A 72,089-nucleotide genomic window follows, 5' to 3' on the forward strand; every position below is an offset into this window, starting at 1 on the left:
CTAATACCATAATAGCAGGGGACCTGAACACTCCACTGTCAATATTAGACAGATCATCTAGGCAAAGAATCAGTAGAGAAACACAAGATCTAAACAAGACTCTAGACCAATTGGAATTGGCAGATATCTACAGAACATTCCACCCAACAACCTCAGAATATTCATTCTTCTCAGCAGCACATGGATCATTCTCCAGGATAGATCACATATTAGGTCACAAATCAAGTCTCAATAAATTCAAAAAAATTGGAATTATCCCATGTATCTTCTCAGACCACAATGGATTAAAACTAGAAATTAATAACAAACAAAACTCTGGAAACTATACAAACACATGGAAATTAAACAGCATTCTACTTAATGACTTATGGGTCCAAGAAGAAATCAAGCAGGAAATCAAAAAGTTTATTGAAACTAATGAGAACAATGATACATCATACCAAAACCTGTGGGATACTGCAAAAGCAGCATTGAGGGGAAAATTTATTGCATTAAATGCTCACTTCAGAAGAATGGAAAGATGGCAAGTGAACAACCTAACACTTCACCTTAAAGAACTAGAAAAACAAGAACAATCCAATCCTAAAGTTAGCAGACGGAAAGAAATCATTAAGATCAGAGCAGAATTGAATGAAATTGAAAACCAAAAAACAATTCAAAAGATCAACGAATCAAAAAGTTGGTTTTTTGAAAAGATAAATAAAATTGACAAACCATTAGCATGGCTAACAAAAAAAAGAAGAGAGAAGACTCAAATAACAAAAATTAGAAATGAAAAAGGCGATATTACAACTGATTCATCTGAAATACAAGGAATCATTCGAGACTACTACAAACAACTATACGCCAACAAATTTGAAAATCTGGAGGAAATGGATAAATTTCTGGACACACACAAGCTCCCAAAACTGAACCGTGAAGACGTAGAAAATTTGAACAGACCAATAACAATAAAGGAGATTGAAGCTGTTATCAGAAGGCTCCCAACAAAGAAAAGCCCAGGACCAGATGGATTCACAGCAGAATTTTACCAAACATTCAATGAGGAATTGACACCGATTCTTTACAAACTATTCCAAAAGATTGAAACGGATGCAAATCTCCCAAACTCATTCTATGAAGCAAACATCATCCTGATACCAAAACCAGGTAAAGATATAACCAAAAAAGAAAACTACAGGCCGATATCCTTGATGAATATAGATGCAAAAATCCTCACTAAAATACTAGCAAACAGAATACAGCAACACATACGAAAAATTATTCATCACGATCAAGTGGGATTCATCCCAGGGATGCAAGGTTGGTTCAACATACGCAAATCAATAAATGTGATACACCATATTAATAAACTCAAACACAAGGACCATATGATCATCTCTATAGATGCTGAAAAAGCATTTGATAAAGTTCAGCACTCATTCATGACAAAGACCCTCTATAAGTTAGGTATAGAGGGAAAGTATCTCAACATAATTAAAGCCATATATGCCAAACCCACTGCCAATATCATCCTGAATGGGGAAAAGCTGAAAGCTTTTCCTGTAAGAACAGGCACTAGACAAGGATGCCCACTCTCACCACTCCTATTCAACATAGTGTTGGAAGTACTAGCCAGAGCAACAGAGAAGAGAAGGAAATAAAGGGCATCCAGATTGGAAAAGATGAAGTCAAACTGTCCCTGTTTGCAGATGACATGATCCTATATATCGAACAGCCTAAAACCTCTACAAAAAAACTCCTGGAGGTGATAAATGACTTCAGCACAGTAGCAGGATACAAAATCAACACACAAAAATCAGTAGCATTTCTTTTCTCCAATAGTGAACATGCAGAAGGAGAAATCAAGAAAGCCTGCCCATTTATAATAGCCACCAAAAAAATAAAATACTTAGGAATTGAGTTAACCAAGGAGGTGAAAAATCTCTATAATGAGAACTACAACCCACTGCTGAGAGAAATTAGAGAGGATACAAGAAGATGGAAAGATATTCCATGCTCTTGGATTGGAAGAATCAACATAGTGAAAATGTCCATACTACCCAAAGTGATATACAAATTCAATGCAATCCCCATCAAAATTCCAAAGACATTTTTCTCAGAAATGGAAAAACTATTCAGACATTTATATGGAATAATAAAAGACCACGCATAGCCAAAGCAATGCTCAGCAAAAAAAATAAAGCTGGAGGCATAACACTACCTGACTTTAAGCTATACTACAAAGCTATAATAACCAAAACAGTATGGTACTGGCATAAAAACAGACACACTGACCAATGGAATAGAATAGAGAATCCAGAAATCAACCCACACACTTACTGCCATCTGATCTTTGACAAAGGCACCAAGCCTATTCACTGGGGAAGGGACTGCCTCTTCAGCAAGTGGTGCTGGGATAACTGGATATCGATATGCAGGAGAATGAAACTAGATCCATACCTCTCACCGTATACTAAAATCAACTCAAAATCGATTAAGGATTTAAATATACACCCTGAGACAATAAAACTTCTTAAAGAAAACATAGGGGAAACACTTCAGGAAATAGGACTTGGCACAGACTTCATGAATACGACCCCAAAAGCACGGGCAACCAAAGGAAAAATAAACAAATGGGATTATATCAAACTAAAAAGCTTCTGCACAGCAAAAGAAACAATTAAAAGAGTTAAAAGACAACCAACAGAGTGGGAGAAAATATTTGCAAAATATACATCTGACAAAGGATTAATATCCAGAATATATAAGGAACTCAAACAACTTTACAAGAAGAAAACAAGCAACCCAATTAAAAAATGGGCAAAAGAGCTAAGTAGGCATTTCTCTAAGGAAGATATCCAAATGGCCAACAGACATATGAAAAAATGCTCAACATCACTCAGCATCCGGGAAATGCAAATCAAAACCACATTGAGATACCATCTAACCCCAGTTAGGATGGCTAAAATCCAAAAGACTATGAACGATAAATGCTGGCGAGGCTGCGGAGAAAAAGGAACTCTCATACATTGTTGGTGGGACTGCAAAATGGTGCAGCCTCTATGGAAAATGGTATGGAGGTTCCTTAAACAATTGCAAATAGATCTACCATACGACCCAGCCATCCCACTGTTGGGAATATACCCAGAGGAATGGAAATCATCAAGTCGAAGGTATACCTGTTCCCCAATGTTCATCGCAGCACTCTTTACAATAGCCAAGAGTTGGAACCAGCCCAAATGCCCATCATCAGATGAGTGGATACGGAAAATGTGGTACATCTACACAATGGAATACTACTCAGCTATAAAAACAAATGAAATACTGCCATTTGCAACAACATGGATGGACCTTGAGAGAATTATATTAAGTGAAACAAGTCAGGCACAGAAAGAGAATTACCACATGTTCTCACTTATTGGAGGAAGCTAAAAATTAATATATAAATTCACACACACATACACACACACACACACAAACCGGGGGGGGGGGGAAGAAGATATATCAACCACAATTATTTGAAGTTGATACAACAAGCAAACAGAAAGGACATTGTTGGGGGGGATGGGGGGAGGGAGAAGGGAGGGAGGTTTTGGTGATGGGGAGCAATAATCAGCTACAATGTATATCGATAAAATAAAATTAAAAAAAAAAAAAAAAGACAAACTTCCAACTAGGCAAGATATTCACAATATTTTTTGTGTAAAATAGGAAGTAAATTGCAGATATTGAAAGCATCCATAGAAATTAATAACAAAAATACAAACAACCCAATGGAAAAATTGGCAAAAATTATGAATAGAAAGTCACAGAAACACATATAACAGTAAACATATGAAGAAACTTTCAAACTTATTAGTTAAGAAGGAAATACATATCAAAAGCATAATGAAATACTTAATTCATATCTACTCAATTGTCTAAAAACAAGAATTAGAAAATATCAAGTGCCAGAGGAAATGTGTATCAAAATAATCTTAGATATTGCTGGTAGGTGTGTGAAATGAAACAACCACTTTGGAAAACAATTTACCATTATTCTGTGAAGTCGAACAACTGCCTATCCTACAGTCCCACCACTCCAAAGAAACGTGCACATACACACCAGGTGACATATGCAGAACTGTTCAGAGCATTACTGACTGTGATGGCAAAAAGTGAAAACAGTTTAAATGCACTTTGACAGAGAAAGGAAAGGTATAAATACATTAACAATGAAATATAATCATAATGAAGAAAAAGTGATCTACAACTACATGTGAAAAAATAGATGAATTCTAGTAACATACATATGAATAAAAAAAGCAAGTCCAAGAAGACCGTATACAACGACATTAAATCCCTTTCTACAAAGTTCAAAAACAACTCAAACTAAGCCGTATATTATTTAAAATATGTGTATTTATGATACAACAATATATAAACAGATGTATTAGTTTCTGTTGCTTATAATAAAATACCTGAAACTGGGTAATTTATAAGAAATAAAAATTATTCCTGACAGTTTCAGAGGTTGGGAAGTCCAAAGTCCAGGAAACACATCTAGTGAAGGCCTTGGTGACAGTGGCTGTACAGTGACACAGGGTATCACATGATGAAATGGTTGAGCAAGAGAGAGATCTAAACTTCTCACTAGCTCTCTTTAGAGCCATCAGAACCACACCCTAATATTACTCTATGAATGGATCAATCTATTCACAAAGGCATAGTCCTCCCAATCTAATCACCTCTTCAAAGTCCTACCCTTCAGTTATCATAGGATTTCCCACCTTCTTAACAGTCAATCCACAGCAACAGGTAATAATAAACACAAAACTTATCATGGTTATGGCAGAGCATTGGGCCGGGATAGAGAAACAGCACATAGTTAGGTACAATTTATTGATAATGCTCTCATTCTTGGGTAGGTGGTAGGATAATAGATGTTTATTTCATTATAAAAAACAAACAGTAAAATAAAAGAGAGTTATAATTGGGCCAAAGGTCAGAATGCATTATGAATCAAAGATTTATGATTATTCCAATCCTAACAGAAGATGCTATAAAACCAAAATGTAACAGCAATAGTAAAGTCAACAGTGATATTTTAGTGATGGTTTAAAGACTATATTGGAATATTGCGGAGATGGGCTTTAAGTTTCTGAGATTCTGTGATTCTGTGAAAACTATTCAGGGCATTCTCCAAAAATTTCACGTTATACTACATAGAGAAATAGGAAATTTCCCTTTGTTAGAATTTTCCCTTAAGACTGTAGCATATTGGCCATTCATCATAGGTCAAGTAAATCATTTGGAGAAAAAAGTTGGTAAGGTATCTTTGAGCACAAACTATATAAGAATAGGTAATTAAAAGTACATACTTTATTAATAGCATTCAATATTACCTACTTAAATGCAGACAATTGAGATATTAGGTCATTCGGTTTATTCACTACTCAGCATTCAAAATCATTGTTGCTTTCTGTATGACTTCATGTATTTTGTTTTTGTTTGGGGCTAGCATTTTCTGCATCCTTAGTTATGTTCAAGTGTTTTCTAGAATACACCAAACATCTCACCTCTTAATTAAGTCTTTTCTTGTGCCATTTTCTCCTTGGGAAAATACCCCATGGCTTTCTTGTTCTGTTTCCACTGCAGTTGCCTAGATCCTCAAATGAGATTAAATTTTCATCGTCTCATGAAACAGGGTTTTCTGAATAAGGTTTGCTTTTCATTTTGTTTGTTTTAACCATCTCTAACTCCATAGCTGGCAATGACTTAAAAGTAAAGAAATAAATTATTTTTATAATATTTTTAATTTTATAACTTTTTTTGTGTGTAACAAACTCAACAAGATATTGTTTACAAATGATAATTGATTAAAGATATAAACAGCTCTATTTAAATGATTTTTCTTGGTAGTTACTAAGGGATATCTCTTCCAAAGTATTTCCATGATTCCTATTTATGCCAGTAATCCTGTAATCAAGTAAATTTGTTCCCTGCTGATTAGACTATAGATGAAACAGGTAACTAAGCTTAAGCTGAATAATATTTGAAAGGAATTCAGTATTTTCTCTCTTAATAGTCCCTTTTAAGTGCTGGGTCTCAGTCTCCTTACATGAGGTTTACATTTCTCTCCATTCCAAAGGTCAGTTCATATAAATACAAACTATCCTAACCTCCTATTACAGGATATTACCTTCAATATCTGAAACTATGGATGACTCTTTAAAAAGCCAAGTCAATTTCTCACTTCAACTTTTACATACAAGCTGAGCAATATAGTATAGTGGACAGTGTATGATGAGCTTTGTAATTGGAAGGTTAGAGTTGAATTCTATTTCTGTGACTTCTAAACGTGACTTTAATTTTCTCACTTGTAAACGTACATGCCATAAATACCTTCTGCTTAGGATAATAGTGAGAGCTGAAATGTGATAAGGTACTTACCAGCAAACACAGTAACACAGTACCAGGCACAAATTAGCTGTTCTATTAAATGTTTTGCAAAAACAAAGAAACAAAAGCAGAACTGAAAGCAGGGTGGGTGGACGTGAAAGACGTATCTATAAGGATAAAATATAAAAAAAATATTTTCAACTTCATCTCAATTAATAAAAATGTGAAAATATTAATATGTAGAGGAAGTGTGATAACAGAGCTTTACTTAACCTGTTTGACTTCTGTCCACAATAAAACCTTAGAGTGCAAAGATCCTAAAACTATTTGACCTTCTAAGATGCACTGCTTTCTGTATATACATACACTTCTAATGTGTAATAAGATGTGAGATATTCTTATATCCTGCAGACAATTCAAAATTGAACCCACAGTTCTCAGCACAGGAGATGATTTATTTTCTTGATGTGACTTAGATTTCTTGGAAAACTTCATAGTATTGGGAGTCCAGGGGTCACCTCTCCAAGTGTACTGTATCTTTCTCACCAGAAAGTCAAGCTATTTATGCTTAGAATCTTTCAGTTATAGGAAACTCACTGCTTATTCATGTATATTATTTTATATTTGGTCATCTCTGATCCTTAGAAAATTCTTTAACTTGAGGTAAAACTTTTTTCTCGGTAACTTCCACTGAAACCTGTACAAAGTCACTATTTCCATCTTCTCCACAGGCCTTGTTTTCTATTTTTTGGTTTCAACTAATAGCTCTGTTACTAGCTAACATACATTGAGTTCTTGGTTATTATGTGCTACCACTTTGTTAAATGCTTTAAAAATTTAAATGGCATTAGATAATATATATTTTCTTATTTCTTAGATGCAATTTTTGGGGGGCTAATTTTTAGATTTGAAGCTTTTGTGTTTCCTTATAACTTTTTTAGAGCTATCAGTTTCTGATATATATAAAATTATCCCTATGATTTATTTTGAATTTTCCATATTCTTCCTGCAATTTTGTCAGTAGTTGTTTTAGTCTATTTCAGGGATCTGTTATTCCACGTATAAGTTCAACAAACCTCTGAAGTAGGAAGTCGGTATTATTATTATCTACATTTTCAGATCTACATTTGTAGATTGTTAGGATCAAGATTTTGCACATGAAAAAGCTAAAATTTACAGAGGTTAAGTAACTTACCTAAGGTCATATGGCTAGTATGTGGCAGAGTCAGATTAATTTCCAGCTCTGTCTGATTCCAAAAACTTCCGTTATTTGAAGATAGGCAAAAAACTCGCTCTTATCCCCACTTTTGCAGAAAGGGAAAGAACAAGGTGAGAAGTCAGATAAAGCTGAATCAGGACCCAGTTCTCCAGTTTAGTCAATGCATAAATGTTACTACTCTCACCTCCGTGTTTTACATTTGAAAATGTTCTTACTGCTCTGAGTAATTGAATAACTGGAACATTTAAGATTCAGAAAAATCTTGGGATTGGAAGAGATATTTAGGATCACATAGTCTTATCAAGGTCAAAATGTCAATATTCTTCTCAAATATTTTTCTATTAGAGACTTATTGTGGATGGCCTATTATATATTTGTACGGCTCTGTCATAAAATCCATCATTATGCTGACTTGGAATCTGCTTGCCAGCTATTTTCATGTATTTATCCTGAAAACTCCCAATCCTTTATAAGGTAAATGGAACTTTAAACCTCTACCTCTTTTTCTGTCTCTAGGATCTGATATTTTCTTTCCTCTATTAAAATAGGCCATGAATGAATTCTAATATTTGAAGATCTTGTTTGCTCTTAGAGATTTGAAAATGGCTCCTGGGAATATGGGGTAAAAGGGATTAATAACTGTTACTGTAACTAAATAATTTTAATCCCACGAAGTTAATTACAACTACAAAGTATAGTTGGCGATGCCAAATAGACTTATTCAGGACACTAGGGAAATTATCCCAGGTGTTTTGTTTTACTTAATGAAAAAAATCTTGGCAGTCTGCATTAGAGCTTTAGAAAAATTGAAAACATGGAAAACTTCTGATCTTACCAAATGATTGACAAAATTATGTCAGATTTTCCTTTCTTAGGAAATGCTGCAATAATAAACCTTCCAATACTCTAAAAGTGATGTTTTCCTTCCTTTCTTTGTAAAAATGGAGACAAACTCTTACATTCTTGCAAAAACCTATAAAAGGAAACTTCCTCTGTATTTATCTCCATCTATACCTAATCCTTATACTAGCCTAAAAATCCTTAGGCTGGTGAACTGGAGCAATGGCTTGATGCCAAAACGTGAACATAGACATTTTCTAGATCTACCAAATGCACTCCAAAAGTTATGGGACTGAGACCTTCCAAAGCAGCCAGACATGGAATGAAGTGTCCAATTGGCGTTACTCTCTGGCAGTGTACTCCTGCACGTGTTGCTTGCATCATGGCTCTTATCTCCTCCATTTAGTTCAACATCACAAACTCGGCTTCTAGGACCCATCAATTTCCTTTTATAAGAGCCTTAAAGCTTTGACATTTCTATCTATTAAAAATCAGAGAGTGTTGGATTACGTTAAAAAATTCAACTTTATTTTGGTTACTGGAGGCACACCTAAAGCAGAAGCTGAAACAATCATTGAAAAATAAAAGGATAAAAAAAGGGATATATAAGACATATATTGAGCGATTTTGGTAGACTGCACTATTGGTTCATCATTGCCCACCCCTTTTCTTTATATGAGAATTACGTATCTCTACCTACACATCCCATTGTCATGTTCTCCACGTTACATGCTTCAGAAAGTAACATGTGAGTGAACCTGAAGTGCTCAATGTCTGAGCCAAAGTTTATGTTATTGCTCTATTCTCTCTGCCACACAGGCATATTTCTGGTAGGGGCTGCTGCTCTAGCCTGAATCTAGAATGAGAACATTTGTGAGACAGACACAGAGCAGATGAGGAGCCATCAACATGTAATGGGAGTGAAAAAGAAATCCTACTTTTTTGGTAAGCCATTGGAGATTGGGAGGTTGTTTGTTAATGTAGCATAACTTAACCAAATTGACTAAGAAGCTAATGTTTTGGGGGAAAATCAACTGCCAAACTGAAGTTCTAAATACGGAAAAAATGTTAATCAAAAATAAAGGTGAAATAAATATATTTGCAGGTCAAAAAATACCTGACAGTATTCATTGCCAGCACATCTGCACTAAAAAGGGAAACAGCAGAAAAAAATAGTAATTCCAAAGAGAAATTTAGAAATGTAGAAAGAAATAAAGCACAATATAGAAGGCAAATATGTGGCTAATATGAATTAATTTTGACTTTACAAAACAATAATAATGATTTTGTGAAATTTTAAATATATGTATAATAAAAATTGATGGTAATAATAAAATGAAATTTTGAAATGGACTTAAGGGTTTTACCTTTTTTAATATAATTGGGGAACTGATAAAGAAATTATTTATACACAATTGAAACAAGTCAAGTATTCATGTTTTAATTTCTAGAGAAGCCACAAAAAATATGGTAAAACAAACACTGAAGTCAAGGGTTTGGATCCCCTTACTGGCCAGCCACACAAAAAATAATAAAATAAAATAAAATAAAATAAAAATACGGTAAAATCATGTATGACTAAAAGTTAAGAGAGGGAAAAAGAGAATAATAAAACAATTTGCTAAATCCAAAAGAGAGCAATTAAAAAAACCATAAAACAGGCTGGTTAAATATAAAACAACAGTGAGATGGTAGATATGTACACGGATATGAATACATATATGTGTATGTATATGCACACAAATAATGTAAATATGTTACATTTTCTAACTAAAATACCTAAAATATCAGACTAGACACAAATTTCAACTATATGTTGCTATAAGAAACCTTAAATATAAGGGTACCAACATGTTGAAAGTAAAAGATACACAATGCAAATTTTAAGAGAAAGTGTAGCTACATTAATTTTGAATACGGTGAATTTTATGACAAAAGGAGTTATTAGAGCTAAAGATGAGAATTTTGAAACATAACAATTCTAAATCTGTATCTACCCAAACTATGGCTTCAGAACATATACAGGAAACACTGACAGAAGTAGTAGAAGATATAGACAAATTCATATTTGTAGCAAAAGGTTTTAACCTGAGTTGGTAAAGCAAGTAGGGAAAAATAATTAGTAAGTATGAGAAATATGAATAATATAATAAACAATTTGATCCAATTAATATAAGGAATATTGCACCCAACAGTGATATACTTAAAAAATAGTCATGGAATTTTTACCGAAAATAACCATGTGCTAGATTATAAAGCACACCTCAAACATATTTCAAATTATTAAAAGCATTGAGACTATGTTGACCACGGTGGAATAAGGCTAAAACTCAACAGCAAAAAGTAACCAAAAATTGTCTGTTTGGAAATAAGACAACAGTTTTCTGAAAAACACGTGAGTAGAGAAAGAAATAACAATAGAAAATAGAATAGTTTTGAACTCAGTGATGATAAAGTTACAACATATGAAAATTTGTGAAATGCAGTTTCAACAGTGATTGGAGAACTTTAATGCATATAAGGATAAAAGAAAAGAAAAAAAAAATCAAAAAACCAAACCCCCCCAAACTGCAAATCTACAACCAAAACTTTCATTGCAAGAAGACAGAAAGAAAACAGCAAATTAAACTGAAAGAAAGTAAAAGGAAGAAAATTCTAAGGATAAGAAGAGAACTTAATGCAATAGAAATGTAACTAGAAAATATTCTAAAAAGCCAAAAGTTAACTTTTTGAAATCAGTAATAAAATGGGTAAACTTCCACTAAGACTGATTTTTAAAATTATTTTTTAATACAAACTTAATTGATTACACATTTATGGGATACAGCGTTGACTATCAGTATTTGTGTACAATACGTGAAGATCAAATCAGTATTGTTAGCATGTTCATCATTACAAATAGTAATTATTCTTTATGTCCATTACCCAGTTTCTCCCTAGCACTCTCTCCCTCTCCCTGTTTCCTTCTCCCTTCTTTCCTTCCCCCCCCCATCCTCCCACTTATGAGTGAGGACAGGTAGTATTTCTCTTTCTGTACCTGGCTTACTTCAGTTAATGTACTTTTCTCCAAGCTCATCCATGTTGCTGCAAATGGCAGGATTTCTTTTTTATGGCCGAGTAGTATTCCATTGTGTGTATATACCATGTTTTCCTTATCCACTTATCCATTGATGGACATTTAGGCTGGTTTCCTATCTTGGCTATTGTAAATAGAGCTGCTATGAACACAGGAGTGCAAGTACCTCTTTGACATGATTATTTGCACTCCTTTGGGTATATACCCAGAAGTGAGATTGCTGGGTCATATGGTAGTTCTATCTGTAGTTGTTTGAGAAACTTCCATACTGTTTTTTATAATGGCTATACTGACTTATAGTCCTGCCAACACTGTAGAAGAGTTCCCCTTTCTCCACATCCTCACCAGCTTTTGTTATTCTCTGTCTTTTTGATAATAGCCACTCTAACTGCGGTGAGATGATATCTCAATGTATACAAGTATGTTCATAGTTCCAAACTGGAAAAAAGACTAATGTCCATAGTAGTAGAATGGAAAATATACTTCAGTATATTTTGACAACATAATTCTATGCAGCAACAACAATGAATGAACTGTCACTACACACAACATTGATCATCCTTACAAACATAACGTTGCATGAAGGAAGCCAGGCACAAAGAGTATGCACTAAATGACTCCATGTACATAAAATTTTAAATCAATTTCCACAATGGCTATACCCACTTACACTCCCACAAACAACGCAGGAGTTTCCTTTTCTTTGCACCCTTGTCAACATGTTTTATTTTCTGTCTTGTTGGTATTAGTCATTCTAACTGGGGTGAGATGATATCTCATTGTGGTTTTAATTTGCATTTCCCTAATGAGTAGTGATTTTGAATATTTTTTCACATGCTTATTTGCCATTTGTATGTCTCTTTTTGAGAAATGTCTGTTCAGATCCTTTGCTCATTTTTTAATTGGGTTATTTTTTTGCTGTTGAGTTGTCTGAATTCCTTAAATATTTTGGATATTAGTCCCTGTCTGATGTGTACTGGGCAAACACTTTCCCCCATTCTGTAGGTTGTCTCTTCACTTTGTTGACAGTGTCCCTTGCTTTGCAGGAACTTTTTAGTTTGACATAGTCCCATCTGTGTATTTTTGCTTTAGTTGCCTGTGCCTTTGTAGTCTTGCTCAAAAAAGCAGTGCCCATTCCCATTTTGCATAGCATTTCCCCTATGTTTTCTTCTAGTGGTTTCATAGTTTTGGGTCTTACATGTAAGTCTTTAATCCATTTTGAGTTGATTTTTGTGTATGGTGAGTGGTAGGGGTCTAGTTTTAATCTTCTGCCATGTGGATATCCAGTTTTCCTAGCACCGTTTATTAAAGGGGCTGTCCTTTCCCCAATGTATATTCTTAGCACCTTTGTCAGAAATCAATTGGCTGTAAGTGCATGGGTTTATTTCTAGACTCTCTATTCTGTTCCATTGGCCTGTTTGTCTATTCTTATGCCAGTACCATGCTATTTTGATTACTATTGTTGTGTACTGTATTTGGAAGTCAGGAAGTTTGATGTCTCCAACTTTGTCCTCTTTGTGCAAGACTGCCTTAGCCATAAAGTGTCTTTTGTGGTTCCACACAAATTTTAAGGTCATTTTTTCTTTTTCTGTAAAGAATGTCATTGGTATTTTGATAGGGATTGCTTTGAATGTGTACATTCTTGGGGGCAATATAAACATTTTGATGATGTTAATTAGTCCAACCCATGAACATGGGATATCTTTCCATTTACTTGTGTCCTCTTCAATTTTTCTAACCAATGTTTTATTGTTTTCATTGTAGAGGTCTTTCACCTCCTTGATTAAATTTACTCTTACATATTTCATTTTTTCTGATAGCTATTTTTAATGGAATTACCTTCTTGATTTCTTCTTCAGTTATTTTGTAATTGGTGTATATGAAGGGTATTGACATTTGTGTGTTGATTTTGTATCCTGCCATTATGCTGAATTCATTTATTAGTTCTGGTAATTTTTTTAGTGAAGTCTTTAGGCTTTTCTATGTATATGATCATATCATCTGCAAACAGAGATACTTTGACTACCTCCTTTCTGATGTGGATGTCTTTTATTGCTTTCTCTTGCCTTATTGTGCTGGCTAGAACTTCCAGTATTACTCTGAATAAGAGTGGGAAATGTGGGCATCCTTGTCTTTTTCCAGATCTTAGAGGAAAAGCCTCCAATTTTTGTCCATTCAGTATAATATTAGCTGGAGTTTGTCATATATGGCCTTTATTGTATTGAGATACATTCTTTCTATTCCTAAATTGTTGAGTGTTTCTATCATGGAGTGGTGGATTTCATCGGATGCTTTTTCTGCATCTATTGAAATGATAATGTGTTTTTTTCCCTTCATTCTGTTGATGTGATGTATCATGTTTATTGATTTCTACATGTTGAACCACCCTTGCATACCTGGGTTGAACCTTCTTGGTCATGATGAATGATATTTTTAATGTGTTACTGGATTCTGTTTGCTAGTATTTTGTTGAGGATCTTCATGTGTGTGTTTATTAGGAATATTGGTCTGTAGCTTTCTTTTCTTCTTGTGCCTTTTTCTAGTTTTGGTATGAAGGTAATGTTGGCTTCTTAGAATGAGTTTGAAAATATTCCCTCCTCTTTAATTTTTGAGAAGAGTTTGAGAAGAATTGGTATTAGTTCTTTAAATGTTTGGTAGAATTCAACAGAAAACTATCTGCTGGGCTTTATTGGGAGAATTTTTATTACTTCTTCAATGTCGTTATTCACTATTGGTGTGTTTCAGTTTTCTAGTTCTTCATGATTCAACCTTGGTAAGTTTGTATGTGTCCAGGAATTTATCCATTTCTTCTAGGTTTTCCAGTTTGTTCACATATAGTTGTTCATAGTAGTCTCTTATGATCCTTTGTATTTCTGTGTTCAGTTGTAATGTCCTCTTTTTCATTTCTGATTTTATTCAGTCTTCTCTCTTTTTTATTCATTAGTCTAGCTAAAAGTTTATCTACTATACTATCTACCTTAAGTGAATCATTGTGCAGTGTATGCATGTACTGAAATGACATACCATACCCCACAAAAATGTACAAGTAAATGTTAAAATTTTTTAAAAAGAAGATGACCATACAGATTTCCTCTTCTGTAATTCACAGAAGAGGAAATCCAGATGTTCAATAATGAAATGAAAAGGTGTGCAAACTCAGTAATAATTTAAATATTTAAAGATTAAAAAGGCTGGTGGCAAACGTGTTGGCAAAGGCAAAAGAAACCATAACTCTCATACACTGCTGACAAGAGTGTAAACTGGTATAAAATCATTTGTGAGTTATTTTGTTAATATTAAAGCAACTTCAAAATGCATACTCTGATTCAGCAATTCCAGTCCTAGATAAATACAGGAGAAACTGTAGATCATGGACAAAGGGAGCTATGTATAAGAATGTTCACAGCAGCATTGTTTGTAACAGAATAAAAGGAAACAACTAAGTGTCGATCAACTGGAGACATAACATATCTACACTGGAATGCCTGATGACAGTTAAAATGAATGATGTAGAACTAACCTTATCGATGAATCCCCAAAATATGGAGTTGAACGAACAAAGCAAATTGCAAAAAAATTACCTGTACAATATGACTTTCAAACATTTGGAAAGCTAGTCTATATAACATTTTTTGGGGGGAGTTGATGGTTAGGGGGACCCAAACCCTTGACCTCGGTGTTAAAATACTGTGCTCCAACCAACTGAGCTAACTAACCATCCCCTGTATACATTTTTTAGATGCATAAAGTTGTAGTAAAAATGACAACATGAACATAAAATGATCAGTAATACATCCTTAAACATATTTTATGGCAGGAAACAAAGGAGGATAATAAGATTAGGGAAATATTTAGAGATCAGTTAAATCTACAAATTTAATTTTAAGAATTCTAAAGAAAATAGGGCATAATGTTAAAATTTCATAAAGTTGGGTGATGACACAAGTGTTTATTATATTGTTTTGTATTCTTTTTTGTATATTTGAACTATTTCACAATAAAACAGATGGTATAATAAATCTTTGGGATGTATACAGTTAATAATAGAGTAAGGATTATATTATATTTATTATATTAATAACAAATATTGTAGAACAAACTATTTGCTCAGCAGGCCAGGATTTAAAAAAAAAAAAAAAAGCAATCTTCTGGATCTTTATACAGACCCCAACCCGTTCACAGTTACTTATATAATGCCAAACAGAAAAAATTGTTGGAGATACACATAGTACACACACACACAAAGCTGTTTCCATAAAGATGAGCATGTATTGAATGATACAGACTGTCTGATCACAGAGCCCAGGTGACACGACGTTTTTGGAGTTGTGATTTGCGTAGAGTATCTTCCTCTGAGTTCACAGAGTGCCTACGGACAATGCTACGAAGCACTGCAGTGTGTTCTGGTAATGAAATAACTTGGATAGGATCTCCAGATTGCTGTACATCCTTACATTTTTTGGCAGATTTACAGATGTTCAGGCAGGTACAGTTATTGGTGTACTGCTTGCACTGTAGGAGAGAGAGGATTCCTAGGGAAAACAGAAGTCAGGGAGTAGGATGAACAAACAATGGAAAGTCACAGTAACATCCCACTCCACGTTGGTAGAAGTCCCTGATCCAAAGCCCAGTGAACCCCTTTCAACTACTCAAAGCCATCTGGGAGGGGAATGCTTTAGGGAAAGGCCTGAAAACATATGCCCAATTGCTTAAATTCTGCTCAGCTCAAGGAAAGTGTGGATTCTTTTTGAAAGAGAATTTGTTTCTATCTGGGTTAGGAAGTGCAACTTCAAATAAAATTCAAAAGACTTAAGAAAGGAGGGCCTCTGGTTTTGGTGGGTGGCCATTTAGCATCAGATATTGCTTCTTCTTGCCCTCAAACTGCCTTGACACTACACTGTACCCCAGGGTCACTGCCCCTCACTACCTAACTGAACATTCTTTTTTTAGCTATTCAGCTTGGTTTTGATTTTGATAGTTATTTCTGCCATAAAGTGGTGAGAGTGTGAAAGACGGAGGAAAAGGTGAAGATGAGGGGCTGTCTTCTGAGGCAGGCATGTTAACATTTCACACAGGCCTAATCTCCTGCTCTCTCCCTGTAGGAACTGTACTCAGAGAATGAGTCCAGGTAAGCTTTAGCCTTTTAAAATGCAAAGATTGGCACATTTTTTTTCAATTCCCCTGTCCTGTCCTTTCACTCTCCCCTCTATCAAGGGTAGATTAGTTCTTATTAGCCTTCAAGGGCCCTGGAGACACTCACCACAGGTAACAAGGAAGATAACATTTACATAGGCAGCAATAGTGACCCAGCTGATCTTGTAATTAGAGAAGTACATGGTTTGACCTTGCCTTAGTTTATGGTGATATAGCAGGAGTGTACAGAGCAGAAGGATACCTAATGTCCAGAGAAAAGAGTCCCTTTTGAGGAACTTTGGTTCCTTTTCTCACATCTTTACCCAAGATAAACCTGAATTCCCATCCCCCACCCTGTCCAACTGCACCTTGTCCAAAAGCTGACTTCACTTTAATGCTAGTTCTAATTCAAAAGCTGCATAAATATCTTAGTCAAAAAACTGGGAAGGCCAGTAGTCTGGACCCACAAATCAAGTACACTGCCATGCCTGTAATAATGTATAAATTCACACACACACACACACACACACACACACACACACACACACACAAAAACCGGGGGGGGGGGGAGAAGATATAACAACCACAATTATTTGAAGTTGATACAACAAGCAAACAGAAAGGACATTGTTGGAGGGGAGGGGGGGAGGGAGAAGGGAGGGAGGTTTTGGTGATGGGGAGCAATAATCAGCCACAATGTATATCGACAAAATAAAATTAAAAAAAAAAATAAATAAATAAAAATAAAATAAAATAAAAAAAAAAAAGGGAGCCAGGAAGTTACCTGAGAGGAAACTGATGAAGGCAATGATGAGGTGGACATATTTACTTTGAGGAAACATACAGGTGGATTCCAAACCCAAGATCAAGTTAAGGAAGAAGGAAAGGATGAGGACCCAAATCATCATGATCCTGATCATTTTCAGGTTATCTGTTGGAAAGCAGAAGCTGTATTGAGAGAAGTACACATATTTCTTCTAGGCTCATGTCCACGTGGGGTCCACAAATCTCTAGGTAAAAATGGGAATTGGGTGAAAGATTTGATTAAATAATAAAGAAGTGGGGAAAGAATAATGTGCAGGAACCTTAAGCTGAACTAGAGAGAACCAGAAGAAATCGTTCTCTATCTTGGTGTGTCTGTAAGCTTCTTTTTGTATTCTTTTCTCAGAACTCATTTCTTGTTAAATACCTCATTTCGCCATGTTCTCCTCTAGTGGCAATATAACCTATTTTCCTTGGTGCAGTTACCTTTCTTTCATACCCCTCATACTGTAGTTGTCTATGATTATGCTACTGCCAAGACTTCTCAAATGTCCAGCAGTTAAGTCTCTAAGCTTCTAAAATTTTCTTCCAAACATGCAAATGGTGAGATTTCAGAGTATGCCTTGACTATGTTGATTATGGAAGTGGGCACACTGCAATCTGAGAATGTTGCTTCAGAGAATAATGAGTAAGATGATGAGAGAAATGAAAGTCAAGGAAAGACAAACCCTTCCTCTCCACCCCATCTCTTTCCATAGTACAGTTCTGACCTTCTGGCCAAATAGTAGTGCAACACACCATCCATGGACTGTGGCCCATCTTGTTTTTGTGTGTGTGTGGAATCAGTTCAATCCATTCATCCACAATGACTCCTATCACCAACAAGGCTACGGCCCAAGAGGAAAAGAGCAAGTTCATGGCCCGGATATTTCTACTTGACATATGCACCATTAAGAGTGGGGATTTACAGCTGAGATAACTAGAAATCCCCACCAATACTTCATATGTCTCTTCTTGAATTTGATTCGTCACAGATGAAGGGCAAAATCTGGACTTTTAGTGATTGCTGAGGCATTGGCAATGGCAGAAGCTGAAGTAGCCTATGGAACAGAGAAGATAACTCCCACCTTTTGCCACTCCTATATCGAGGCCAGCCTGCTGTCAGGACTGCCAACTGCCACGGAATTGTCTGTTGGCTTGACCCTTGACCCTGGGCCTAGTGCGGTGGAAGCACCAAGGGGTCAGAGGTCCTGAGAGAGCTATCAGATATAGGGGTAACTACAGGCCTTGAAAGAAGTTAGACATGCATGACTAAAGAGGTCCAGTTTTAGGGTTAGAATCATACGTTCCAGGATTGGTTGACATTAGGCAGGGTTACTGAATGGCAGAAGGATTTTAAGATTCCTGAGATGAGGAGTCATCCAGCTAACTTCACAAAAGGGAATGACCATCAAAATATAGGATGTTCCAAAAAACTTGGGTCCTCATTGGAAGAGCCCTGTGATGTTTATTTAGGCAGTCATCCAGGAAATAGACCAGTGCCCGGAAACCAAAGAAATGGCCTCATATACAGAGCTGTTGCTGTCCAGTATAATTTATAATGCACAGGCGATCATTTCTTGTCAGAATTACCTTTGAAACTTGGTGGAGAAAACATTTTAAGATTCCTTGAATAGGCAACCATGGCATACACTAGGCTCAGAGCCAGAGAACCTGTTCTGAAATCCAAAAAAATGCCTTTTACTGAACTAAGATGAAAATCACCTCCAAAGGCCTCTCTCTGCCTATTTCTTTGACCTCACACAGGCCACTTCTCTTGGGTCAAAATGGGCTTCTGTCATCGCCTCCAACATGCTATGCTGTCTCTCTTCCAGACCACTCTACACATCTTTTAATGTTATGTTTTCTTTGTCTTTTTCATTTTTTAAAACAATGCTAAACGATAGATTTAATCTTACAGGGGTTTAAATCCTGGCTCTACCACTCAGCAGCTGTGTGGTCTTCGAGATAATAATGTTTCCTACTGCATAAGGGTTTTGTAAAGATTAAGTGAGTTTAGAGACATAAAGCACTTGAAAGAGTTCCTGGCACACAGTAAATGACATATAAGTTATTACTATAGTATTAATTTGGGTTATTTGGAAAAGAGAATCTGAGGCAGAGATTCGTGTGGGGAAGGAGTTTATCGGGAACCATACCCGTAAGTGTTTAAGGGAAACAGGTCTGAGCAGATGCTGAACTGAGATGTAGCTGCAACAGAATAAACCTGAGCTGACCCCACCAGGAGCTCTGGATCTGGGGGGTCCTTCAGAGTCATCCTGAAGAGACAAGGTTCAGTCTTTACACTGGGCAGCAGTTTGTCACTGAATTCAGGCTGTCCCTGAGTGGCATCCCCCTTCTGTCTCAAGGGCAATTCCTAAATCTCCCAGGAACTGCAAGCCCAAGCAGTCGACACTCCTGGCCACCGAGGGACTGAGCTCCCACCCTACACCACTCCTGTGTCAGGGCAGCTCGCCGTTAGTGCTGCCAACTGCCATGGAATTGTGTAAAGTTTCCTGCTAGTGCTAGGGAGAATGGTAGTCAAGGATGTCATTAAATAAGATGTACAGTGTAGGAGGAAGCACAAGCATGGTGAGAAAAAGATATAAGCACTGGTTCCAGTTAAGTTTAGGGCGTCTGTAGGACACACAACTGACAGAAAAAATTTACCAGCCTTGGGAGGGCAGTTGAAAGCTAAGTGTGCATGTCCCCGTGTAGGAATATCACATGAATGTGACAAGAGATAGAGAAGGACATTCTGGAGAACGTCAGCATTTATGAGAAAGTGCAAAAAAGGAATGGCCAGAGAGATGGCGAAGGAAGCTAATGTTGCTAAGGAATTAAAAAGAGACTATGGTTTTGAGGAGGGACTGAGCCATGATTTCTAATGCTGCAGGAAAATCAAATTAGGTAGAAGCAGAACTGAATTTGGCAATTAGAATGTCATTGGTGGTTTGAGCCATAACATTTTCAGTAGAGTGGTGGGAGAAGTGGAAGAAGTAGAAGGGGTTTTTGGTTTGTCTTTTTAGACAGATGACTAGATTCAATAAATAACAATAAAAAGAAAAAGAATTGTAGCTTCAAGAGGAAATGGGAAATCCGTACTTTGGGCGGGGAAAAAAGTACAAAACAGTGTAATAAATCCCCATGAATCTTTCATCCAGCTTAAGTGATCATCCTCTGAATTATTCTGCAACAAATCTCAGACACAATTTACTTTTTTAAAATATAAATTATCTTTTATTTCTATAGCATACAAAAGGGATAAATATGATTTATGTAAAACCAGTCACCTCCACTCTGAAGCAGAAAGTACATGAAACTAGGTTGTAGATCTCCAAGACAGAGAGAGGAGGCAGCAGGATCAGATTCACTTGCCCGATGGCAGGCGTCCCTTCCTCAGCCACTGTCATATACTGTAACTGGAGATGAGTGAACAGCGTTTCTTCTCACGACGGTGGGTGATGGAGGAGTGAGGGGCTGTGGAGCACTTCTATAAATGAGGCACTGGAGGGGCAGGCAGCATGCCTGAGATGGAAACCAGTCATGCCAAAACAAGGCAGGCAGGACTGGCAAGTGGGGGGTGAGCAAGGGGTCTTTCCATCTCCCACATCTCTTTCATTCATATGGCTACTTGACATGGAGCAACGAGCAACAGAAAGCAGGGATGGAGAGGCAGTCCACAGAAGGAAAATGTAACAGATTCCTCGCCCATGCTGGCAGCAGCTCAGTGCACAAAAGGCTTGGGAGCTGAACAGTGGTGAATATGGGACTCACCAGGTTCATGGGTTCTCAAGATTCAGATATACCTTGGGACCAATGAACTGGTGTAAGAGTCATATGATTTGTTGGGAGGTGCTAATAACCTGCAACACTTGGCAAAAATCTTACGATCTCTGAGGAAAAGTGACAGGGGCACAATCTATACCGATGAGCCAAGCTCTGGGGAGCTGGTAATATTTATGTCAAGAAGAAAGGCCAAAGCTCCGCCCAATGAGGCTGCACAGATCAAGAGTCAGCCAGCTGGTCCTCACCAAAGCCTCTCCTGCCACCTTTCTTGATAACGACAATGGCAATGTTTCTCTATATAATATTCTCATGCTAAGCTATGATCCCTGACCAAGTCTATGAAACCCAGAGGAGGAGGAATGAGTGTGTGTGTGTGTGTGTGTGTATACATGCACGTATACATACATGTACATATATGTGTGCACAAACATACATATAAACATGTGTATACACACATGCATTCAGGGATCATTCCAAAAGGAGCAGACTGTTGCTCTTTGTGTAAGGCAAGGGCAAGGACAAGGGAGGCAACTCTCTGCCCCTGAAAGTTCTGCAGGGAGAAAGTCCCGCCCTGTGTTTTCCTGTCCTCTCATTCACATGTTAGCTTGCTGTCAAAGCTAGAAAACCCGATGGCAAAGGCCTGAAGTGCACACAGCGGGTAGTTGTAGTCCAGTGTGAATACATCATCTGCCACACGTCCAAACTGCATGACTATATAGTCAGGGTCACTTCCATGGATTATTTGAAAGTTTTTCACGGATGCCTTAGCGACCTGGCCGTGGAAGTTGAGGACATAGGACTGAGTGTCATTGTTCCAGACTGGGGCCTTGTGCAGTTCAATCAAGTTCTCCATGGTTTTGTTGTGCCATTTTGAAAGCAAGTTCTCATCACTTCGTGGCTGAAGTGGGATCTGTTCATGATTCATATTCATCCCTGGAATGATCACAGACATTTTCCTAGGGCCTCTGAATCCAGGTACATTTGTTCTGTAGCAGATGGCGGCCAGCTCCTGCCGGATATGCGCCTTTTCTACCAGGCCCTGGGCCTTGACTGGGCTGACACCATCGTCATAAACTGTAAATTTGGTCCCCATGAAGTTGGATCTGAGTTTGCCAATGTAACATTCCCCTTCATGCGATAAATCGGTTGGATCAGTGGAGATAATGTAGTTGGATGTTTTGCTCTTTTTCCACTTTCTACCTGCAAGCAGAAATATCTTCCGATTTTCATCTTTTTCCAAGTACATATAGTAGGTGGGAAGAGACCCCAATCCATTCCTTTTTTATCTCTGGTTATCTGACACTTTACTGTGATACCTCGAGGGGCAGGACTATACGCAAAGTTCTCTAAATTCTCTACTTCTCCCAGCTGGTTATCAGCCTGCTGCGCTGCAGTACTGGAAGCTCCTGTATCTGTGGTTGATTTCTGGCTGGAAGCAGAATTGGGTCTCTCTGTTTCTGAATATGGTGAATGGGATTTAATTTTTTTCCTTCTTCCTCACCATCAGTCTCCTCCTCATCAAAGTTCAAACTACCTTAGATACCAAGTTTTTGGAGAATCTCCTGAAGATCTGGCTTGGAAGCAGTATCCAAAGTGCTTTCCCCATTCACACGAACCTACTGAGAGAACATGAAGTTTGGTTTCCAAATCTTGAGCATCTGGGTTCAGGAAGGCAGCTGGGCCATCAATGCCATGTAGGATGACACCATCGTAAGGAGTAAGAAGTTTCACCAAAGGAGTTTGCTCCTCACTACCTTTTGGCTTTGACCAACGCATTCTGGCTTCTGGATTTGGCTGTACCATGAGTGGCTCAAGGTGCTTTTTTCTCTGCTTCTTCTCCAGCAGTGCTCTGGTTATCCAGCTTCAGCTGCCGAAGCTTCGTGGTCTCATCTTCAAAGGCACTGTCCCTGCAGGGTCTGAGGCAGTGGCAGAACACCTCCATGCTGGCCGCTGGGCAAGCAGCAACAATGACTGAGCCCAGACGCTGCTCATAATTTCATCTTTACATACTTGTTTGTGTCACTAAAAGATACTGATTTTTTTTTTTTGTCACTGATTTTACTTTCTCTTTCTCTTAATCTGGCTTATTAGAGGCTTATCAGTTTTGTTGGTCTTCTCAAGGACCATTTATATACGTCTTTATCCATTTGAAAGTGTTATTTTCAATAACATATTTCAGTATTTTAAGCTTTTATTTTCATTATTTTCCTCTTCCTTCTTAATTTTTTTTTTGCTTTTATCCTATAAACATCTTAAAATAGTTTTAAATTTTTCTTTAATATGCCAGAATTTAAGGCTATGTATTTTTCTCTGGGCACCAAGTGTGCCATGTCTCATACATTTCATATGACTTTTTCTCTATTTTCTTTCTTATTAGACAGTTTTTCATTTTAGTTTTGATTCCACCCATGGGTTCAGGGATTATCTTTGAGGGAGTTCTTTATTCCACAATTTTTTTTTCAGAATTGACATTTTATTTATTTATATTTAAAATTTTTTTATTGAAACAATTGACTATACATATTTGTGGGGTACAAAGTTGGCCATCAATACTTGTGTACAATGTGTGATGGTCAAATCAAAATAATTAGCTTATTCATTATTACAATATGTAGTTATTCTTTGTGCCCATTAACCAATTTCTCACTGACCCCCTTCCTTCTCCCCCTTTCCCATTTCTAGTAACCCCAGTTCTGTTCTCTCCTTCTGAAAGTTTGACATATGATTGTGGTTGTTGTTTCTCTCTTATTCATTTATTTAACTAATTTATTTAATTCTTAGCTCCCACTTATGAGTAAGGATATGTGGAATTTGTCTTCCTGTGCCTGGCTTATTTCATTTAACATAATTTTCTCCAAGCTCATCCATGTTGCTGCAAATGGCAAATTACATTCTTTTTTATGGATGAACAGTATTCCATTGTGTACATATACCATATTTTCCTTGTCCACTCATCTGTTGATGGACATTTAGGTTGTTTCCACATATTGGCTATTGTAAATAAAGCTGCTATAAACATGGGGGTGCAGATATCCTTTGACATGATTTCCATTCCTTTGGGTATACAGCCAGTACTGGGATTGCTGGGTCATATGGTAGTTCTAACTGTAGTTGTTTGGGACACCTTCACACTGTTTTCCATAATGCCTATACTAATTTGCAGTCTCAGCAACAGTGTATAAATGTTACCATTCTCTGCATTCTACCCAGTGTTTGTTATTCTTTGTCTTTTTGGTAATAGCCAGTTTAACTGGGGTGAGATGATATCTCAATGGGGTTTTGATTTGTATTTTCCTGATGATTAGTGATGTTGAACATTTTTTCATATACTTGTTGGCATTTGTATGTCTTCTTTTGAGAAATGTCTATTCAGCTCCTTTGCCCATTTTTTAATTGGATTTTTTTTTTACTAAGTTGTGTGAGTTCCTTGTATATTCTCAATATTAATTCCTTGTTGGATGTATAGTTTGCAAATATTTTCTCCCATTCTGTAGGCTGTCTGTTCACTGTGTTGATTGTTTCCTTTGCTGTGCAGAAGATTTTTAATTGGATATAATCCCATTTGTTTATTTTTTCTTTTGTTGCCTGTGCTTTTGGAGTCTTATACATAAAATCTTTGCCTGGTCCTACATCCTGAAGTGTTTCCCCTATTTTTTTCTTCTAGGAGTTTCATAGTTTCAGGTCTTAAGCTTAAGTCTTTAATCCATTTTGAGTTGATTTTGGCATATGGTGAGACATATGGATCTACTAGTTTAATTTTTTTTTACACACAGATATCCAGATTTCCCAGCACCATTTACTGAAGAGGCTGTCCTTTCCCTAATGCATTTTCTTGGTGCGTTCATTGAAGATCATTTGGCTGTTAAGTAGATGGATTGATTTCTGGGTTCTCTATTCTGTTCCATTGGTCCAAGTGTCTGTTTTATGCCAGTACTATGCTGTTTTGGTTACTGTAGTTTCATAGTATAATTTGAAGTCAAGTAATGTTATGCCTCAGGCTTTATTTATTTATTTATTTTTTGCTCAGGATTGCTTTGGCTATTCTGGGTCTTTTGTTGTTCCATATGAATTTTAGGATTGTTGTATTTCCGTGAAGAACGTCACTGGCATTTTGATGATGATTGCATTGAATCTGTAGACTGCTTTGGGTAGCATGGACATTCTCATAAGGTTAATTTTTCCAATCCATGAACACGGAATGCCCTTCCATCTTTTTCTGTCCTTTTAAATATCTTTCAGCCATGTTCTGCAGTTCTTACTATAGAGATTATTCACCTCCTTGGTTAAATTTATCCCTAGGTATTTCATTCTCTTGGTAGCAATTTTAAATGGTCTTGCTTTCTTGATTTCTTTTTCTGTTTGTTCATTGTTGGTGTACCAAGATGCTACTGATTTTTGTGGGCTGACTTTTGTATCCCGCAACTTTGCTGAATTTTTTTATCAGCTCTAGGAGTTTTTTTGGTAGAGGTTATAGGTTTTTCTCTATATAAGATCATGGTGACTGTGAACAGGGTCAATTTGACTTCACCTTTTCCAATTTGGTGCCTTTTATTTCTTTCTCTTGCCTGATTGCTTTGGCTAGAACTTCCAATACTACGTTGAATAGGAGTGGTAAGTGTGAGTATCCTTGTCTTGTTCCTGTTCTTAAAGAAAAAGCTTTTAGGATGTTTCCAGGATGTTGTTGGAGGTGTGTTTGCCATATATGGCTTTTATTGTGTTATTTTCCTTCTATTCCTAATGCATTGAGAGACTTTATCATGAAGGGATGTTGAATTTTGTCACATACTTTTTCTGTGTCTATTGAGATAATCATATAGTTTTTGTCCTTGATTTTGTCTATGTGGTGTATCACATTTATTGATTTGTATATGTTGAATCATCCTTACATCCTGGGATGAAGCCCACTTGATTACGATGTATAATATTTTCAACGTGCTGCTACATTCTATAATATTTGCTAATATATTGTTGAGAATTTTTGCATCAATGTTCATCAGGGATACTGGCCTGTAGTTTTCTTTGTTATGTCTTTGTCTGATTTTCAAATCAGGATAATGCTGGCCTCATAGAATGAGTCTGGGAGCATGGCTTCTGTTTTAGTTTTTTTGGCATAGTTTGAAAAGGTTTAGTAGAATTCAGCTGTGAAGCCATCTGGTCCTGTACTTTTCTTTGTTGGGAGATTGCTGATTACTGCTTCAACCTCATTGCTTTTTATTGGTCTGTTCAGGTTTTGTATTTCTTCCTGGTTTAGTCTTGGTAGCTTGTTATGTGTCCAGAAATTTATCCATTTCCTCCAGATTTTCAAATTTATTGGCATATAGTTGTTCAAAACAGTCTGTAATGATTCTTTGTATTTCAGTGGTATCAGTTGTCATGTCTCCTTTTCCATTTCTGATTTTTATTTGGATCTTCTCTTTTTTTTTTTAATTAGTTTAACTAATGGTTTGTCTATTTTGTTTATGTTCACTGATCTTTTGTGTCTTTCTATGGTCTGTATTTCATTTAGTTCTGCTCTAATCTTAATTCTTTCTTTCTACTCATTTAGGGATTGGGTTGTTCTTGCTTTTCTAGATCTCAGAGGTGTAATGTTAGGTTGTTTATTTAAAATTTTTCTATTTTTTTGATGTAAGCATTTATTGCAATAAATGTTCCTCTTAGCACTGCTTTTGCAGTTTTCCACAGGTTTTGGAAAGTTGTGTTTGTATTTTCATTTATTATAAGGAATTTTTTAATTTCTTTATTTTTTTCTTTGACCCATAGGTCATTCAGGAGCATGTTGTTTAATTTTAAGGCATTTGTATAGTTTCCAAAGTTTTGTTTGCTGTTAATTTCTGATTTTATTCCATTGTGGCCTGAAAATATATTTGATATGATTTCAATTTTTAAAAATTTGCTGAAAATTAATTTATAGCTTAATATGTGGTCTATCATGGAGAATAATCCATGCACTGATGAGAAGAATGTTTATTCTGAAGTTGTTAGATGAAATGTTCTATGTATATCTGTCATGTCCATTTGGTCTGAAGTGCTGTTTATATCCAGTATTTCTCTGCTAATTCTTTGTCTAGATGATATTTCCAGTGATGATAGTGGCATGTTAAAGTCCCCAATTATTACTGTATTGGGGTTTATCTCTACCTTTAGATCCAATAATAGTTGCTTTATATAACTGGGTGCTCTGATATTGGGTGCATATATATTTATGATTGTTATATTTTCTTGCTGCATCCTTTTATCATTATATAATGTTCTTCTTTGTGTCTTTTTACAGTTCTTAATTTAAAGTCTATTTTATCTGACATAAGTATGGCAACTCCTGCTCATTTTTGGTTTCTATTTGCATGAAATATCTTTTTCCACCCCTTCACTATCAGTCTATGCTTCTTTATTGGTGAAGTGAGTTTCCTGCAGGCAGCATATAGTTAGCTCTAGTTTTTTAATCCTTTCAGTCAGTCTATATTTTTTAAGTGGGGAATTTATTCTATTCACATTTGGGTTGTTATTAAAATGTATTGCCTTATTCCTCCCATTTTATTAATTATTTATGGTTGTTTTATATATATTTTTTGTTGTTCCTTTCTTTCCCTTTTATTATCTTTGCTGTTTGGTAATTTTTTTGTAGTGATAAGATACATTTTATTTCTCTCTTTCATTTGTATCTGTTCTACTAATAGTTTTTATTTTCTTGTGTATTTATGGTGATATATATCACTCTTGATTCCAGATGTAGGACTGTCTTGGGGAATTGTTAAAGGGCTGGTCTTGTGGTGGTTAATTCCCATAGTTTTTGTTTGTCTGGGAAAGATACTATTTCTCTCCAAAGGAAAATGTAGCTGGATACAGCGTTCTTGATTGGCAGTTTTTTTTTGTTTTTTTTTTTTTTTCTTTTAGCACTTTGAATATGTCATTTCACTCTCTCCTGGCCTATAGGGTTTCTATTGAGAAGTCTGCTGTTAGCCTGATGGGGATTCCATTACAGGTCATTTGATGCTTTTCTCTTGCTGTTTTTAGAATTCTTTTTCTTTGACTTTTGACAATTTGATTATAATGTATCTTTTGCAATTCAATCTGTTTGGGAATCTTTGAGCTTCTTGGATCTGTAAGACTGTATCTCTCCCAGTACTTGGGAAGTTTTCAGCTATTATTTTCTTAAATAGGCTTTCAATGCTTTTTCCCTTTTCCTCCCCATAATGGAGATGTTTGTATGCTTAAGGTTATGAGAAAGAGCTCATAGGCTTTCTTCATATTTTAAAATTCCTTTTTCTTTTGTCCAACTGTGTTAACTCAAAAGGCCTGTCTTCTAGTTCAGAAATTCTTCTTTCCACTTGTTCTAGCCTGCTGCTTAAACTCTTGGTTGTATTTTTTATTTCATTGAGTACATTCTTTAGTTACAGGATTTCTTCTTGGTTCTTTTATTATTATTATTATTGTTTCTATTTCTTTGTTGAATTTCTCATATCTCCTGGATTTTTTTTTTTTTTTTTTTACTTCATTGTGATTTCTATTTTTATTTTATTTTTTTGGTCCATCATGTTGAGTTTCCTTAGTATTGCCATTTGGGATTCCTCTTCAGGCGATCTGCCAGTTTCTTGTTCTTTGGGGTCTGGTACTGGAGAATTGTAGTCTTCTTTTGCGGGAGTCATGCTTCTGTTTTTTTTTTTTTTTTTTTTTTTCATGCTTCTCTTATCTCTGCATTGATGTCTGAGCATCTGGTAGTGTACTTGCTTTTTTAATTTTTGGAGTGGTTTTTGAGGGGAGAGCCTATTGACTGTAGAAGTGTCTTATATTGGTAGTTGGGTTGGGCTTCATAGGTTTGGCTCTGGGTGAGTGTGGTAGTAAGTGCCACCTCCCTCCCCACACCTTCTCCACTGGTGTGGGCATGCTGCTGTGTCAGATAGGACACTGAAATCCTAGGGAAAGTGGTGTGGATCTAGGTGGCTTGCACAACCCTGGCATACTCTGCTGGTGCTGATGAGCTTGCTCAGACAAATCCAAGGGAAGAGGGCATGGATCCAGGCATCTGGTGCTGGAGAGTGGCATGGACCCTGCTCCCTGTCTGCTGGGGTGGGGGTGGTACATTGAGTTGGTCAGGACTCTGAGCTCCCGGGGTAAGGAAGGTGTGCTTGAGGGTTAGTTTTAAAACCAAAATAATTTAAAGCAAACAAACAAGCAAATAAAACGATCAAATAATTCTAATGAATATCCAAGTTTGAGAATTACTGGGGTAAGAAACCAAAGTCAGTGTAGTGGCATGCTTCAAGTGGAGAGTTTGAAAACCTGTTTTTCCCTTCCTTCCATCTTTATTTCCTTCCTTCTTTCCTTTCATCCATCCTTCCTCTTCCTTTCTTCCTCCTTACCCTCCCCCATCCCTTTCTCTGTCTCTCTCTTTCCTGTTTTACTTATTTGAATTATAAAGGGGATGCTTGAGAGCACAATCAGAAAAGAGCAGTCAAGACTTCGACTCTCTCTGTGAAATTTTTTCTCTCAGTTAAGTTTAGACTTGGATATTGCTAACACTCCCAACCCTATGCTTGATGCACAGCCTACGGTTAACAAAAACCTTCCATATTATTATAACCATGGTTGAAGGGACTAAAATAACTGGGCAAGTGGGTCCAAACCCTGAAAACAGTTAAAACAAATAAGTTGAAGTTTTAACAGTACAAAGATTTAAGTTCTTAGTTTAATTTTGTTTAAAAAAACCCCACAATTATTTGCATACTGAATGCATGTTTTCGGTGTAATCCATGTGAAACAAATAAGGGCTCAGCTCTTTATTAACTCATTAAGCCCACAAAGTAAATGGCTGGTTAATGAAGCAATTTGTTTCAGACTGCATTAGAGAAATACAGTGTTTAGAATATGGTGGGTAATAATCACCATAACAGCCATAACATAGTTTCCCAACTTGAATCTCATGGAACTGGAGTGCCATGAAAGGGACATAACTGTGCTATTGTCTTGTGCCATGCAAATATTACCATTTTCTATGTGTGCCATGAGGTTAGAAAGTACTATATTTACATTACCTCAGGAATGTTGTTTTTATGAATGTCTTTCTACAAAATGAAAGGCACAAAGAAGCTGTGAAAAACTTAGAAATATTCAAAGGTAATGGAATAATCAGCAGGACTTATGTCTGAAGGGAATTGAAAGGGAAAAAACACTTATTTTGTGTATCGTGTTTGGAATACTTAAGGATACATCTTTTAGATATAAGGAAACTATTCTAATGATATGAGTTCTTAGAAATGGAATGAGGCACTTATTCCTAGTCACTGAAGGTACTCAGCTACAGAACAGATGACGATCCAATTTCAGGGACACTTGGAGAAAGGATTTTCTTTGTTGCTTTTAAGATAAAAAGTATGAATATTCATACTACCTCTGCCACTCTTCAGACCTAGTTTACATTTCTTTTCTTTCAGTGTCTGGAATACATCACATTTTCATAGCTACCTGAACTTTTTATTTCTACTTCCTTTCACATGAAATAATCTTACTAACACCATCTCTCAATTGCCTGGTGAAATTTCATTTCTTCCAAGTCTCATATATAGTTCACAACATCAGGGAAACATTTGTAATTTCTTAGAATAAATTGGACGTTCTGGATACAGTCTCAGAAGCCACCTATACTTTCTAAAACAGTACAATTTTAGAATGTAAGCTGGACTATAACCTAAATTATGGACCAATTCAAAATTATTCTCTCCCATATTCCAGGTAACCAGTACAGTATCTGGCACATCATATGAGCTTAAAAATATTTTAAGAATGAATGAATAAATGCATTAAGAAGAATGTTTGACTGAATTCTTACAGCAATTACTTCTGGACCTCATAGTCTCTAAGCACAAGTCTCACACTCACCTTCCTTCTACCTGGAAACCTCAGTGCCAAATTTGTTTTTTGCAGCTTCCTCTTTGACTTGGGGGAGAATGGCACTAATGTTGGTGTCTGGAATTGCAGGTGCCCAACATTCTGCTGTCTTTAGTGCTGAGAAGCCAGGGCACATTTCTCAGTCTAGTCTTGGAGCCGCTTTTGAAGCTGGTCTTCATTCCAAGTCAGCATCCACCATTGTGCCTTTCAGTTTATGTTTCTCTAGCTCCAGGGTAGCATTCATTCTCACCTTTCACAGTCTCGAGCAATTTTGATGGCTGTGCCACAAAGCTATGTCCTGAATTTAGATATGCCAGGTACCAAACAACATAGAGACAAATATTCCCCCCAAATTTCCCTTTCTCAGGGAAACTAAGTCTTGAGAAAAGAAGCAATTACAGTTGACATTTCTCCAGTGGTCTAACATTTCCCTTCAAGTTCATCCATCTTCCATACCAATGTAGTATGATAAAATAGGCATGCAAAACTATGTGTCACTTTCCATCCAAAAACAGTACTGCTTATTAAGACAAAAAGTGATGTTTTATAGTGACCTCAAGATGGTTCAAAAACTGTTTCTGCCTACTGTTCTATCCTTGCAGCTTGATCTTATTACCCTAGGTATGAAATGTTTTTCTGGGTCTCCCTTTCTGAGAAAAGGGATTTTTACCTTTTCTTAATAAGTCTTTTAATTAGTCTGTATTTTCTGTATGAGCTCAAGGTTTGATGATTCAAGGGTCTACCCAAAAGCACTCTTTTTATTTGTCTAATGTTAGTCTATTTGCATATATGACAGTCTGTTGAACAGAGCACTGGACTAGGAATCATGCCACAGACAAAAGTTGTAATTGTAGCCATTTTCCCTTTATATGACTGATGGAAATTAGTTCAAACAATATAAGAGGATTTTGAGAATAAATGCCTGAATGCAATGAATAAATGAATAATAGAGTGTAGGGGTGGTAAAGAGATATGTTTTTTCTATATCTGAAAACCATAATGAACACTGAAACTTGTTATATCAGTTGTATAATGCAGAACAACTTCCAAAAAATATTGATCTGGCAAATACTGATTTGGCAGAGATGAAAGGCAGTAGAGAACTTCGAATTTTATGTAATTCAGTTATAAGATGTTAAATTCCCAGAAAGGGAAAAGCAAGAACATGAGAGCAGAGAAGAGACTTTTAAAAGAAAATTGACATATAACAACTGTTTGTAAATTATGGGCCAAAGAACATGAATTGCATGGAAATAATACAACTTAGCAGGGTTTTCAACTATCACGAGCAGCCGCCTCATACAGAGCCACAGCATACTGGTGTAAAGAAAATACTGCACAATCTTGTTTAGGCTGCTTTTCATAAACTGTTGCTGTCAAGTATAATGATTTGAATCTTCATAATGAGACTAGAATCTCTTTTTCTGCTCTTTTTTTTTTCTTGATCATCACAAATCTGAAATATTTTGGCTATTTTTATCACATAAAATGAAATAAAATTGAAAATAGGATGGAAGATATCCAGTAGAAGGCAACACAGTCATGTAGAGAGCAGGGGACACTCAATGTGTAGAAGGGAATTCTCAATAGTCCTTAGACCTACCCACAGTTACCTGAACCAAATATCACTTTGAGTAGTATCACAGGTCTGGGAGCCAAACTTTTAATGCTCAGTCGTTCATTATGTTTGGGACTCTGATCATTTACTCAAACTAAATAAGCTTCAAATTTTCCACCTTTAAAAGGGGAATAATATTAAGGTTTGCCCTGAGGGAATATTGTAAATATTAAGTAATTCACTTAAAGTGCTGAGCATAGTGCTTCATATTTCATAAAATCTCAGTAATATATGTTACTACTAACATCTTCATCAACATCGTCATCATGTTTTTATTGTTGTTTATATTATTATTAAAAAATAAAACTAGAACTCTTTTAAGCTGCAATAGTTTTTAAAATTTTACTCTTAGTATTTATTCAAACAGTCATTGCAATATAGGTTCAGAGGGAGTGGACTGGAGTGGAAATTTTTGAGATATGTTACATAGAAAAGCATCACTGAATTTCCAAACCTGAACACTGATTCTCACAAATTACATATCTAGGCAAATTAAAGGCCTGTTTTTGCAATGACAACATCACATTGATTCTATTCATGAACATGTGCTCCTATCCAGAAGTTTCTTCAGGGCAAATTTGACATCCTTATTCCTCAGGCTGTAGATCAGGGGGTTCACCATGGGCACAGAGTAGTATAAAACACAGCGGACACTTTCCCTTGGTCCACAGAGCTAATAGATGATGGCTGCAGGTACATGAATGCTGCAGATCCAAAGAACGCAGCAACTGCTGAGATGTGGGAGCTTCAAGTGCTGAATGCTTTTGGGCCTGCTGTCAGTGGAGCGAACGCAGAGGATGCTGACAGTGATGAAGATGTGGAAATCAAGGACGCTTAGTACTGGAGTCAGAATGTTAAACGTGCTAAAGACCAGAACCAATAATTCATTGATGTTAAGTGCAGGAGCAGGATAGCTCTAAGAGTAGAAAGAGATCACAGAAAAAATGATTAATCATACTGGTCTTGCACAAAAGGAGTCTGGACAGAAAACTTGTATGAATGTAGATCCAATGATACCCAAAATATAAACTCCCACTGTGAGCCAGAAGCGGAGGTGATAGGACATGATGACATTGTAAACCAAGGGGTTACAGATGAAAACATAGTGGTCATATGCCATTGCAGCCAACATATGACGCTCTGCAATAGCAAAAATGCTGAAGAAATACAGCTGAGTCATACATTCAGGGTAGGAGATGGTGGTATCTTTCACAGTGTTCACCAGCATTTTGGGAGTAATGACAGTGGAATGGCAGAGATCGATGAAGGACAGACTGATGAGGAAATAGTACATGGGGGCACGCAAGTAAGAACTGAGTTTAATCAGTGTGATCAAGGCCAGGTTACCCACCTGTGACCACACAGATTCCTAAGAGGAGGAGGAAAAGTGGCAGCTGAAGCTTTGGCTGATCTGAGAGCCCAGCCAAGATGAACTCCGTCACTGCAGAATGGTTTCCTGCTGCCATTTTCCTCTGGTCAGTTTCTGTAGGACAGAAAGAAAAACATGGTGTCTAAAGGGACTCCACTGCTTTTCTCTATTTGGAGGAGGGTGCTTTACATTGAAGATACATGATTTAGTTGTCTGCTTGGTTTATATGTAATAATTTAACTCTGGGTAAATTTACCTAAATAATATTTTTGTTAATTAAACATTTGTAAAGTTTAATATCAAATGAGTAAATTATTCTATATAAAATATTTCAGCCATAATTATGATTATTTTAAATATTTTTAAGTGTGTACTCTTTAGTTTGAACATCTTAATGATCTTTAAGCCAATTTTTCTAAGGTGATGCTCACAAACTTAGAAATGTACAGGAGCTGATAAAAATGATGGAAGTGGTTGAGTGGAAACCTGGAGAAAGCAGACCCTGTTTCACTGGAGCAACCTTTATTAACCAGCAGCTAAGTTCTGCCAGCAGCAACAGAGATACATTATTTCTACACCCTTGGAAGTTTTTTAAATGTTATTCAGGAAACTGGGTTTCTACATAACATCTTCTGAATATCAATATTCCTACTGAAATAAAACAGCACCAAACACATTCATTGTACAGATATACTAGCTGAATTGTCCCACTGTTAGCGGGTTTGTGGCTCTTGGACCAAATGCCTCCTCTCTCTTTGCTTGAGGGAGACAGTATGTGTAGTAATGAAGTGAACAGGCCTGAAAGTCAAAGGGCCTGTGTTCATAACCTGAGCCCATTACTTACTAGTTGATAAACATGGGCAAGTAAAATAATTCTATCATTTAATGAGCAGATGTATAGCATTCTGAAAATGACAATAGTAATTGCTGTGGTTGTTTTTGTTGTTCTTACAACATATATCAATCGGAAAATAAGGGATAACTGCACATTTCAAACTACCACACCAGCAATCATAGTGCTTAAATTTTTCCACTTATCTCTTTTTTCTTTTGTTAGCTAGGACACTGTGAAAGGTAGGGTCATAAAATTAGGGGATATAAAATTATAAACGCAGGCCCTTATTATATTAAGCAGCAAACTGATGATTTTATCATTTCACAGTTAAAGTAAAACTTTTTTAAAAATTATACTTGAATTAAAGAAAAAAGAAAAACAGAAAAATCTGAAGTGTTCTACTGAATACCTAAAGAAACAAAAAACTTAAAATGGATCTTAAATCTAAGTATAAAAGTAAAACTATTAAACTTCTGGGGAAAAAAAACACTGAAGAAAATTTTCAATATATTGGTGTAGTCTAATAAGATTTCTTAAGATACACACATGATTTAACTAAACAATACTGATAAATTACATTTTGTCTTAATTAGAAACTGATCTCCAAAAGGCACCATTTAGAAAATTAAAAGCAAGCCACAGATAATACATGTATCTGAATATGGACTTTTATGCAAAATATATAAGTAATATCAACATGACAATAATATGAAGACAATCAAATTAGAACACAAAAGAGTATTGTTATAGCTATAGGACAGAAGATATAAGAGCAGTTGATAAACATATAAAAAGATATTAAACTCACTATTCATCAGGGAAATAATGTACTATTACATATTCACACTGAAATGGCTAATAAAAGAAACAGAAAGAAAGAGAAAACAAACAAAAACTTGCATTACCAAACTTTGATGGGGATATGGAGTGACTAGAGCTCTCACTCATAGCTGAAAAGAGGTATAATGTCCAACTACTTTCGAAGACTGCTTGAAAATGTCTTAGAAAATCGATCATATACTTAGAATATAACCTAACAATTATAATTTTCAGTATTTACTCAAAAGAGATGTTAATATACGTTTCCCGGATGCTGAGTGATGTTGGGCATTTTTTCATATGTCTGTTGGCCATTTGTATATCTTCCTTAGAGAAATGCCTACTTAGCTCTTTTGCCCATTTTTTAATTGGGTTGCCTGTTTTTTTCTTGTAAAGTTGTTTGAGTTCCTTGTATATTCTGGATATTAATCCTTTGTCAGAGGTATATTTTGCAAATATTTTCTCCCACTCTATTGGTTGTCTTTTAACTCTGTTAATTGTTTCTTTTGCTGTGCAGAAGACTTTTAGTTTGATATAATCCCATTTGTTTATTTTTCCTTTGGTTGCCCGTGCTTTGGGGGTTGTATTCATGAAGTCTGTGCCCTGTCCTACTTCCTGAAGTGTTTCTCCTATGTTTTCTTTAAGAAGTTTTATTGTTTCAGGGTGTATGTTTAATTCTTTAATCCATTTTGAGTTGATTTTAGTATACAGTGAGAGGTATGGGTCTAGTTTCATTCTCCTGCATATGGATATCCAGTTATCCAGCACCATTTGCTGAAGAGGCAGTCTCTTCCCCAGTGTATAGGCTTGGTGCCTTTGTCAAAGACCAGATGGCTGTAGGTGTGTGGGTTGATTTCTGGATTCTCTATTCTATTCCATCGATCGGTGTGCCTGTTTTTCCACGGGAAAGTGAGCAATGGCCCTGCCTTCACTGGGATTTGGCTTTTATAGTTTCTCTAATGAATATTCAGTTCAGGTTTAGTTCACGGTTATATGCATCAGGCATATGCAAGAATGTTCTGTGCTCTCTACTGAGCACGCCCAGCCACTGGATTGCAAAAGCCAGCCCCTTGTGGTCACATTTTCCCTGTGTTGGTGCTGAAAACAGGTCTAACTGGCAACAGTAACTTTCCCCCAGGGGAGAACTCAGAGGAGGGGGCCTGAGACCACAGGGAGTGGCAGGAAACCCACAGGCATGTCCTGAAACCCGAGCCCAGGTAACTGAGCAACTCCTGTATCAGTCTCACCCATATGGGTAAGCAAAGAGAAATAAAAAAGTGGTTCTCATAAAAGTAGAGTAATGGTTACCAGAGGCTGGGAGGGGAGGGAGGTGGGGAGGAGGAGGTGTAGACTAATGGGTACAAAACTGCTATCTACCCGAAGTGACTCATTCTGCAGCTTATACATGTATGGAAACAGCACACTGAACCCCACAAAAACAAGTACAAATAAAATGGAATTTTTAAATAAAGCCATGACAGGATGCTCAGCACCATCAGTCATAGGAATGGCAAATTGAAACCACAATCAAATCCCACCGCACACCTATTAGATTGTCTAAATAAAAATGAATGAAAATCTCAAGGGCTGGCAGGGATGTGGAGCGACAGAAACTCTAAGACATCACTGGTGGGAAAGAGACATGGCACAGCCACGCTGGAAAGAACTTTAAGTTTTTTATATAAAGGTCAGCTCAGGCTCACCGTACGTCTCAGCCATCACACCCCTGGTCTTTACCCTAAGAAAAAAAAAAAAAGCTTGGGCAGGTGCACCAGGACGAGGGGGCGATGCTTGGGGTCCACCCTGACCCCCCTGTCCACAGGGCCAGGGAGGAGACGCTGAGCAGTGGCACCAACCCCAACCCCCAATGAGATGAATAACCCCAATTTCCCAACAAAGCTACGTGACTTCAGACTTTGCACATACGCAAAAAGTTAAATAAATCCCAAGCTGCAAAAAACCCCAAAATAAATGAAAAAGAAAAGTTTATGTCCACACAGACACCTGTACACAAATGCTTATAGAGTCCTCAGTCATAATAGGCAAACCTAGAAGCAACCTAAATATGTTTTAAGAAATGAATGGATAAAATACTGTGATACATCATGTAATGAAATACAACTCAAAGAAAAATAGACCTGATAAATACGCACAAAAGCACACACATGCATGCTCACACACACACGCGCACTCACGTATGGATCTCCCAGTGTTAGTAGAAATGTTTAAATGTACAGTTCAGCATTAAATACAGGCAGGATGCTGTGCAGCAGATCTCTAGAACCTACTCCTCTACCATAATCAAAATGTCATACCTTTTCCACAACAGCTCCCTCTTGACCCCTCCCCTACCCCTAAAGACCACCATTCCACTCTGCTTTTATGAGTGTGACTAGTTTAGGCCCATGTCAGTGGAATCCTACAGTATTTGTCATTTTGTGACTGCCCGATATCACTTAGCATGATGTCCCCAACGTTGATCCATGTTGTTGCAAAGGACAAGTTTTCCTTCTTTTTGAAGGGTGAACCATGTTCCATGGTACAGATAAAACCCGTTTCTTTAATGATTTATCCCTCAGTTAAAATGTAGGTGGTTGTTGTTGGTTGAGTGGGAGCTATGGGGGGATCGTGTCTGTCAGAAGATCCATTTGGATGGGGCGGCAGATGGTGCATCCTGAGCAGGGGCAGGACCCAGTGGACATGTGGCAGAAGAGCTCTCCAGGCCACTGTGACCCCTTGTCCAAGTGAGGTTACAGGTTACAAGAATGAGAGTAGGAGGAGGCAGGAGGGGATGTCCTTGGGGCCATGGGAAGACTTCTGAGGGGATGGAAGGGTTGCAGGAATAAGTGACCCCATTTCCTTCCAGTTTCATTGTCAGGGGCCACAGCAGATTTTATAGATGGAGATGACAGATGGAAGAGCCCAGCTGACACAGGAGAGACAGACGCTGAGGTCTGAGAGCTGAATCCACCCACCTCCCTCCTGGGCTCACCCCAGCCCCGTGCCCAGTCAGAGAATATGTCACTGGGGTCTGCTCAGCTGGCCACCGTGGGACTTGATGCTGGGGGTGTGACTGTGAGGACTCGTTATCTCCATCTGTGGGGGGCGGACTAGTCACAGCACCCCTGAGAACTGCTGGGAGAAAAGTGGTGATTACTGACTGCCGGGCAGGGCACGTACGTCACACATGACCTTAGCCGCACCTGCTGGGGGGCCAGCTCTCCACCGTCCCCCTTCTGTACCTTAGAGCCCGCCCCAGGTGGGCACAACAAAGATGGGACAGCACCCGTGGCCTCTGTGAGGAGAGCCATGCACCCTGGGGGTGACAGTGATGAAGACCTGCCTGCACACTTGAGAAGAGCACCAAGGCCTGGCACAGAAGTGGGCACAAATGTGTTCATGCACGCACATGTGCACGCTCACATGCTCAAACACACACGCACCCACACAGGTGGACAGTTTAGGGGGTGGAGGATGCGGCATTGGGCTCTGCTGACCCGGGAAGGGGGCCACTGTGATGGGGTGATGGAACCCCATGATGTCACTGTTGCCAAGCACCGCTGCTTCTGAGTTCTGTGGCAGTAGGAGGCTCATTCTGGAGTCTGTGAGCTGTGGGTGCAGGTCCCTTTTGTAGGCTACAGGTACATCTCTGCACAGGTGAACAGATTCAGGTGAGTGTGACCTGCTCTCTTCCCTTCCTGCTGATTTCCACACAGGTGCTACCAGGTGGGTGGCCCGGGCCTCGCTGGGTGGCTGCCGAGGGTTATGCCCACTGGGCCTTACCAGGTGCCTGTTCTGTGCTAACCGCATATACAGTTGTCCCATTCATCCTCACACACACTCCGTGGGGTTAAGGCTAATGTGTCCATTTGGCAGGTGAGAAGCCTGGGGTCAGACAGGAGGTAACTGGGCCTGGGACCCAGAGGTGACCCTTGGCTGTGCCCTCCGCCCTGCCTTGTGTCATGTTAGACACAACTTCTGGCCTCTGCAGCCTCCCTCCCTAGATTCAGGTTCTTCCTGAGATTCCAAACCATGACGAGGCAGAGCCTGCCCCTGGAAGAGCCACTGAAGTGGGGTCTCCGTGGGCTGTGAAGATGGAGAGTGGGGTGGAGGGGCGGCCTGCACCCTGGTCTGTGATGGGAGATGGGTCACCCCAGGTGGGCATCTGGTCACCTCTGACATCATAGAGCATCACTTATGGCCTATGTAAGGCCCACCCAATTGTGAGGTTCCTAGGCTGGGAGCAAGGTGGGGAGCCCTCTGTCTTGGGGCAGTCGTGGACAGGGAAGAAACCACTGAGGGAGGCCAGGCAGGTGACAAGTGTCTGCCCTGCAGGCCAGGGTGTGGGGAAAGGGGCTCACCCTCTGTCTCGTCCTCTAGAGGCCTCATCCACCCCTCCCCTCATGGGTAATCCCTTGGGACCGTCTCCAAAGTAGGACCATGTCTCTGACTGTGCTCCAGGACACATCCCCAGAGCTCACTAGTTTCTGATCTATGCCTGGGAAAAAGACGGAGCCCCTTCTGATACTGCCACGCTCAGAACTGTAAACTCCAGTGTCCCTCTTGCCTAAGGCATGGCCTCAACAAGCACAGAGGCTACTTCAAAGTCACATAGGTCACCCTTTTGCCCAAACCCAGAACCTTCCTGCTTGGCTGGTGCTAAGATATAAGTAGAATGCAGCACTCATGAGATTTCTTTTTGCCTCTAAAGAATTGGACGACTGTGTGTTTCCTGAGATCATCTGGGAGGCTAATTGTATAGAGACCTGTGGTCTCTAAATCACATTCTGCTTCCTGGTGCCCAGAACGGCCCATCAGGGCCCTTCATGCTGAGCAGGTAACACATGTGTGTGTCTGTGCAGGGACCTTGGGGACAACAGGCCTCACCTTCCAGGTCCCTGGTTCTCAGGTCCTCAGGCAGGAGCTTAACCTTGGCCAGGGGAAGAAACCCTCAAGACCACTGTGGGGTGGAGACAGAGTCTGGTCCCTTTGTAATGGGGGGTGGGGGTGGAGGGTGGGGGTGTTGCTGGTGGAATTTTGGATCCCCAACCTGAGCAGTTAGCGGTACTCTCTGAAGCTCTCAGGGTCAGTGCTAGCTTTGAATTACTTTTGTCTTGCAGATTAAACATGAAGAAGGGTATGGAGACCCTGCGGGCCCAGGAGGTGATAGACATCATAGAGAAGTACCAGCAGGTACAGGGTTGGCTGCTCCCTTGAGGCAGGCAAGTCCTGGCCTCTTCTGCTGTGCCTGAGGTCAGAGGGGCCTGGGCTCCCTGGGGACACATGTGAGGGAGGAGCCATCCAAAGCCACCCATGCCCCCAACCCATCACCATGGCCCCCTCACTCCAGGCCTTCTCGGGGTTGCAGGGACACCGAGCTGGGACAATGGTGAAAAACTGGGATGAGGAGTTCAAAATCTACAGATGCATCGACCGGCTCGGGTTTCTGCAGTGAGTTCTCTGACATCCCCCATCTTATCTCGGGGTTGGGCTCTGTTTCAGTTCGTTTGTGTTGCTATAACAGAAATACCTGAGACTGGGTAATTTATAAGGAAAGGAGGTTTGTTTGGCTTATGACTCTAGGACAGCTGCATCTGGCACAGGCCTCAGGCTCTTTCTACTCATGGTGGAAAGTGGCAGGTAGCCAGTGGGTACAAGCAGATCACATGGCGAGAGAGGAAGCAAGAGAGAGGGAGAGAGGAGGTGACAGGGGTCCTATAAACAACCAGCTCTCGTGGGAAGTAATAGAGCGAGAACTCACTCATTACTCCCCCCTCCCCTAGGGAGAGCATTAATCCATTCATGAGGGATCCACCCCCATGACTCAATCAGTTTCCAACACTGCCACATTGGAGATCAAATTTCTTTCCTTTTTTCTTTTTTTTTTTTTTTTAAAGATGACCGGTAAGGGGATCTTAACCCTTGACTTTGTGTTGTCAGCACCACACTCTCTGAAGTGAGCAAGGCCATCCCTATATGGGATCTGAACCCATGGTCTTGGTGTTATCAGCACCACACTCTCCCAAGTGAGCCACCAGCTGGCCCGGAGATCAAATGTACACATGAGTTTTGGAGGGGACAACACATCCAAACTCCATCAGGATCCATCCTTGAAAAGGCCAGCATGAGGCAGGGCATGTCTCCCAGGCTTGTGCTTACCTTATTCCCAGGGGGGGTACGAGTCCCTTGCTCCCCTAGAGGTCCATTTGGGTCAGCACATGGCTGCAGTTCCGTGGCTCATCCATGCAGTTCTGGGGAGAGGGCGGGTCCCAAGCTGTGGTTGGGCCAGGCCCTTGGGTGCTCAGAAGTGTGGCCTTTATGTCTGCAAAAGAAAGAGGCAACCTGAGGGCTGAGCCCTGTCCCCAGAAGGAGCCTGTCTTGCTGTCAGCTCAGCAGGGTGGGGCCAGAGGGCATGAGGGCACTTCGTCCAGCATGTGGACAGTTGTCCATCAGGTCCCGCCAGGCTCAGAGGGGCAAAAAAAGTCACAAAGTGTACAGAAGAATGTGGCCATGTAGTGAGATGAGGGGCAGGGACAGGGCCCCAGCCCTGGAATGGAAGCGGGAAGGCCATGGAGGCAGGCAGGGGTGGCAGATGAAGGCCACCTGAACCGTTGGTCTGGTGCTGGGAGGTCATGTGAGGCCTGGTGGGGAGGAGGCCAGCCTGGAGTCTGTCTTTCCTGAGGTCACAGGATGGAGAGAGGGACGGAGCCTGGGGGAGCTGGGCTGCAGGGGACCAGATGTGATGGGTGACTCAGGAATGCATCTGACTGAGCGAGCCTGGGGATAAAGTGAAGGCACTGGGGGTGGACAGGCTGGATTAGGTGGGGCCAGGGACAGCAGCTCCACCTGAGACCCCTGAGCCTCAGGGGCCTCGGTCACTCCCAAGGCCTGCAGTGCCCACTGGAGACTCCGCTCTCTGCTTGCTTGGGAACACCGCAGGTGGGGAGAGGATGCCATGGGCCGAGACAGGGCAGGAAGGCATGAGGAAAGCCACTGCAGGGGGAGGCAGGAGGACACAGCGTTGATGTCCCCAAGAGCCAGCTGAGGCTGGAGATCTGGCCCAGGGCGATCCCGGCCACGTGCAGGGCTCTCAGTCGCCGTTCATCGCCCATTGGTATCTCTCAGCACAGGCAGAACAGGCACAAGGCAGGAGTTTGGGCTGATTGGGGGGCTGAGGGGCCACATTCAGAGGATCTCACAGGGCAAGGGAAAGAGAAAGGTCAAAGTGGCTGAGGTGATGGCAGGGTCTGTGGGCCAGACGGGATGGGGTGAAGTCAAGGAATGGGCATGACCGTCGGCCAGGGTGCAGACATGGGCAGGGGGTGTTGGATGCTCAGAGCTTGGCCGGGGTGGGGTGCCACGTGGGACAGCTCCAGGGTACACCCTTGACACACTGGGAAGGTCTCAACCCAGACCATTTGGACCCCAGGAGGGTGATGGGGTAACTTCCTTGGGGGCAGCTGACAGAGACCAGCCAACCGACCCTCAGGCAGTGCTGTTTCTTAGCAGCTCTGGACTCTCTCGCCTCTCCCAGAGGGCTCTGCCTGCAGCCCAGGAGGGGCAGGTGCACACTGCATCCCCAGCCCCCACGGCCCCTGAGCGGCCCTGGCTGGCCCTGCTGCTCCTTTGCTTTTGTGTCTCAGACCATCCTGGCTGGCAGCCAGCAAAAAGGCCCTGTCCCCCCTTTCCTATGTGTTCTCCTGGGCTGCGACTTGCAGGTGGATGGGAAGGGAGCCCGTCCTTCCTTGGGGTCTGCTCAGGGAAGGAAATGGCTCCTGGCCTGCAGCAAGTACTCACCTCTGACTCCGTTGCCTTTTAGTGAGAAGGAGCTTCCCCGTGTCACCCCCCAGGAGGTGAAGGTAAGAGCTGTTCATTCTGCCAGGGCTTGGTTGGTCACCTGTTAGGCAAGCCTGGCCTGCCTGTGGCCACGGACAGGTGTCCCTAATGACACATAGTCACCAGGATGGGCCGAGATTCTGAGCTCCTGATCCCAGGACTCCATCCCAGGGGCTGATTACCAAACGTGCCCATCCCAGATTTGCACATGCAGCTCAGGAATGACTGCCACTGGCCAGCAGGACCCCACACTGAGGCTGGGACCCCATCCAGGCATGGGGGTTTGTGGCCTGAGGACATCATGTCCTGTGTTCACCAGGCCAGGACACTCGTGCTCACCTAGTCAGAGGGTCTCAGCCCCAGGCTCTGCACCTGGTTTGGCTCTTTCCAGTTCTGTCCCACTAGGACCCCAAGCACAAGAGCAACGCAGCATCCATGGGCACTCCAAAAAGCGCGGCAGCTCAGCTAAGTCCATCATCTCTCATTTTACAGCAAACAAAGAAGGAAATTTCCCGATGCCGCAAATGGCTGAAGATGTTTCAACATTGGGATAAATATAAAAGCAGCCAAAAAGTAATGTGGGGAGTGGAGGCCCCTGTGCCGACCCTCTGCAGAGGGAGGGTGAGTGGTGTTCACACATGATTCCTGGCACTGCCTGCCTCTCAGCTGCTGGGCGCCACCCTGTCCTGATGCCTAAGGGCCACAGGCCTGGGTCACCAGCTTTCCTGCACATCCCTGCAAAGGTCACCTTGCTGGGAGAGAATCTGATGCCAGAGTTTGGGCCACATGTAGGTCAGGGACAGGGATGCCTCCTGTTGGCCCCAGAGGGAGGAAGACATGGCAATCACAGTTCACAACCCCCATCCAGTCTGTACCCACAAGACAAAAGGCCCAGTTCTAGGTAGACTTAGCCTCTCCCGAGGAACCATGAAGACAAACACTGGAATCTTCCAGAACCATCACTCTGTGATTCCCCCCTTCCCCCTCCACGGTTACCCTGTGGACTCTCTCCAGAGCATTCTTCTCTCCACAGATGTCTCGCCGGGTGTACAAGGGGATTCCCCCCCAAGTGCGGGGTCGGGCCTGGTCTCTTCTACTGGGTGTGGACAAGGTCAAGATGCAGAACCCAGGCAAATACCAGGTGTGGCCCTTTTCCACTCAAGCACACACAGCACGCACAGGCCTGGTGTGCTCAGGGGCCCACGTGCCCTATGTGGGAAAAGTGGTGCCTGCAGGGTGCTCAGGTGCACATCCCGGGGATCTGGGACTCCATGCCCGTCCTGCTTTTTCACAGCCATGTCTCCTACAACCTTGAAGTTTCTCTCTCTCTCTTCTGGCACATTCTCTTTATGAGTAGTATGTTGCCAAGTCTGGCCAACACTCAAAGGAACGGGAGTTAGGCTGCACCTTTTCCAGCAAGGTGTGCCACAGCATTTTGGGCATATCATCAAAGCGTCCCAATGTTGAAAGGGTCAGAAAGCTCACAGGTTCGGGAGAAGAGCAGGAGCCCTAGGAGGCAGCGGTGGTGGACGCAGGTCATCTCCACCGGGCAGTATTCACACACATCGTGAGAGCGAGGGGTGCCCAGGGTGTGGGGGCAGCCCCCACCCTCCAGCTTGGGGGCTGCACGTGGTGGGCACTCTGGGCACACCTGACAGTGATAGGACCAGGATGCACCCAGACCACGTGGCACCTGCCCCAGCCATGCCTGGACACCTGAATTTCAGGTGGAACAAAACAGTAGAAAGAAGGAGTTTAAAAATGCAAAATGAGATGGAGAACCAAAAGAGCTAGGAGAAGAAAACAAAAACACAAAAGTAGTTTTCTGAAAAGGCCAGTTTCAGCACAAAACTTCTCCCAAGTATAATGCAAGAAAAGGAGGGAGGATAAAATGTGAGGAATTTGTAGAAAGGGGGCACTGAGTACATGCAAGGTGAGGATAAAGGGAATTAGGAGGGAAAGCTGCCTGCATCTTGCTGGGCACACTTTTGAAAATCGAGGAAACCATGAGTTCCCAAGCAACACCGAACCAGGTAGAAGAAAAAGAAAAGCCTTCCTTGACCGATGACCAAAGTACCGATTGAAAAGACAGGGGCCACCATCGGTCAAGGGCCGGGCTGGTCATGGCTGAGGTGCACACGCTCTTCTAAACACGGCCAGCTCTTCAGCCTGGATCTTCCAGACCTGATGAAAGGGGAAAACTCCCAAATGCTCACTGAGGCTGTGAGCCTAAGAACCCAAACCTTGTAAACCTGTCCCCAAAAAGAAAAACCCAGGGATGAATTTCCTGTGGAACTTTATAGATGGGGCATTCTAAATATGTTCTTCCCAGCTGGAATGTAGGGAGATGTCAAAAAAAAAAGGATATATCCTGACCAAGGAGGACACATTCCAGAAACCACGGGAGGCTCAGCAGGACGCAATGGGTGCTCAGTAACTCATGGACACAGCAAGAAATAAAAGGCATAAATGATATCAGGAGATTCCAGAAAGCTGGTACATCAAACTCAGCAGCCATTTACAAAGCATTAAATTAGTAGAAATAAGCTAAGTATTATTTTTAAACTATTTGGAAAAAAACAGTAGAAAATATCTTAGAGGGCCATGAACTCCCAAAGCCATTCCTGTGAAAATCAAATGGAAGGAAACACAGGACTTTCTTACCCTCCTGATTTCAGAAAATTTGGGGGAAAATAAAGGAAACTTACACAAATTAAACAGAAAAAAACAAATGAAGGATTTATCTGTACCTGCAGTACAGTGCATTCTAAGTACATGATCATATAAGACAACTCAGAAGATTCTCCAAAATCTAATCTAGCAGGGTGGGGGGTTGCAAGAGAAGGTGCAGGGATCTGGCCTTGTCCTCTTCGTAAGGAAACAGCAGTGGAAATGCAGGAATGTGCACATCAGTGGGGCCGATCTAGAGCCCGAAGCCCCAAATTGGGGGTGTCAGGGCTGTGGGGCTTGGGCTCCTCCAGGACATTTTTAGCAACAGGGAGTGTGGGAGCCATCACAGCTCACAGGCCTAGAAGCACAGTCCCTAGGCGCAGGTCTCCTGGAGCCCCGGACAACCCCTGTCCCTCTGTCAGACTCTCCTCTTGGGAGCTCCTGAGAAGTGAATGAGCTGACCATGGGAGCCTTCACAGGGGTTGGCATTGGCTCCATACTGTCACCCTGACAGGCTGGCATCAGGAAGTGGAAGCCCAGGCACGAGCTGCCCTCCTTGACTCGTGGAAAGCCCTGAGGGGTAGGGGCCAGGCAGCCCTGGGAACAGGTCTGAGTAAAACATTCCAGGGGAAGCAAGCTCAGGGCCCAGGGGGCAGGAGAGAAGGAAAGTGACAGATGGTCAGGAGGGGGCAGCCCCAGGTGAGGACTGAGTCCCCGGGGAGATGGAGCAGGAGGCCCGGGCTGGGGTGGCCTGGTTCCCATGTATCTAAAAGGGGCTTGAGGGGCAGGGGTCTGGGGCCTGCCCATCAGCAGTGGGCCATCCTCAGTGGTGCCCCCACCAGGACTGCTGAGCACAGGCTGTGACATGGGTACTGAGGTCATGCTGTGTTCTGGCGACTGCAACTGGCTGTGGGAACAATCATGAGGACATTTCTGCAGCAAAAACTCCCTTTCCGGTCATGTGCACTGACCCTGTATGATTGCTGCCCATGGCAGCGAGTCTCAGACATGCTCTGAGACCCTTTCTTCTCTTGGCCCTGTCCTGCAGAGAATGAAGGAGCAGGGCAAGATGCTCTGCCAGCAAATACAGAAAATTGACCTTGAAGTCAGCTGCACCTTCACCAACCATGTGATGTTTCGGGACCGCTATGGCATCAAGTAAGCCCCTTGGGGGGCTGGGGATCTTGGAGAGTGGAGGCCCCAGGGGAGATGAGGAAATCCAGAGGGACATGGGAGCCCCAGGAACATGGAGAGTTCCCAGGGGAGAGGCAGGGTTCCCAGAGGAAGGAGGTGGAACAGCTGCCGAGCTCTCTCCTGGCACAGGGAGCGGCCTGCACCATGTACCCAGCACCTACCAGGAACTGAGTCCTGAACTGGGGGCTGAAGCACGTGGGGCCAGAACCCAGCTGGCTCCCGAGAATGATGGCAGCAAACACAGTAATGCCACGTGGTGAAAACTGTTCTCTGTGAGCCAGGGGGATCAGGGTTAGGGACCTATGGGAGGGCGGCAGGACCAGGGACTCCTGGCCTTTCGCTTGTGACTGGAGACCTAAACAGTGACAGGGAAGCAGGCAGAGTGAACAGTGAGAGGACAAGTGTGGTGTGGAGAGGCAGGGACGGGGCTAGGAAAGGAGCCACCCAGCTGCAGCCAGAGGGAGGCAGAAGGCAGGTGCAGAGGTGAGGCTGTGGCCGGGTCTGAGCGGCTGGCTGTGCTCCTGCCCTTACCAGACTGCCACAAGGGGAGGCCCAGTGCCCAGGGAGGGGAGACTGGGAAGGGCAGGTGCATCTCAGGGTCTATTAGGCCACAGGAAACTAACAGCATGGGCACGGAGCCAACAGAACCCTCTATTCGCCCTTTCCTAGGCAGCAGGAACTCTTCCATGTGCTGGTAGCCTTTTCTGCCTATGACACGGTGAGTATCCCTGGCCAACGACATCCCGGGCCCATTCCCATAGTCACTGGCTTGGGTGTCCCAGGGGTTGTGGTTGCTTCTTGAAAATTCAGGATTCATGAGCACCCAGGACATCCTAGTTAGGGTGCTAGGTCACTGCTCTCACAGAGGTCCCAGCAAGGAGAGGAAGGTCTCTAAGCTCAAGCTGAGATGGAGAGGGTGGGTCCAGGCTCCTCCCTCAAGCGGACCTGACCACTGCTCCTTAGAACAAGGACGGACACCAAAATCCCAAGAGCTTGGCAGTGTCACAGGATGCTGGTGTCTGGAGTGATCTTCTCCAGGGGAGTGAGGTGCCTCATGGGCTTTCATCAGATGAGTGTGCATTAACAAATGCCATATGATTCATGAGAAACTGGGCAGAGATCAAAGTCCCCCTTCTCCGCACCCCAGAGAGTGCGGCAGCCTGGTAGGGGCTCCTGAGCAGCTGCTCGTCACTCTGCCTCCAATTTCCAGACCGTTCTTTCAAGAGAAAGCCGCCGAGAGGACTCCCCAGGCTGCTCACGTGGGGCCTGAACTTAGCTGTCCTCCTGTGCCAGGCAGCCTGTGGGCCGTCTCTGGACTCTGTGCGGGGGGCGCTCAGTGACAGCCTTCCCTCATGGCAAATCGAGACAGTGGGTGCTGGCCTGATCCTGGCGCAGAGGCCTCCCTGGCCCGACATGTGGGAGGGGGGCTCTTGCCAGTTCTTGATCTGACCTTTCTGGCCAGAAGAGCTTGGCCACTGCGCTGCAGGAGTCCCTCCAGGAGCTCCGTGTGACCTAACATGTGTGGGAAATGCTCAGTTTTGATGCCCAGTGTCCCAGGAGGGGCACAGAGGCTGGACCCCACATACTCGGAGGTCTGTGGTTGGCCTCCCTGGTGACCTTAGCTCTCTCAGGTCACCTCAGTCCTTCCAGGTGACTTCAGTCCCTCTAGATTTCACCAGCTCTCCTGGTTGATCTTAGCTCTCCCAGGTGACATCGGCCCTCCCCAGTGACCTCAGCATTCTCAGGTACCCTCAGTCCCTCTGGTTCACATCAGCCTTCCTAGGTGACCTTAGCCTCCCATGTGACTTCAGCTCTTTCAGGTTACCTTTATTCAGTCTTCTCAGGTGTTCTCAGCCTTCCCAGCTGACCTGGGCCCTCCCAAGTGACCTTAGCCCTCACAGCTGACCAAAGTACTCCCTGGCAACCTGAGTCCTCCCATTTGACCTCAGCCATCCCAGGTGACCTCAGCTGTCTCAGGGCACAACCTTGCATGGTGACTTTGGCTCTTGCAGGAGGTGGGTTACTGTGAGGGAATGAGCCACATTGCTGCCATCCTGCTCATGCACCTAAACGAGGAGGACGCCTTCTGGGCACTGGTCCAGCTCATGACAAATCAGCGTCACAACATGCACGGTAGGTGAACAGCTGCCCACAGTGCCTTGTGCAGCGAAGCCGGGGATGGCCATGCTGGCCAAGTGATGGTGGCTTACAGCCACGGCACCGTCCCTCTCCACCTGTTTATGAGTCTCCAGGACAGTCCCCTAAGGACAGTCCCACAGCAGCCCAAGTCTGGACAGGGACCTGTAACCCTGAGTTGGACCCCTTGTGTCTCCATCAGAGAAGGGACCCGCAGCCTCGCTGTGGCCTGCTTTCTGTTTCCTGTGGCCACGGCCCTGTGGCCTCGTCCTTGTCCAGGCCTTTTTTTCCTTTCTGCTGGTCCTTCTGCCTCACACTGGCCATCCCTGCCAGCCACCCTTCCAATAACCAGACAGAGCTCAGTTGGCAGCGTCTCCCCAACTGGTGTCCCCCAGCCACACCTGGAGTCTAAGAGACAGCCACACACACCCCATCACTCACACCTGTCACCCCGATGGCCGCACACAGCTCCAACGTGGCTGACATGGCCCTTCAATCCGCCATCGTCCTTCCTTACTGCCTAGAAGTCGGCCCAGTTCTACTGGGGCCTCATCCCAGGACACAGCTGGGCAGCGATTCTACCCATGCTTGAGAGGACATCCCCACCCATTGTCCTCAAGGCTGAGGACACATAGTGGGGTCACTGGGTGGGAAGAGGAAGAAACCTTGGGTTTGGGGGCACCCTGCAATGCCCAACTCCTCCAGCCTTGGACCTCAGCCTTCCCAGGTTACCTCAACTGCGTCAGTGTACTGCCTTGCATGGCTGGCTCCACCTGGCTGGGGAAGCAGGTGCTCATGTGGGGGGACCTTGTGTTTCTCAGGATTCTACATACCAGGAGCCCCAAAGCTGCGCAGACTGCAGTCCTTTCATGGGCAGTTGCTCAGAACAATGCTTCCGCAGCTACACAAGCACTTGGTGAGTGAACCTTCCCCTCGCCTCCTCCCTGGAGGGCCTGGGTCCCGCCAGGTCAGGGGGACAGGGAAAGCCCGAGCCCCTCCTGCCACGGTGAGGGGCATAGTCACCAGAGCCTTTTCTGGAATATGTGACTGTCAATGGGTTTAAAGTTTGGTTTCCTTTTCCTTCACCTGGAGGGACAAAAGCACGGGGACTAGGGGCAGACTCAGGCTGACCAGGGCTAAGGACATTTGGTCATCCGAGGATCTGTGCAGGGGGCAGGGGCCAGACTGGAGGGAGCCCTGGCCACCACCCCCAGGTATGTTGCCCCTTGAGAAACTGCCTGCCAGAGGGCCCTGCAACTGGCAGCTTTTCAGGCCAACCCAGGGGTCCCTGAGCACCTGTGTTCCTTCTGTCAGGGCGACCAGGGAGTGAGAGCAGATGTATACACCTACTGGTTCAGCCAGTGTTTCATCGAGGAGGTAAGGCCGCGCAGGGACACCCCGGGCCGGACACCCTCCTTCCGCTCAGCACCTGGCTCCCCCAGCCTGGGCATGTGGCTCCCTTGGTCGAACCCAGATGATCCCACCTCACAGGATGCATAGACACATCCCTGCTAGGCAGACAGGCCAGGCCTTGCAGAGGCCTGTCCCATGTGGGAAGCCAGGCCTCTGGGTCAGAATCACAGGCCAACCCAGCCTTGACCTATCCTGGAAGAGCCCTAGGAAGCCCTGAGCCCCCAGGAGCCCCTCTGTCCGGGAGACACGCCTCTCTGCTCTGAGTTCACCCCTTGAGAAGCTGCAGGACCGTGTCTCAGGCAGCCTCATGGAGAATCTCCTCCCTGCTTGGGGCTCCACACTACAAAGTGAGGCCCCAGTGGGCCGACTTCAAACCACCAGGGCTCGGCCCAGCCAGGCCTGCATCTCCCACACCTGCTCTTCCCGCAGATCCCTTTCCACCTCTCCCTGAGGATTTTCGATGTGTACATCTTGGAGGGTGAGCCAGTGCTTACAGGCATGGCATTCACAACGATGAAAATCTATGCAAGTAAGTACGCCTGTTCCCCAGGGAACTCAGGGTGGCAAGCAGGCAGGACAGGACCTGGCCTGCCAAGGGCAACTGTTTACACTGACCACAAGGCCACCTCAGCCCAAAGTGAGCCAGTCATGGATGGGGGAGGGGTCGAGCCAGGCCAAACATGGGGGGTGGGGCAGGGCACCGTGGGTGTTTCCAGACACCGAGCCCACCCCCTGACATGACACTGACAGAGGGCAGGAGCGGGGAGGGCACTTTCCTGGCCTGGTCTGCTTCTGGCCCTGGCCTCCCATGTGCACCTGGAACCCAGGTATGGCCGAGGCAGGACCCCGCAGCCACCCAGGAGGTGCCCTGAAAGTGAGCAAGGTCTGGACACTGAATCACCTGGGGGGGACCTATTCTAGCCGTCTGACTCCCACCCCCATGTTTAGAACTCCTCCAGAAGCTGCCCCAACAGGGCATCGTGCAATTTTTCACCGAAGACCTCGGCAGGGACTGGGCTCTCAGTGACGATGAGGTGCTGAGGCAACTTCGCGTTTCTATGAAAAAAGTGTATGGAGCCAAGTGTGGCCTGGCCCCCTTAGGTGAGTGCAGCAGTAGGTGCCCTGGTGACTCACCATTGGGGGCAGTAAATAATCAGGAGTCCCGGGAACCACCAGCCCTGCCCTGGGGGCTTTCTGCCTCCTCTGCTCTAAGAAGCTTCTGAAAGCAAGGCCAGCAGGGCCTCAGGGCAGGTGCTGTCCTCAGAAGCCTCAGAGGCGAGGAGGGGGATGTCTCCATCTGCCACCAGCTCCTCCCCCACACCCTCTAGTTCTTGTTCTCCAAGACCCCCTGGTGGCCACAGCAGCCTTCAGACCTATGTGTTCAAGCAGAAGACCCCACCTGAGAGCAGCAACTGCCCCCCAGAGAGCAGCAGGGCACCCCTCCCATCCTGAACTCCCACACAACGTCGTCAGGACAACAAGCCCCGAGCCAGACACTGAAAAGAATCGTGTACCAAAGCTCAAAAGGACTCAGGGCGAGGGCACACATGGGACCCTCAGGCCTGAGGCAGTACCTAGAGTTCTGCTGAGTGTGGGAATGGTCCAGTCCTGGCAAGGAGCAGATGGCCCTAGAGAGCAGAGGGGCCAAGTACCTGGTGGCATCTCAGCCAGTATGGGGAGAGGCCCCCATGCAAGGGGGTCAGGTGACAGGGTGTCTCACGCTTGAGTTCTGAGTCAAAACTGATGCCCAGGCCCAGCTCCTATGGGGTGAGGGCCTGATGCAGAAAGCCTGAGCCAGCCCGAACCAAACACCACGTGGATGTCCCAGGAGCAGCTAGAGGTGCCCTGCTGGTTCCCAAGCCTCAGGCTGAGCACACCCTTTGCTTTGGGGTCATCAGCCTGCAGGAATGTCCTCAGTGTCAGGCCAGGGAGGCCACACAGCAACCAGGAGCACTGCAGGGAGCCGGGTCCATGGGACCTCTCCTGGAAGGGCCGGATAGGCTCCGTGTGGAAGCTGACCATGTCTGCTTTTCTTCCAGCGAGAAGAGATGAATTTCCAAGGGAGATCCTGGGCCTGGATCTGGTGTCCTCAGGACCTGGGCCTCGGCTGGCCTCCCGAAGCATGGAGATTCACCCCAGAGATGTCGGACTGGCCGTCTCTGGCCCACCAGCCCAGGTCCAGCGGCTTTGGGAGGCCGAGGCCCAGCGGCATGAGGGGGCCTGTGCAGAGCCCAGGACTGCGGGTCTCTCACTGGGTGCCCGGGGAAATCAGGGTGTGGCTGGCCTGTCCCCAGTCCAGGACAGGCCACCAGTAATATGGAAACTCCTGCAGTGGAGCTCGCTGCCAAACCTCCCCAGCGATGTGGACTTTGGGGCCCCATGGTTCCCCAACGTCAGCTTTCAACAGGAGTGCTGGGTCCGTGCCAATTGTCCATCAGCTGTGGCCACCCCTAGGGCCATAGAACAAGCCCAGTCCTTCACCCCCACGGTAGCCCCATTACCAGGTCCTGTCTTGCCTACTGAAGGCTCACTGAGGGCTTGAGCCCACCTCTCCTATTTTGTAGGAACCCACAAAATAAATTGTTGTCAGTTACAATGTGCCTGTTTCTGTGGCTCCCAGAGCTCTGTAGGAAGCACAGGACACTCTGGGGCAGGAGAAAGGTCAGGGTCTTGCAGCCCAGGCCACAGACCAGCTTCTCCTGGCCTCCTCCTGGCAAGGGCCTCAGCAGGCCGATGGCCACCCAGAGCCCAGGTTCCCACATACCTCATTAGAGGCCACAGGCCCACAGCCTCCCACTCTCAGCTGACACCAGGGTCAAGGCCATCAAGTGATTTACTGTGATTCAACCTTTGCCTGGCAAGGGCCCAGGGAGGACTGGTGGGGAAGTAAAGGATTATGGTGCCAGGTGATATGGGACAGGGAACGACAATCTGTGTAAAGTGTCCCTGGGATGATCCACAGTCACCTCTATTTCTGGAAGTTCTGGAGGAACTTCCTTCCCTCTTTTCCTCCTCCTCTTCCTCTCTATTCCTGCTTCTGGCATCTGGTACCCTCGCATCCTGAGCCTGTGTGGGGGCAGGTCACCATGGATGCTGCTGACCACTGGCCAAGGAAAAGGACAGGGAGGGAAGCGTGGTGGAGTCAGAGTCTGCAGCTCATCTGGCTGGTGGAGGTGGGGGCGCTGAGCCAGGAGCAGACTGAGACCTCGCACATGTGCATGTGCACATGTGTGCTTGTGTGCACGTGTGTGTGTGCACACCTGTCGTCCCTGGTTTCTGCTCTAAGACCCTGTCCATGACCCCAAGTGACCCCACCTGTACCCTTGCTGACATCTGCAGAGACCTATCAGGGCTCCCAGCTGGTGAATACTGGACTTGGTGATGCCATCCTCACGATGTCACCATTACATAAACAAACGCACTCCCTGAGGGTCTCCTCTCACACAGATCAGAAGGGTGACATGTTCTTGTCCTATTAGTATTTTCTCATCTCGTCAATTCTTTTTATCCATCTTCCTCCTCTTACTGATTGGGTATGAAGGGGGTTCTTGATGTGCAGTGAAGGGAGTCAGGCCCAGAAGGACAAACACCACATGGTCTTGATGTCAGAGGTAGGGTCCAGGGGGCCCGGTAGTTGGCCTCAACACACCCAGTCCTCTTTCCAGGTTCGTGACTCTGCCCCAGGAAAGAATTCAAGGGCAGAGTCACAGTAGATGGTGAGAACTAGTTTAATGTGACAGATAAGAAATGCAGGTTGCACAGAGTGTGGCATGCTCCAGACACTGAGCAGGGCCCACACCAAGTCTAACACACAAATAAGCTCAGTACAGACATCAAGTCTAACACAAAAGGAAGAAAAACACCTTAACGTTCAGTACAAAGTGCAGGCTGGCTCCAGAAAATGAGCAGCCGCTTGCTGAAAGCAAGTTAGATACAAAGTGAAATATACACACCTCAGCCTGCGAAATACAGGTGGTCTCCAGGACAGTGAGCTGAGACCCCGCCTTCAGCTGTGACTTGGCTTTTATAGTTTCTCTATCAAATGAATATTCAGTTAAGGAGGTGGCTCCCAGTTATATGCACCAGAATGTTCAGCGCTCTTTCTTGAGCACACCCAGCCACTGGATTGTATAAGTCAGCCCCTGTGGTCTCGTTTTCCTGGTGTTGGTGTTGAAAATAGGTCTAACTGGCAATGGTAACTTTCCTCTAGGGGAGAGCTCAGAGAAGGGGGCCTGAGACCCCAGGGAGTGGCTGGAAATTCAGAGGCATGTCCTGAAACTGGAGCCCAGGGAAACTGAACACATCCCATATCAATAGTATTAAAGTTGGCCAATGAATCACTGTAGGATAATTTATTGCAATAAAATTTTTCAGAGAGAATAATGATTTAGTATATAGTCGCATATTTTTTCTGTTCTTGAGTTCTGTGTGTGTGTGTGTGTGCATGTATGTGTGTATGTTTGACACATAACGGGTAAATTTAAACTTTGTAATGCAAGGTGCCACCTTCACTAGTGCCTAAGTAAAAGCATACTTTCTTTCTGTAGAGTCCTTATATACAGTAAGTGCTACTTTTTTCAATCTGTTGGAGTCCTAGGATCCTATCAGTTTTGGTGTAGGTAACCAAAGGTGAGGGTACTGTGATGGAATAAAGAGTCACTGGAGTCAAAGGATGTGACCTGGACTCATTCACTGGCATTCAGCCATATGTCTCACGACCTGACCACCAGTTTGCTAACTTGTAAAATGGGGGAAAATCCTCTTCACCTCCTTAATTTTTACCTTGAACTCCCAGCCCCTTTGATTTTCTAATCTGTGCTCCAGAACTTGGTCTGAGCAGGGAAAGAGCACACGATACGGGATGTGGAGACAGAAAATGGTAAGAACAATCTTTTCCTTAAAGGGTGTTTGGTTACATGGACACTTGCCCAGGCTCACTCATGTAAAGTTTATTCAGAGGGTGCAGGTGGACTGAACTGAAACTAGAACGCCAGCAGGAACCCAGGAAGCGCTGGGAAACAGCTGCTGGTCCCTGTCTTAGGCATCACATCTCTCGCCCCTGCTTTTTATCACGGCAACTGGCTGCTGTCTGTTCCCACCGGTGGGGCTCGTGCCACTGAAAACCTGCCTTTGCTTACCTGTGGCTTCTGCTTCCTCGTGACTTTGAGCTGCATGTGGCTTTGGCTGTCCTGTTGAGCCCAAATCTACCTTGTGACATCTCCCATGCAACCTTTCAGCTTCTGCCCCACTAACTCTCAATCTCCCAGTTCACCAACTCCAGATTTTCTAGTTACGAAGAAGAGGGACGTGCTGGCCTTTGGGCAAAGGTGCAAACCTCTGTAGATGGAAGGTGTGGCAATGTGGAGAAAATCACAGCTCCTGACCCTCAGGAGGGACTATGTGTGGATTAGCTCCAGCTAGAAAGACGCTGCACGAAAGGACACTGAAAGCAGCGGTCGAGGAAAAAACACAACCAACAACAACAACATACTCAATAGAGTCCAAACACGGCGTTCAGAAAATTTTTCAACAAAAACCCCGCAGTCCTGGAAAGAATGGCATGCAGAGGTCAAGTGCAGAGGAAGAAGAAAAGCAAGTCATTCAAACCGAGAGGGCTCCTCTACCCACAAAAGTCTCCTTCAAACACGGAGAGAGAAAATCCGAGAATTCATCAGGACACCAGACCCCTCCTGAAAAATTCCAAAGCCAGTTCTTCCGTCTGAAAGAAGATGCCGGCGTGTAACAGACGCGCATGCGACAAAGCAAGTACAGCGACGGATTCAGAATACACGAAACCTGTCATCGCCGGGAGCAAACCGCTCCCCGTCCCCGGGGCCGCGTCCCCCGCCGCGCCTGCTTCTCCCGCCGGCCGGGCGCCCCTCGCCGGCGTCCCTCCCCGCCGTCCGCATTCCGCCCCTCCGCTACCCCGTCGGGAATCGGGGGACCCTCCTGAGGCGCCCCACGCCGCCCTCCTCTCGCCCGACACTACCCCCGCCTCACCCGGGCCCTACCTGCTCCGCCGCGCCGCCCCGCTCGCAGGTCTCCTCGGTCCGCCGCCGCCGCTGCCCCGCGCCGCACTCTGGTCCGCACGGGCTCGAGCCGAGGAGCCCCCGCTGCGTCCGCGACCGCGGCCAGTCTGAGTCTGGGAGACGACATCCGGGCTCCCCGCCTCCCGGCCGAGTGGGAGGGGCTCTGAGGGGGAGTGGGCGGGGCCAGGCGAGCGTCTCTCACTTTGTATCTACCGAGCACCGCCGGCCTCCCTCCTGACGGACGCATCGGGAGTGGGCCGCTTGTGGCCCGGCGCTCACCTGATCGCCCACTGGCTGGGTGGGCCTCTCCTGTGGTTCTGATTTGAATTCCTCTGATGATTAATGATGTCCAGCACATTTTCACATAGTACATACGTGCAACTTCTTAGTGAAGAAAGTAATTTAGAGCACAGATTATTGGGTGTGAACTTTTTCAGGGAGCTCACAGACTTCTAAATAAATTGATTCTAGGTGATATTGGGTGTTTTTTCTCTCTTTGGCTATAAGACGATTAAAATTTGCATTGTCACTTATTTTGCACTTGAATTCATTCATTGGCTTAGCAACTATTTGTTTATTCCATTGCAGCTTACCTTACTTGCTTCTCGTAGTGGTGATCGACCTAAAGTCTATTTACGTGGGTTCCAAATAATTGAAAATATTCATTCCCTAAAATAAAAATTCTCCTTCCACCTTTGGCCAGATAGAGTATGAAATGAGTGAGGGGCAGAAGCAGGCACTGCTGTTGATATGTGGTTAACTAGCCATCTGAATTGTCGAGATGTATCTATTGCTCTACCAGCAGCCTCTACCAACCCAGACCAGTGCCAAATAGTGGATGCATATCTACCCATCCCTTTAAAGTTCCACAGTCTGAGTAGCCTAGATCATGCTTTTTCCTCTAGAAATGTACAGAACTATTCTCCATTTCCTCCCAAAAGTTACAAAATAGCACATTTGTCTTAAAATTGGAGGATCTGTGTTTAAGTAAAAGTTCTATCCAGTACTGGATTTCAGGCTTTACATTCAGTAGTTGTTATGTGGGAGCAATACTTGCCCTGTCTATATTATGTCTATTAGAAGGGAAAGAAGGAAAATAGGTACAAAAAAGATTTTAAAATCATAAACTTTTATTTAATTTTTTAAAATTTTTTAAAAATTTTATTTTGTCGATATACATTGTGGCTGATTATTGCTCCCCATCACCAAAACCTCCCTCCCTTCTCCCTCCCCCCTCCCCCCCAACAATGTCCTTTCTGTTTGCTTGTCGTATCAACTTCAAATAATTGTGCTTGTTATATCTTCTTCCCCCCCCCCCGGTTTGTGTGTGTGTGTGTGTGTGTGTGTGTGTGAATTTATATATTAATTTTTAGCTCCCACCAATAAGTGAGAACATGTGGTATTTCTCTTTCTGTGCCTGACTTGTTTCACTTAATATAATTCTCTCAAGGTCCATCCATGTTGTTGCAAATGGCAGTATTTCATTCATTTTTATAGCTGAGTAGTATTCCATTGTGTAGATGTACCACATTTTCCGTATCCACTCATCTGATGATGGGCATTTGGGCTGGTTCCAACTCTTGGCTATTGTAAAGAGTGCTGCGATAAACATTGGGAAACAGGTATACCTTCAACTTGATGATTTCCATTCCTCTGGGTATATTCCCAACAGTGGGATAGCTGGGTCGTATGGTAGATCTATCTGCAATTGTTTGAGGAACCTCCATACCATTTTCCATAGAGGCTACACCATTTTGCAGTCCCACCAACAATGTATGAGAGTTCCTTTTTCTCCGCAGCCTTGCCAGCATTTATCGTTCCCAGTCTTTTGGATTTTAGCCATCCTAACTGGAGTTAGATGGTATCTCAATGTGGTTTTGATTTGCATTTCCCGGATGCTGAGTGATGTTGAGCATTTTTTCATATGTCTGTTGGCCATTTGGATATCTTCCTTAGAGAAATGCCTATTTAGCTCTTTTGCCCATTTTTTAATTGGGTTGCTTGTTTTCTTCTTGTACAGTTGTTTGAGTTCCTTATATATTCTGGATATTAATCCTTTGTCAGATATATATTTTGCAAATATTTTCTCCCACTCTGTTGGTTGTCTTTTAACTCTTTTAATTGTTTCTTTTGCTGTGCAGAAGCTTTTTAGTTTGATATAATCCCATTTGTTTATTTTTCCTTTGGTTGCCCGTGCTTTTGGGGTTGTATTCATGAAGTCTGTGCCCAGTCCTATTTCCTGAAGTGTTTCTCCTATGTTTTCTTTAAGAAGTTTTATTGCTTCAGGGTGTATATTTAAATCCTTAATCCATTTTGAGTTGATTTTAGTATACGGCGAGAAGTATGGATCTAGTTTCATTCTCCTGTATATGGATATCCAGTTAAAATCATAAACTTTTAAATTAGTAAATTAGCAAAATATGTACATAAAGTGCTATTTGAAAATATAATATTATTACTACCACAATTAACATCATCATCAAAAGCGTATTTTTTAGTCTTCCTTTAACATGGGAAATTCAGTTGGTCATAAATTATAAATTTATACATGAGACATACACTAGAATAAATAGTGTATATTTAAATATCTAAATAATATATAACCTTGAAGATACTGTGCTTAGTATAGCAACTTCATTTTCACAGTTCCAAATGTGTTACAGATCATGACTATGTCCATATGATGCCGAAAAAAATTTACAACTTCCAATTACTTAACTACTCGGCATTACGTAAATAAACCATGAACTGTTCGCTTTCTATCTGTGAAGACACCTCTTACTGCGCAATGTTGCTATTTGAATAAGAAGTATTATTTGCTGCTTTGTGATCACTCTGGAAGTATGGAGAAAAGATATATAAATCCATAGAATCATTACTTAGTTTGAATTTCATATTTTAAGAAACTATTAGTGTGGCAGGGAAAAGGAAAAATATGAGAGGTGGGGATTTTAATAAAAAATAGTCTTTCCACCCTTGCAGATGTACATCACATGTGTCCATTCCTAAAACTCTGTCTCTGGATCCAAGAAAAATGCTGTCATGACTTAGTCCTACCTGCCCTTCCCAGAGACAAAGGACAAGAAATATTATCATATGATTATTTGCAACCTCTTCTTATCCATCACCTTCTAATACAGGTTGAAGGAACTTGAACTAGTCATACAAAGAGCCACATTCACCTATTGTTTCTCCCTGACTCTAAATAGTCCTGCTCTCGTATGGTGATCATTTGACCACATGGATACCCAGAAACCAAGCACAATGTAAAGAAACTCTTTGTAATTTTCTTATACCATAGATATCTAGGCTCACTCTATGTGTTGTTATTAATCATCCTCATTTTAAAGATAATCTAGTTCTAAATATGGTCAATGCAACTCTCTAAGGTACATAAAAAGCAGTCTATCTTGTGCACATCTGCTTGGTTCCATTTCTTATCTGGTAGCAGCTACCTAAAATTTCTGCTTTTAGCTAAGGGAAGTGACCTACAGTAAAGATGTATAACGTACATCCTGATGCGTGGTGTAAGTTCCAAATGTCTTTGGGGTTACTGCTCAAAAATGGTGCCAGAGAGTAATGGCTGCATGTTAGGAGCATTAGGAATCATCTGTTTGCATGTCATTTAGCTCTTACCTGGCTTGTGCTGCTGGGGACCTGTCTTGCTTCTCTGGGAGGTGTGGGAGGATGAACATTTCAGACAAACAAATAGCCTCCTTGAGAGACTCATAAAGCTACAATTGCGAAAAGGGTCTGCTACTTAAGGCAATTAACTGGTCATCCACCACTTTGCTATTTGCTTAGGTGTGTGGAATAAAATTTATTGTATCTAGACAGTACCATTAATGTTTCAATATTAGATTGAGTCACATGAAATTGCTTTTGTTGTAGGTAAAATATCATCCAACATTAGTAGTTTTGTAAAGTTTAACCTAATACTTAGGAATATTTTTGTTCCTTTCCCCTAAGCAAGTTTTCCATAGAAATGGAAAATAATGCTCACAAATTCAAAGAATATTGATATTCTGATTTGCCCACCTATTTGTAGAATGGTAAATTCCTTTTAATAAGTTCTAGCTAGAAGCTGCCTTTTAAAAGATCTGTTTAGAGTTGCTAGACTACTTCATGAGTAATCTTTAGTATTTAAGGGAAAATAACCTTTCCTCTGCTCACAAATTAGAAGCTCCAATAAAGTCTGGTCTGTAAATTATCCTATTTGCTTCATTCTACAATTTGTCACATACAGGCTTATTTGGATATAGGAAAGAGAAAAATTAAACATAACTACATAAATGTATGTAGTGACTGCAAGAAGTATTCCAACTTCAGAATTGTCCCCCCTCACTGGTTGGCAAGAGCATGAACATCAAGGGAGTTCTATAGATCATTTTTCTATTGGAGAATATTAGAGCTTGAGGGCACAATTCAAACTACTGTAATGAATAGCTGTTTAATGCATTCAAAAGGTCTTTGGACATAAAGGCATTTGGAGTAAAATTTGTGAGGTAAAAGAGCAGCATTTATTGGTGTTTAGGTACTTAGGAATATTTCACACTCTTCCGCCTAAGAATTTTTTTCCTGGAAATGGAACATAAGTCTTGTTGACAGAAAGTGTATTAATTTAAACTATTAAAGAAGCTGCTATTGTCCAGTCCTTAAAAGAGTAAGGGTGAAGAGATATGTGCAGAAGGTGTGTGTTTTGAGAAAAGATGCAATAAGACACAAAAAAGAAGCAGGCTGACAAAGAGTCTAGCAGAGACTGGCGAAGACATGTTAAATACTTCTACTATTGACGCATGGACAGTTAAAGGTAGGAATAAAGCCCCCCCGGAAATAACTGAACCAAACAACTGAAGTAAGGATGGATATTTTTGGCCAGCTTCTTGATGCTTAGGCACCATGAGTGAGAGAAAATAAGTGCTGACCTTTAAGTACAGTCCAACTAGGTGAAGCAGTGATTGGTCTGAACATTAGACAGTTCTAGAGGATATCTGTTGTGTGTAAAATAGTATACTGATTAAAATGATTTGATTGGCAACTAGAAATAAATTTTATTTGGTTTATTTAACTAAAAGTCTGTCCTCAGGTTTAAAAGTGTGAACAATCACACATAATTGACATGAGTTATGAGTGTATTTCAAATCTCACTGAGGGGAAGAAATTCAGAAAATTGTTCTCTACTGGCAAATCTTGTAGCATCCCCAGATACCTGGTGACTGCTATTCAGAGGTTGACAAATGGATCAAGGCTTGTTTCACCCAACTGTTTTTTGACTCCTTTGAAGAGATGACCTGAAATCTGACCTGTTCAGTTATAACTAGTTTCTAAACTATATCCACCCTGAATTTTCTGTATCTCTGGATCCAAGTAAAGTCTTCTCATAACATAACACCATTGTTCCCAGAGACTAAGGACAAGAAGAGCCCTCCCTGCACCTGCTACCCCTGTGGCACTTCTAATTTTGGGCCACAACATTATCCTGGTATCCTCACAGTTCTTAAATAGACACTCTGCACAGTAAATATGACTGTCAGGTTATATAGGAGAATCTTTGTGACCATTTTGTGAAGTTTCAGGGGTATGGAAGCACACCAGTCTCGTAAAATGATCACTTGGATTTATTTTGCAGAAACCATCACAAGCGTTATCCACAATGTTTCCACTTTTTATTAAAATATATACATTAAAGGCTTTCTGTAGCCTCTAGCTCTCTCTGGTAGAATAGCCTCTGCTAATGGGGAACTATCTGCAGATGCTCCAGGTAGTGTCACTAGTGGTTCATTATGTATATCACCATAAGCCGTGTATATAAATTATGCTTAGTGTGTTATAATTAGTAGCACTAACAGTGCATAGCATCAATAAGGCCATTTAATATGCAAACAGTAAGTAGTAACACTAGTAATGTCACCAAGCAGCAATGCTTGATCGCAGCAGGTACATTCAGTCAGGCTATGGCCACATCTCTCATCATCAGAAAGACGTGGAACAGAGCCAGTCATCGGTTTAATGAACACACAGCCAAGTACAGACTTCGTATGTAGACTTGCTTAATGGATGGGAAAATAAAACCTGCAAGGTGTTTTCTTAAGAAATAGGGAAATGCTGCACAATGTGATCCATTTTACAAAACAATGGATTTTTGGAAATCTAAAAAGTAGATTTGGATGGACATGGGGAAAGACCTATCTGCCTTTTCATTTAAAACGGTGTCTGTTGAAATTTCCTGACACATCTGCCCTTATATTTCCACTAAATGACCATGGACAATTAGAAAGAAATATGGACACTCAGAACTACCACAAGAACGAGGACTGACAGAAAATTTATAGACAGAATCCTGGAAAATTTTCCCCTGGCTCCCTGCCAATGAAACTGGATTAAAGAACACGGTGGACAGACACCAAGACACAACTGATAGGAATCTCAGGTGGACTCACGGACCAGCTGACCAGGCTGAACAGGGTCTACATTCAAATGGTCAAGTGTTGGCCTTAGGGCAGGTCTGCATAGATCATTCCTTTGTATTGTGATAAATTAAAAAACATATCTGCACAAGAGAAAAGGAATTCCCTGAATAAGAAGAGACAGAGCAGATGATGGGATATATTTTTACCTGGAAAAAAAAGCACATTTTACAAAACTCTGGCATCTTTTCAGTCCAAAATTATAATACCAGGATGAAATTTATAAAGTAGGCAGTAAATGTCAGAATTTACATTAGCCAGAAAATTGAATTATTAGTATGGAGAATAAATTCTCAAATTTAGTCAAGACAGAAAAAACAGAAAGAGAAAAAAAATGAGATGGATGAAAAAGTCTCTGATGTGACAGGATGCCCAGGCTGAAACAATAGTTTTCTAAAGAAAAACAAAACAAACAAACCAAAAAACCCACAAAGAAATAGAAGAGGAGACCCATCAAAGACAGAGCTGACAAACCACTCCCGGACTGACGTAGACTGGTTGCCTGGGTCAGAGGCCCTCACGTCGAAAGGTCTCACCACGCACTCACCGCTCCCAGTCCCTTTCATAAAGCTCCACTCTTAAATACGAGCCAAGGATTAACAGAAATTTGAAGAAAGCATCCAAAATTGAAGACAAAGACCAAAATGAAGAAAAGATTAAAAGAATCTTTCAGGATAAAGAGATCGAGATTGAAGACATTTTTTAAAACTTAGGGAGATGAAAGAAGCTATTTATTCATGAAACATAAGTAGGATGCAGTAAAAACAGGATATTCTGAAGTCAGAAAAGCCCTACTAAAAATTTAAAATATAGCAGCAAGAATTTAGAAGTTAGTAGACTAAAATGTAACGATGAAATCTCAAAAGAGCAGAGCAGTCACACACACACACACATAATACACACACACACACAGAAAATTGAGAGAGAAGATGGGAAAATTAGAGAAAAATTCCTGGTGCTCCAACATCTGAGTGAGTCTTTTTCACTTCTAGAATTAAGTTCCAGCAAAAAATTCAAAAAACTTGGAAATAAATAAGCCAAGAAATAATTCAAGAAAAATTATCTGAATTAAAGGTCATGACTTCCCAGGGCCCACCAACTGTCTATCTAGCACAATGGATGAAAATAACCTTATACCAAGTTGGGTCCATGAAAATCAGAAAAGTGGGATGAAGGAAACAAAAAATGAAGAAGAAAAAGTGTGATTCCTGCAGTGCCAAGAATGATAATAGCATTGGACATTTCAATAGCAACTTGGGATGCTATAAGCATTGAACAAATATCTTCAAATTTTCTGGGAAAATTACTTCCAGCCCGTGGTTCTATACACTTTAAACCACTAATCAAGAGTGAGTTAAGAATAAACACATTTTTTTTTTTTTTTTTTAAAAATTTTATTTTGTCGATATACATTGTAGCTGATTAATGCTCCCCATCACCAAAACCTCCCTCCCTTCTCCCTCCCCCCCTCCCCCCCAACCATGTCCTTTCTGTTTGTTTGTTGTATCAACTTCAAATAATTGTGGTTGTTATATCTTCTTCCCCCCCCCCCCCAAACGGACATTTGGGCTAGTTCCAACTCTCAGCTATTGTAAATAGTGCTTCAATGAACATTGGAAAACAGGTATACCTTCGACTTGATGATTTCCATTCCTCTGGTATATTCCCAGCAGTGGGATAGCTGGGTCATATGGTAGATCTATCTGCAATTGTTTGAGGAACCTCCATACCATTTTCCATAGAGGCTGCACCATTTTGCAGTCCCACCTACAATGTATGAGAGTTCCTTTTTCTCCGCAACCTCGCCAGCATTTATCATTCACGGTCTTTTGGATACTAGCCATCCTAACTGGGATGATATCTCAGTGTGGTTTTGATTTGCATTTCCTGAATGCTGAGTGATGTTGAACATATTTTCATGTGTCTGTTGGCCATTTGTATATCTTCCTTTGAGAAATGACTGTTAAGCTCTTTTGCCCATTTTTTAATTGGGTTAGTTGTTATTTTGTTGTAAAGTTGTTTGAGTTCCTTGTATATTCTGGATATTAATCCTTTGTCAGATGTATATTTTGCAAATATTTTCTCCCACTCTGTTGGTTGTCTTTTAACTCTGTTAATTGTTTCTGTTGCTGTGCAGAAGCTTTTTAGTTTGATATAATCCCATTTGTTTATTTTTCCTTTGGTTGCCCGTGCTTTTGGGGTTGTATTCATGAAGTCTGTGCCCAGTCCTACTTCCTGAAGTGTTTCTCCTATATTTTCTTTAAGAAGTTTTATTGTTTCATGGTGTATATTTAATTCTTCAATGCATTTTGAGTGGATTTTAGTATACAGTGAGAGGTATGGGTCTAGTTTCATTCTCCAGCATATGGATATCCAGTTATCCCAGCACCATTTGCTGAAGAGGCAGTCTCTTCCCCAGTGTGTAGGCTTCGTGCCTTTGCTCAGGATCAGATGGCTGTAGGTATGTGGGTTGATTTCTGGATTCTCTATTCTATTCCATTAATCAGTGTGTCTGTTTTTGTGCCAGTGCCATGCTGTTTTGGTTATTATAGCTTTGTAGTATAGTTAAAAGACAGGTAGTGTTATGCCTCCAGCTTTGTTTTTTGCTCAGAATTGCTTTGGCAATACGTGGTCTTTTGTTATTCCATATAAAAGTCTGGATAGTTTTTTCCATTTATGAGAAAAATATCATTGGAATTTTGATGGGGATTGCATTGAATTTGTATATCATTTTGGGTAGTATAGACATTTTCACAATGTTGATTCTTCCAATCCAAGAACATGGGATATCTTTCCATCTTCTTGTGTCCTCTTTAATTTCTCTCAGGAGTGGTTTGTAGTTCTCATTATAGAGATTTCCCACATCCTTGGTTAACTCTATTCCTAAGTATATATATATATATATATATTTTTTTTTTTTTTTTGGTGACTATTGTAAATGGTCTAGCTTTCTTGATTTCTCTTTCTGCATGTTCACTATTGCAGAATAGAAATGCTACTAATTTTTGTCTGTTGATTTTGTATCCTGCAACTTGCTGAAATTATTTATCAACTCCAAGAGTTCTTTTGTAGAGGCTTTAAGCTGTTTGATATGTAGGATCATGCCATCTGCAAACAGGGACAGTTTGACTTCATCTTTTCCAATCTGTAAGCCCTTTATTTCCTTCTATTCTCTGATTGCTCTGGCTAGTACTTCCAACACTATGTTGATTAGGAGTGGTGAGAGTGGGCATCCTTGTCTAGTTCCTGTTCTTAAGGAAAATGCTTTCAGCTTTCCCCATTCAGGATGACATTGGCAGTGGGTTTATCATGTATGGTTTTAATGATGTTGAGAAACTTTCCATCTACTCCTAACTTGTAGAGAGTCTTTATCATGAACGGATGTTGAATTTTATCAAATGCTTTTTCATCATCCATAGAGATGATCATATGGTCCTTGTGTTTGATTTTATTGATATGGCATATCACATTTATTGCTTTGCACATGCTGAACAAACCTTGCATCTCTGGGATGAATCCCACTTGATCGTGGTGGATAATTTTGCGAACGTGTTGCTGTATTCTGTTAGCTAGTATTTTACTGAGGATTTTGTGTCTATGTTCATCAAGGATATTGGCCTGTAGTTTTCTTTTTTTGTGGTATCTTTACCTGGTTTTGGTATCAGGGTGATGTTGATTCATAGAATGAGTTTGGGAGAATTGCCTCTGTTTCAATCTTTTGGAATAGTTTGTAGAGAATTGGTGTCAATTCCTCTTTGAATCTTTGGTAGAATTCTGCTGTGAATCCATGTGGTCCTGGGCTTTTCTTTGTTGGGAGCCTTCTGATAATAGCTTCAATCTCTTTGACTGTTATTGGTCTGTTCAGATTTTCTACATCTTCTTGGCTCAGCTTTGGTAGTTTGTGTGTGTCCAGAAATATATCTGTTTCCTCCAGATTTTCAAATTTGTTGGCATATATTTATTTATAGTAGTCTCTAATGATTCCTTGTATTTCAGATGTATCAGTCGTCATATCATCTTCTTCATTTCTAATTTTTGTTATTTGGGTCTTCTCTCTTCTTTTTTTAGTTAGCTGTGCTAATGGTTTGTCAATTTTATTTATCTTCAAAAACCCAACTTTTTGATTTGTTGATCTTTTGTATCATTTTGGGGGTTTCAATTTCATTAAGTTCTGCTCTGATCTTAATGATTTCTTTCCTTCTGCTAACTTTGGGTTTGGATTGTTCTTGTTTTTCTAATTCTTTAATGTGAAGTATTAGGTTGTTCACTTGCCATCTTTCCATTCTTCTGAAGCAAGCCTTTAATGCAATAAATTTCCCCCTTAATACTGCCTTTGCAGTATCCCACAGGTTTTGGTATGATGTATCATTGTTTTCATCAGTTTCAATAAATTTTTTGATTTCCTGTTTGATTTCCTCTTGGACCCATACATCATTAAGTAGAATGCTGTTTAAGTTCCACGTGTTTGTATAGTTTCCAGAATTTTGTTTGTTATTGATTTCTAATTTTAATCCATTGTGGGCCGGAAAAATGCATGGGATAAATCCCATTTATTTGAATTTGCTAAGACTTGATTTGTGACCTAACATGTGATCTCTCCTGGAGAATGATCCATGTGCTGATGAGAAGAATGAATGTTCTGAGGTTGTTCGATGTAATGTCCTATAGATATCTGCCAAGTCCAATTGGTCTAGAGTGTTGTTTAGATCTTGTGTTCCTCTGCTGATTCTTTGCCTAGATGATCTGTCCAATATTCATAGTGGGGTGTTCAGGTCCCCTGCTATTATGGTATTAGTGTCTATTTCCTTCTTTATGTCTAATAGAGTTTGTTTTATAAATCTGGCTGCTCCAACATTGGGTGCGTATATATTTATGATTATTATGTCTTCTTGATGGATGAATCCTTTTATCATTATGTAGTGGCCCTCATTATCTCTTTTTATGGTTTTTAGTTTAAAGTCTATTTTATCAGATATAAGAATAGTTACTCCAGCTTGTTTTTCTTTTCTGTTTGCATGGTAAATCTTTTTCCAGCCTTTCACTCTTAGTCTGCAAGTCTGCATGATTCTTTATAGGTGTGGTTGGTCTCTTGAAGGCAGCATATAGTTGGGTCCTCCTTTTTAATCCAGTCAGCCAGTCTATGTCTTTTGATTGGAGAATTTAATCCTTTTACATTAAGAGTTGGTATTGAAAAGTGTTGATTTACTCCTAGCATTTTATTGATTTTTAGTTGGATGTCTAAAGTGTCTTTTGTTCCTTTCTTTCTGATTTAATGTTTGTCTTCTGTATTTGTTGGTTTTTTGGGTTGTAGATAAACATTTTTTCTCTACATTGTTGCCATTTTAATTTTACAGGTGGGTTTTGATTTTTCTTGAGTTTTTATGGCAGTGGTAGTTATTTTTCAGGTACCAAACCCAGTACTACCTTGAGAATTTCTTGTAAGGGTGGTCGTGTGGCAGTGAACTCCCACAGTTTTTGTGTATCTGAGAAATATACTATTTGCCTTTCATTTCAGAAGGATAGCCTTGCAGGGTAGAGTATTCTTAGCTGGCAATCTCTGTCTTTTAGTATTTTGAATATATCATCCCATTCCTATCTGGCTTTTAGGGTTTGTGATGAAAAGTCTGATGTTAGTCTGATTGGGGCTCTCTTACAGGTGATTTGATGCTTCTCTCTTGCAGCTTTTAAGATTCTTTGTCTTTGAGTTTTGCCAATTAGACTAGAAGATGTCTTGGAGAAGACCTTTTTGGGTTCAATACATTGGGGATCTGAGCTTCCTGAATCTGGAGATCTGTGCCTTTTCCTATACCTGGGAAGTTTTCTGCCACTATTTTGTTGAATATGTTTTCAATGCAATCTCCTTTTTCCTCCCCTTCTGGAATACCCATGACTCAGATATTTGAGCGCTTAAGGTTGTCTGATATCGCTCTTAGATTTTCTTCAATGTTTTTAGTTCTTTTTTCTTTTCTTTTCTTTTTTTTGTCTGCCTGTGTTATTTCAAACAGCCCACCTTCAAGATCAGAAGTTCTCTCTTCTGCTTCTGCAAGCCTGCTGGTTAAACTCTCTGTTGTGTTTTTTGTTTCATTGAATGAATTCTTTGGCTCTGCAAGCTCTGCTACATTCTTTTTCAGGACATTGATTTCCTTGTACATTTCTTCTTTCAGGTCTTGTATACTTTTCCACATTTCATTGTGTTGTCTAGCTGAGTTTTCTTGTATCTCACTTGGTTTCCTTATAATTATCACTCAAAATTCCTTGTCAGACATTTTAAGGGCTTCTTGTTCTATAGGATCTAGAGTTTGAGAGTTATTACCTTTTGGTGGTGTACTTTCTTGATTTTTCATATTTCTGGTATCTTTCCTTTGATGTTTAGTAATCATTGCAAGGGATTTCATGGTCCACTGGTTTGACACTATCGTCTGGCTAAGATGTTACCAGGGCTGCCAATTTGGCATGACTGCCTCAGTGTCTGCTCGGTCACCCACTGGCGCCTCGGGTGTTTGGTCTCCACAGATCTTGGGCCTCTCCAGAGGGGTGCCTCTCTGGTCGGTGTGCACTCGGCCAGGCTGGGGAAGGGGTCTGGCAGTGGCGAGGCCTACCTGCTCGGTCGTGTGCTGGCCCTGCGGGGCACATGGTCTCCGTGGGACTCAGGTCTCTCCAGCGGGGTGCCTGTCTGGTTGGCATGCACTCGGCCAGGCTGGGGATTATATACAATATATATTAACATATGTCTATATATACACATGACTTAAAAAAAGACTGGAAGCAAAAACTTCAAGATATTGAAAATGTTTATCTCATGATGGCAGGTTTAAAATTATATTTTTAAATATGTCTTTGCATAATTTTCTGAAATAATATAATGCACTTATAATAAAAATGTTGATTAAAAAGAAAAATTTCAAGTGGTAATATGCTCATCTGTTCAGGAAGGGCCCATCTCTATAACCGTGGGGAGAGGGGTCTGAAGTCATGTGTCTCAGCTGTGACAATCCATTTGTGTCCCATATGGACCCCTGGGCAGCCTCTAGCCTCCTCCTGTTTAGGAGAATGGATGTCCCACACCCACCTCTATCATCCCTATCACTGAATCTCTAGTTACTCTTGGCTTACTAGATAGGTCTACTGACCCCAATCCACATCTCTTTGGATATTTTTAAGTAGGAAGTTTTCTTTGTCTACTCCACATGCACTCCAAATCTGTTTCACCTTCATTAAAGAGAAAATAAAGCATCATTTTCTTGTAGTTCTATAGAAGTGTGGTTGCTCAGGTACCCCTTTTCTTTTTTTTTCTCGTCACTTATTCTCCTCCTATGAATTTGTGTCTTTGTGCTTCTCATGTATTTCTCAAGAGGAAGAATGTACTGATTTCCCAGGTCCCAGCCTAACTTCATGGATGGGGATTATTATGGAAAAATTATATCTTTTCCTGGTGACTACCTAGTCTGGAGTGTTTCTTAGCATCATTTCTCAACCGTTCTTGGTTACTCTGATGCTAATGGGAATTTTTTAAAAGTAATTTCATTGTCAGACTTTCAACTACATATAGAACTACTTGCATTGTCCCCCTGTCTTTGGTCGAGGTTCAATGATCAAATGACACCCACATATAAAACGAAGAAATAGAAAGCTTAGTTACCTACATGTATTTTTCTAGAGGAATTTGGGATGCCAAATGCCTAGACACAATAATGTAACACACAGCTTTTAAGTTTCTGAGTGGGGTGCACTTTGATACCTGAAATGAGCAAAAATATTTCCAAGAAAGTAGCGAAGGCAATGGGGACCCAGAGGCCTGGGGCTCAACATGGTGTGGGTAACTCAGCTCCCTTGTGTGGCTGCTGACTCCTATCTTAATAGGATTTTCTCATTAGCAGACAATTTTTATCTCTACTTCATCCCAACCTTAAAAGCCAGGGATATTAGTAGTAGCAGATGGAAAAAACAAAAGGAAAATGTTTTTGAGTAATGTATCCAGCCATTTCCTCAGATAACCCCCCACCCCTAATGGATCCCTTTAAGTACGAAGGGAAAAAAACTCACTTGGTATCTCAGGGACCCCACGGAAAAGGTTCTGGAAAGCAATCATGTAGGAAAGGAACAACTTGTAGAATTAAGCATTACAGACATTTACACAAATAAACAATAGTAAGAAAACAGTCATTGATGGGGTCTCTCCTCTGCCATCTCCATCATTGGTTGCATCTCATTTCCACACCTCACATTCTCGAAGCCCCCAGGGCTCAGTCATGATCCTCCTCTTTATCCAAACTCACACCCTTGGTGATGATAGACATTCTGTGGCTTTAAACACAATCTTTATGTCAAAATTCCTAAATTTATGTCTCTTGCCCAGACCTCTCTCCTGAATCCAGGCTTACGCTGATCTGCCAGCTCGACCCTCCACTTGCATGTATTAAATGCAACACACCTCAAACTCTCCACAAAACATCTGACTCCACTGTCTTCCCTTCTCCGTGTACAGCACACTCCGCCATTCCATGCGCTGAGGCCAGACACCTGGGGACCACTCTCAAGTCACTACTTGTCCTGATACCCCACAGCTGACCCATCAGCGAGCCTTGTCCCTGTGCGTTGTC

At 41.9% G+C, this 72,089-nt stretch overlaps 1 protein-coding gene, 1 long non-coding RNA gene and 1 pseudogene across 3 annotated transcripts; all 3 read right to left on the reverse strand.

Annotated features, from left to right (window-relative positions):
- Positions 1-15,791: 15,791 nt before the first annotated feature.
- TMEM225 (transmembrane protein 225) lies at positions 15,792-18,344 on the reverse strand. Of its 2 annotated transcripts, none has more exons than XM_063095798.1 (4): positions 18,316-18,344; positions 17,416-17,564; positions 16,759-16,893; positions 15,792-16,030 (listed from the first exon to the last, which is right to left on the reverse strand). In XM_063095798.1, the coding sequence occupies exons 1-4, from the start codon at positions 18,342-18,344 to the stop codon at positions 15,792-15,794; spliced, it is 552 nt and encodes a 183-aa protein (XP_062951868.1). The 2 variants fall into 2 exon arrangements, with proteins under 2 accessions (XP_062951868.1, XP_062951867.1); XM_063095797.1 differs by having other exon boundaries at positions 17,416-17,562; positions 18,164-18,344.
- Positions 18,345-21,810: 3,466 nt separating this feature from the next.
- On the reverse strand, positions 21,811-23,163 carry LOC134375873 (tubby-related protein 3-like; annotated as a pseudogene).
- A 9,945-nt stretch (positions 23,164-33,108) lies between these two features.
- Positions 33,109-57,113, reverse strand: LOC134377184 (uncharacterized). The gene is made up of 4 exons (XR_010023431.1): positions 57,005-57,113; positions 41,904-42,066; positions 34,073-34,204; positions 33,109-33,637 (listed from the first exon to the last, which is right to left on the reverse strand). It is a non-coding gene; the product is annotated as an uncharacterized LOC134377184 (long non-coding RNA).
- Between the last annotated feature and the right edge of the window lie 14,976 nt (positions 57,114-72,089).

The sequence above is a fragment of the Cynocephalus volans genome, chromosome 4, assembly GCF_027409185.1.
Source record: "Cynocephalus volans isolate mCynVol1 chromosome 4, mCynVol1.pri, whole genome shotgun sequence".
In the NCBI taxonomy this organism is placed as follows: domain Eukaryota; kingdom Metazoa; phylum Chordata; class Mammalia; order Dermoptera; family Cynocephalidae; genus Cynocephalus; species Cynocephalus volans.

Excerpts from the sequence above, each read along its gene's own strand:
- TMEM225 (XM_063095797.1), bottom strand. The coding sequence starts at position 18,344 with ATGGTGCATATGTCAAGTAGAAATATCCGGGCCATGAACTTGCTCTTT. Across the intron at positions 17,563-18,163 it reads CACTACTATTTGGCCAGAAG|ATAACCTGAAAATGATCAGG; the intron begins GTCAGAACTGTA and ends GCTTTCCAACAG. Across the intron at positions 16,031-16,758 it reads TATCTTCCTTGTTACCTGTG|GAATCCTCTCTCTCCTACAG; the intron begins GTGAGTGTCTCC and ends TGTTTTCCCTAG.